This window comes from Pezoporus flaviventris, unplaced genomic scaffold (genome assembly GCF_033815535.1).
Source record: "Pezoporus flaviventris isolate CSIRO_AGI_PZ_B2104156 unplaced genomic scaffold, CSIRO_AGI_Pfla_v1 ptg000116l, whole genome shotgun sequence".
NCBI lineage: Eukaryota > Metazoa > Chordata > Aves > Psittaciformes > Psittacidae > Pezoporus > Pezoporus flaviventris.
Window position 1 is genome coordinate 1,345,288 of NW_026892664.1, and position 71,186 is coordinate 1,416,473.

At 49.5% G+C, this 71,186-nt stretch overlaps 1 protein-coding gene and 1 pseudogene across 1 annotated transcript; both read right to left on the reverse strand.

Moving 5' to 3' along the window:
- Nucleotides 1-39,338: 39,338 nt before the first annotated feature.
- Nucleotides 39,339-40,263, reverse strand: LOC133282263 (olfactory receptor 8U3-like; annotated as a pseudogene).
- Nucleotides 40,264-43,247: 2,984 nt separating this feature from the next.
- Nucleotides 43,248-59,898, reverse strand: LOC133282264 (olfactory receptor 14C36-like). Its single transcript, XM_061478305.1, has 3 exons — nt 58,966-59,898; nt 53,069-53,095; nt 43,248-43,364 (listed from the first exon to the last, which is right to left on the reverse strand). The coding sequence occupies exons 1-3, from the start codon at nt 59,881-59,883 to the stop codon at nt 43,248-43,250; spliced, it is 1,062 nt and encodes a 353-aa protein (XP_061334289.1). The 5' UTR covers nt 59,884-59,898.
- Between the last annotated feature and the right edge of the window lie 11,288 nt (nt 59,899-71,186).

Below are 71,186 nucleotides of genomic sequence, written 5' to 3' on the forward strand. Positions count from 1 at the left end.
TGGGCCTCTATGAGGTTATAATGGTGATGTGTTAAGCTATAATAGGGTTTATGAGGCAATAATGGGGCTCTATGATGCAATAACAGGGCTCTCTGAGGCAATAATGGGGCTCTATGATGCAATAATGGGGCTCTTTGTCGCAACAATGGGGGTCTATGAGGCAATATTGGGGCTCTATGTCGTTATTAAGGGGCTCTATGATGAAATAATGGGGCTCTATGCGGCAGCAATGGGGGTGTATCAGGAAATAATGGGGCTCTATGAGGCAATAATGGGGCTCTATGAGGATATATTGGGGTATATGAGGCAGTAATGGGGCTCTATGGGGTTATAATGCGGCTCTGTGGGGCAATAATGGGGCTCTATGGGGTTATAATAGGGCTCTATGACACTATAATGAGGTCTATGAGGCCACAATGTGGCTTTATGGGGTTAAAATGGGGCTCTATGAGGCTATAATGGGGGTCTATGAGGCTATAATGGGGTCTATGAGGCTATTCTGGGGCTATATGTGCAATAACGGGGCTCAATAATACAACAATGGGGCCCTATGACGCAATAATGGGGCTCTATAAGGGAATTACGGCAGTTCCATGACAAAATAATTGAGATCCTTGACGCAATAATGAGGTTTATGATGCAATAATGGAGCTCTATGAGGCAATAATGGGGTTCTATGAGGCATTAATGGGGCTCTATGTCACAACAATGGGGGTCTATGAGACAATATTGGAGCTCTATGTCGTTATAAAGGGGCTCTATTAGGCAATAATGGGGCTCTATGAGGCTATAATGAGGTCTACGAGGCTATAATGGCGTCTATGGGGTTATAGTGGGGCTCTATGAGGCTATAACGGGGCTCTACGAGGTAATAATGGGGCTCTGTGAGCAATACTGGGGCTCTATGAGGCAAGAATGGTGCTCTATGAGCCAATAATGGGGCTCTATGAGGCTATAATGGGGCTCTATGAGGTTATAATGGGGCTCTGTTAGGCTATACTAGGGTTTTTGAGGCAATAATGGGGCTCTATGATGCAATAATGGGGCTCTATGAGGCAATAATAGGCTCTATGGGGAAATAATTTGGCTCTATGAGGTTATAATGGGGCTCTATGAAGCAATCATGGGGCTCTATGATGCACTAATGGGGGTTCTATGACGCAATAATGGGGCTCTATGAGGCAATAATGGGGCTCTATGAGGCAATAATGGGTCTGTATGTGGTTATAAAGGGTCTCTATGATGCAATAATGTGGCTCTATGAGCCAAAAATGGGGCTCTAAAACGCAATACTGGGGCTCTACGAGGTAATAATGGAGCTGTATGATGCAATAATGGGGCTCTATGAGGTAATAATGGGGCTCTATGAGGCAATACTGGGTCTCTGTGAGTCAGTACTGGGGCTCTATGATGCAATAATGAAGCTCTATGAGGTAATACTGGGGCGCTATGATGCAATAATGGGGTTCCATGAGGCACTAATGGGGCTATATGAGGCTATAATGGGGCTCTACGAGGTTATAATGGGGCTCTAGGAGACTATAATGAAGTCTATGAGGCTATACCGGGGCTCTACAAGGTAATAATCAGGCTCTGTGAGCAATACTGGGGCTCTATGATGCAATAATGAAGCTCTATGAGCCAAGAATGCGGGTCTATGAGGCTATAATGATGCCTTTGAGGCTATAATGGGCCTCTATGAGGTTATAATGGGGATGTGTTAGGCTATAATAGGGTTTATGACACAATAATGGGGCTCTATGATGCAATAATGGGGCACTATGATGCAATAATGGGGCTTTATGAAGCAATAATGCGGCTCCATGAGGCTATAATGGGGACTATGATGCAATAATGGAGCTCTATGTCGCAATAATGGAGCTCTATGAGGCAATAATGGGGCTCTATGAGGCTATAATGGGGCTCTATGAGGTTATAATGGGACTCTGTTAGGCTATAATAGGGTTTATGAGGCAATAATGGGGCTCTATGATGCAATAATGGGGCCCTATGAGGCAATAATAGGTTCTATGGGGAAATAATTTGGCTCTATGAGGTTATAATGGGGCTCTATGAAGCAATCATGGGGATCTATTATGCACTAATGGGGGTTCTATGATGCAATAATGGGGCTCTATGAGGCAATACTGGGACTCTGTGAGTCAGTAATGGGGCTCTATGATGCAATAATGGGGCTCTATGAGGTAATAATGGGGCGCTATGATGCAATAATGGGGCTCTATGAGGCAATAATGGGGCTCTATGTCGCAACAATGGGGCTCTATGTCGCAACAATGGGGCTCTAGGAGGCTATAATGAAGTCGACGAGGCAATAATGGGGCTCTATGTGGTTATAAAGGGTCTCTATGATGCAATAATGCGGCTCTATGAGCCAATAATGGGGCTCTAAAACGCAACACTGGGGCTCTGCGAGGTAATAATGGGGATCTATTAGGCAATAATGGGGCTCTATGAGGAAATAATCGGGCTCTATGAGGCAATAATGGGGCTCTACGACGCAATAATGGGGCTCTAGGAGGTAATAATGGGGCTCTATGAGGCAAAAACGGGGGTCTATGACACAATACTGGGGCTCAATGATGGCTATAATGAGGTCTATGAGGCTATAATGGGCCTCTATGAGGTTATAATGGGGATCTGTTAGGTCATAGTAAGGTTTATGAGGCAATAATGGGGCTCTATGATGCAATAATGGGGCTCTATGAGGCAATAATGCGGTCTATGAGGCTATTATGGGGCTCTATGTGGCAATAATGGGGCTCTATTAGGTTATAATGGGGTCTATGATTCCACAATGGGTCTCTACGTGGTTAGAATGGGGCTCTATGATGCAATAATGGGGCTCTATTGGGCAATAATCGTGCTCTATGAGGCAATAATGGGGCTCTATGAGGCAATACTGGCACTCTATAAGGCTATAATGGGGCTCTATGAGGAAATAATGGGGGACTATGACGCAATAATGGGGTCTATGAGGCTATTATGGGGCTCTATGTGGCAATAATGGGGCTCTATTAGGTTATAATGGGGTCTATGATTCCACAATGGGTCTCTACGTGGTTAGAATGGGGCTCTATGATGCAATAATGGGGCTCTATGAGGCAATAATGGGGTCTATGAGGCTATTATGGGGCTCTATGTGGCAATAATGGGGCTCTATTAGGTTATAATGGGGTCTATGATTCCACAATGGGTCTCTACGTGGTTAGAATGGGGCTCTATGATGCAATAATGGGGCTCTATTGGGCAATAATCGGGCTCTATGAGGCAATAATGGGGCTCTATGAGGCAATACTGGCGCTCTATAAGGCTATAATGGGGCTCTATGAGGCAATAATGGGGGACTATGACGCAATAATGGGGCTCTACAAGGTAATAATGGGGCTCTATGACTCAATAATGGGGCTCTATGAGGCAATAATGGGGATGTATGATGCAATAATGGGGCTCTATGAGGCTATAATGGGGTTTATGAGGTTATAATGGGGCAATATGTGGTTATAAACGGTCTCTATGATGCAATAATTGTGCTCTAGAAGGCAATAATAGGGGTCTATGAGACAATAATGTGACTCTGTGGTAATAATGGGGCTCTATGAGGCAATAATGGGGCTCTATGAGGCTATAATGGGGCTCTATGTCGCAATAATGGGGGTCTATGAGGCAATATTGGGGCTCTATGTTGTTATAAAGGGGCTCTATGAGGCAATAATGGGGCTCTATGAGGCAACAATGGGGGTCTATGAGGCAATAATGGAGCTCTATTAGGCAATAATGGGGCTCTTTGAGGTAATAATGGGGCTCTATGAGGCAATACTGGGGCTCTATGTGGTTATAAAGGGGCTCTATGACACAATAATGGGGCTCTATGAGGCATTAATGGGGCTCTATGAGGCTATAATGGGGTCTATGAGGCAATAATGGGGCTCTATGAGGCAATAATGGGGCTCTATGAGGCAATAATTGGGCTCTATAAGGTAAAAATGGGCCTCTATCAGCCAATAATGGGGCTCTATGGGGCTATAATGGGGTGTATGAGGCAGTAATGGGGTGTATGAGGCAGTAACGGGGCTCTATGTGGTTATAATTGGGGTCTGGGGGGCAATAATGGGGCTCTGTGAGGCATTAATGGGGCTCTATGAGGCTACAATGGGGTTTATGAGGCAGTAATAGGGCTCTATGTGGTTATAATTGGGCTCTGGGGGGCAATAATGGGGCTCCATGAGGTAATAGTCATAGAATCATAGAATCATTATCGTTGGAAAGGCCCTTAAGATCATCCAGTTCCAACCTCCTGCCACGGGCAGGGACACCTCACACTAAACCATCTCACCCAAGGCCTCGTCCAACCTGGTCTTGAACACTGCCAGGGATGGAGCATTCACAACCTCCCTGGGCAACCCATTCCAGTGCCTCACCACCCTCACAGGAAAGAATTTCCTCCTTAGATCCAATCTAAACTTCCCCTGTTTAACTTTCAACCCATCACCCCTTGTCCTGTCACTACAGTCCCTAATGAAGAGTCCCTCCCCAGCATCCCTATAGGCCCCCTTCAGGTACTGGAAGGCTGCTATGAGGTCTCCACGCAGCCTTCTCTTCTCTGCTTCTGCAGAAAACCCAGAGAACTAGATGGTCCTGGTATGGGTAATCAAAGCTAGGAAGTAAGATCCCGAAACATCAGCATTACAGTGCAGATGCCCTGCAAACAGTTTCCCAAATGAACTTACCCAAGTGCCCAGTGCCAGCAGAGAGCATGCCGGGTCCTGCGGCTCACGGTAGCCGGCCCGTTCGGTGCGCATGGCCACGCACAGCACAGTCAGGATGCTCCTCTTCACACACAGCTCTGCAAACACACCGCAGTCCTGACCTCCAGCACTGCTTATTGTGGTTTGGAATGTTTCTGAACAGCTACTGCCAGAATTGTCAAAATGAAAGAAATAAAAAATTGACCTCCAGTGAAAAACACGCTTGAATTTTTATGACTCAAAATAAGAATATACCTTCCTACTTTTAAAGTCTGTCAAATAAGGAAAATTTAAAATTATGTAGATAATTCACAATCAGTGATAAAGTTTAAAGTCAGCCACGTGTCTCCAGTTCGTGTCAATGCGTCTGAGGAAATTCTCTCGTTCGTCTTTGGTACTCAAAGAGTTGGAAGCACGTTGGGTGGTATTGCCACCATCAGTGGGTGGTATTGCCACAAGGCATGAAAAATTCACCAACAACATGTCAAGGTTATGTTGATGTAGCATTGCGTCCATTTCGGGGAAGACACCCCCAATTATTAGTGTATCGTTATATGGATGATATACTGGTGGCTGGGAAAGTAACCTAGAAGCTGTTAAACAAGAATTGTGTTCAGTGTTGCAACAACATAAATTGCAAATAGCCCCTGAAAAGGTTCAGGATACCACACCATGGAAATATTTGGGTTGGAAAATCTTAGATCATACCATTGAACCTCAGGAAATTAGCCATCAAGGTCAATATCCATACACTTAATGATGTGCAAGTCTTGTTAGGGAATATCAATTGGATTCGAACATTATTGGGAATTGACAACAAAAGTTTAGAACCATTGTTTGAATTGTTGAAGGGTGACACAGACTTCAATGCACCCAGACAATTAACACCAGCAGCAAACCAAGCAATAGTGATGGTAGAAGCCGCATTGAGAGACAGGCACATCGTGTGATGAATGGAGTTCCTACTGAGTTTTTGATTGTCAGTAATGATTTCCAGCCAGTAGGATTAACCATGCAATGGGTTGAATCTGATAAGGAGAAACTGAAAATTCTTGAGTGCCAATTTTTGTCACATCAACCATCAAAAAACATCGTGACCAGAGCTGAAACCAAAAAGAAAGCCAAACCATAATTATTCCTATGACAGAACAGTATTTGCAATGGTGTATGCAGAATAGTGTAGCACTGCAGATAGCTCTAGCAGGATTTGATGGAGCAATCAAGGTCCGTCATCCTAGCCATGGAATATTGACTTTTATTCAGCAGGAATGTATAGGGGAAAAAACCAAGTACAATCTCAAAGCTGTGAATGGTATCAGAATCTTTACAGATGGGAGTGGAAAATCAGGCAAAGCAGCTACTACATGGCAGGAACAGGGCCAGTGGAAATCACAAATAGTTTTTTCTGAGGGATCACCCCAGATTGTAGAACTGAAGGCAGTGACTGAGGTGTTTAAACGATGGAACACATGTCCAATCAATATGATTTCAGACTCAGCGTATGTAGTAGGAGTTGTGCAACCATTAGAAAAAGCTTATTTGAAACAGGTTGCAGTTGAAACCTTGTTTAGCAATATGAAACAGTTATGGTTGTTGTTAAAACAAAGAACAGAAGTGTACTCTGTATGTCACCATCGCAGTCAGACAAACTTGCCAGGATTCTATGCAGAAGGAAATGCTAGAGCGGACCATTTAACTCAACCTGTCAGTGTGTCACCTGTGCCTAACGTATGGCAACAAGCTTGAATTTCTCATGAATTTTTCCACCAATCAGCAAAGGTCCTAAAACGGTGGTTTCACTTGTCAATGGCAGAGGCAAAAGCTATCATACAAACCTGTCCTGATTGTCAAAACTCACTAAGGGTCCTACATTGTCGGTTAAGCCCAGAAGTATTCAGTCACTTCAAAGATGGCAAACAGATGTCACACATATCCCTGAATTTGGCAAACTAAAATACATTCATGTTTCTATGGACATCTTTTCTCTGGCAGTTTGTATGACCGCTTTGGGAGGAAAAACTTCTAGACATGTGCAAACTCATTTTCGTCATGCCTTTGCTACTTTAGGAGTCCCAGGACAAATAAAAATGGACAATGGTCCAGCATATGTTTCACAATCAACTGAAATTTTTTTGCAAACTTGGGGAATCCAACATGTCACCGGCATTCCCCACTCACCCACAGGACAAGCCGTTGTCGAGCGCACCCATCCGACTATCAAGACATATTTGCAAAAATAAAGAAAATGGGGACTCAGAACAGCCAGTAAGTAAATTGGTAAAGGTCCAAAATGTCATGAATTTTTTTGTGCTTGCCTGGTGACAGTGTGATTCCTCCCATTATGAAACACATGCAAACCATGTCAACCGGAATACTCGAATATGAAGGTTAAATTAAGGTTATGGTAAAAGCTTGGGAAGGAAATTGGGAAGGTCCAGTACCACTGCAAACTTGGGAACGAGGATGTGCTTGTGTCATTACAGATTCAGGCCCACGCTGGCTCCCTGCGGAGACAGTGTTGTCACGGGAGAATGGATAATTGGTACATAAACTCTGAATAATCCTGAAAGATACAGCAAGGCCGTGAGAGGCCCAAGGAAGCTTAAGCAAGCAAGATAAGAAGCTGGAATTCACTGATGTAATGAGAACTGTGCACTGTTGGCAAGCTTTCAAGGTCAAGTTCCCACACCTGTGTTTAACCAATTATATGCTAGTTGCAAAGGGTCTTCAAGATATGTATCCAATCATAGTATGCCAAATCACTGTAAGTGCAAGTAGAAATAGTATTTAAGGGGTTAAGGCTTTGTAATAAACAGCTTTTGTCTGATCATATTGATCTCTGACTGAGTCCATGTATATTCTGCGGCAATTGGCACCCGAACAGGGACCCCCCATATTTTTCATATAGAAGCTGAAAGAATTAAAGCGCGTGGCACCGGAGCTGCAGGGACGTCGGCTGGGTTCGATCCGGCAGTACCAGGATCGGGAGGTAGACGCCTCGGAACGGAGCCTAGTGAGCCCGGAAGACACTGCGCAGTGCAAATAAGATAACAGCCGACGGGGTCTGGAAGAGGGTTAGGATGGGGAATCAATTGAGTAATGAAAAAACGGTCATCCTTAAGCTCTTCCAGCACATCCTCTCAGTGAGAGGGATAGAATATGTCGATAATCTGTTAAAAAGATTGTTGCTCTGGAGTAAAGAAAAAGAGCTGATCCAGGGGGTTAAGGAAACTTTTGATCTCGGGACTTGGAAAAAAATTGGGGCACGCCTGTGGGATCAAGTTACTTGTGGGTTTAAGGAGGCGAAGTCTCTTGCTGCCCCCTGGTTACTACTAAAAGGGACTCTAGCCGCAAACAGGCAGCAAAATCCGTTTTTACAGCTCTCTCTGACTCGCCTTCACAACAGCAGGGCTCGGCACCTACATTAGATTCAGCACCCGGTGCTACAGCCATGGTAGTGTCGTCTGTTTCGGGCATAAAACCTTCTGGTCAAAAACCGGCGCGCAGTAAGGTACGAATGTTTGAGGACCCTGCGCCTTTCCCCTATCCTGTGTCGACAACGCCTTTATCGGCGGTAGCTCCAGTTGATACTCGGGAGCCTGTAGGGGCTAGTAAGGAAACGAAACAAACGGATGTTAACCCTTTTCGTGCCGCTACTGCCCCTGAACTGAGTCCCCAAGAATTTTTGCTGGGGTGGGAGTCTCCTAAGGAGGAGAGTGTAACTCCGAATAAATACCCACCTCCACCACATAAACCACCGCTTGCATCGCTCCCACAGGAGCTGCAAAATGAGTGGAACTGGCGACAATGGACGAAATCCTTAGATAAGCAATTGCAGGACTTGAGGGACCGTCTGGACAAGTTGGGGGAGGAGAGGGAGCAAGCCCCGGAAAAAACGAAAAAAATGGAAAACCCAGATAAAATCAGTCCATGTGATGTGACGTTACCACGGACTCCTACATCTAATAAAGCCAATCCGAGTGCCATGAGATGGCGAGGCTGCATTCAGGATGCAATCATAGGCGGTACTATTTTACCGATAGATGTTCCCACTGCATTCCCTGTTATTATAAATCCTCAGGGACAGTCTGTTTGGACTCCTATGGACTGGAAAGCTATGAAAGAAATTAAGGGAGCAATTACTCAGTATGGTTTGTCTTCCTCATATACCCAGCAAATGATATCTGCTTTCTTTTCTAGTAATGTTCTAACTCCAAATGATTGTCTCAGAGTGGCTGCAATTTTATTAACTGCTTCACAGCTCCTGCATTTTAAAAGTGGGTTTGAGGAGCTTGCTGCAAGGGCTGCAGATGAGAATTCAGAGTGTAATCCTCATGGCCTTTTGCACGGTGTTTCATCTGAAATGTTATTGGGAAAGGGACAATTTCACCCTGATGGAGTACAAGCTCGTATGAAAATTGAAGTTTTACAGCAAGCACAGCAATTGGCTTTAGCTGCTCTGAAAGCTGTGCCGGAAGCAGAAAGCCTAATCCTTCATATACATCAGTAAAACAGGGACCTACTGAGCCATATATGCAATTTATTGACAGATTGACAGAGGCTATCGAAAAGAATATTGATCTGGCATCTAATGCTACAGAATCGATGATATGTCTCCAGCTATGGAAAATGCTAACCCAGCTTGTAAGCATATTTTGCAGGTTTTGCCAAAATCTGCTGGTCTTCAAGAAATGATGGATACATCTTCTGAAGTGGGCACAGCAGAGGAAAAGGCTGGATACATGGCTACTGCCTTCGCCGCTGCTGTTAAACCCCTGCCACAACAAGGTCAGGGTGATCGTGCGGATCCTAAAGGTACGGGATGTTATAGTTGTGGACGGATGGGACATTTTAAAAAGCAGTGTACTGTAAAGAAAATTAGTTCAGCAGCCCGACCCCCTCAGGGTGGTGTTACTGATTTTGCAGACAGATGTATTAAATGTGACAAACTTGGCTACAAGACAACTGAATATTGTTCAAAGTTTAAAAAAGACAGAACCCTGTTGGGAAACTTGAATGTGAGTGCGACGCCACCCTGCGCGACAACACAAAATCAGGGTGTCTGGGCTGCATCCGCTCCGCCACCGCAGTCAAGGGCAAGACTGGGTTGGCCTCTGTGTTTGCCACCAAGAAGAACCTTTAGCTCTGCTGTTGGCTGCAACCTGGCAGGCGTGGAGTGGTGGGAACACATGCCATGCCAGACCTTGATGTGAAGGATGGCCTCCCCTGTTACCAGAGAGCCATACAGCAGAAAAAAGGGGCAGGCCCAGCAGCCTTTAGTCAGCATATATTGGAGATATGATCTAGGCCAAATCCCCTGCTCAAGTAGGGTCACCCAAAACATATATAAAACAAAAAGGGGGAGATGTGGAGGCAGTGTTCTCACGGGAGAATGCATAATTAGTACATAAACTCTGAATAATCCTGAAAGATACAGCAAGGCCATGAGAGGCCCGAAGAATATTAAGCAAGCAAGATAAGAAGCTGGAATTCACTGAGTTACTGAGAACTGTGGACTGCTGGCAAGCTTTCGAGTTTGAGTTCTCACGCATGTGTTTAACCAATTATATGTTAGTCACTAAGGGTCTTCAAGACATGTATCATATCATAATATGCCAAATCACTGTACGTGCATGTAAGAAATAGTATATAAGGAGTTAAGGCTTTGTAATAAATTTGGCAATCGCTTGATCACATTGATCGTCTCTGCGTTGTCCGTGACTCCTGCGTCAACAATCTTGTAGTGTTCATGACTGCAGATATAGTTTATTACCTTTACATAACAATACACTGAAATCATAGAGCCATATTTTGTGAACTTACAAGAAAAACAGCCATAGAGACTACCAAATATTTTATGCAACCAGCAAATTCAAAGAAATGTCAAAGGAGGTAAAATTAGGTACCAAGAAGCATATTTTGGTGGCTTCATCCAAACCCTCCGGAGGATCAAGTTTGTTCTGCTCTAGATCTACAGGACCAACAATGGGTGGCTCCACATCTTGATCTTGTTTCCTTTCTTCCAGTTCAGTATGCTCACGTTCAGCCAGGGAACTGATCTCTCTCTTAGAGGAATACAGCATTATTGATAAAATCGAGATAGAAAAAAAGGCAGCATATGCTGTGACAGCTGTAGATATTATTAGTGTATCTGCAATCAGCATTTTCTATGAACATTTTAAGACTTGGACCGTGCTCAGTCCCCTACTCCAGAGACAGGCTGCTGCTACTGCTAAGAAATACCGAGTGGGTCATTTTGAAGGGGAACAGTGTTAAATGGTCTGCAGTGCAGTATCAGGAGCAAAATTCCTCGCTCCGACAACGCTATCGCTTTCTATTTGCTGTTTATGATGTACCTGCTGTGTAGGGACAGAGGGACAAAATGCACGGCAATCCTCTCCCTAGCAGTCCAGTCACCACTGCAGAATTAAATGCACTACTGCTACCTGATACATGAGAAAAAAAAGGAAGACAAAAGACACAAGCAGTACATTTTCCTTCCCAGCCATTAAATTGCTCTGAAGAAAAGCAGCAAAAACTTACACACTAAACCTGCTATTTGCTGTGTTCGTTCAAGCCAGGATATGATGAAAGCCCATCAAGAGCCCCAATTAACATTTCAGAACGCAAACTTCACTGGATGACCAGTGTCTAATGCTTACATCTAACACTAACATGGGACACAGCTTCTCCAAAATTCTCTCCAAAATTCTGCTGTCCTTCTGCACTAATGCTGCCATTTCAGTATCCTCATGAAGTATTTCCATTGTTAAAACTTGAAGACTATGAAAGAGAAAAAGTGGGATTCAGGAGGCATTTGGCTGGGTTTGCATGCACACTCAGGCTTCGGGATGGAAGGGATATTTCTGGCAACCAGGTCCCTGGGGAAGGCGTGAATACAAGAGGAAGCGCAAGCCCCATCGTATGAATTAGCTGGCAAGACAAAAGAGCTCAGAGAATAACCTCCACGTCCTCCCACTCAGCGCACTTTCACATCACTGCTTTTGGTTTTGCTGAGTGTCTCTCACCAACCCCATCCTGCGCTCTCCCAGCCTGGCAAAACCCTCCCTTGGCAGCCCAGTGAGTGAGCACCGCTGGAGCTGCTCACCGCTCCCATCCAGGCAGAGCTCATTGCCTTTAGAGACCTAACAAAGTCATCCCCCTAAGAAGAGGGGTCACTTTACTGACTAGAATGGAAAGTCATCTATTAGAGACTGTCCTGGGTTCAGCAGTAGCAGTCATTTTTCTCCTTCTTGGTAGCTGGTGTAGTGCAGTGTTTTGACTTTCAGCTCGGGAACAGAGCTGATAGCGATGTTGTGGTTTGGCCAAGGACTTTGTGAGCCTCATGCTCTGCCAGGGGGGAGGGGAAGCCAGGAGGAAGCAGAGACAGGACACCTGACCCAAACTGACCAAAGAGGTATTCCATACCACAGCACGTCATGCCCAGGATGTAACTGGGATTTAGCTGGAAGGGCTGGGAGACTGCAGGGTTGGAGGAGGTATCGGTCGGAGCTTGGTCGGGCTTGGGGGGCAAGTTATCGGTCAGCTGGTGCTGAGGTGCTGTATTCTCTTCCCTTGTTATTTCCTTTATCATTATTATCATTGGTGGTAGCAGTAGTGATTTGTGTTATACCTTAGTTACTAAACTGTTCTTATCTCAATCCGTGGGAGTTGCATTCTTTTGATTCTCCTCTCCGTCCCTCCGAGAGCAGGGGGAGGGCAAGAAAGGGGGGGAAGTGAGCGAACGAATTACCTGACTGGGTTTAAACCACGACAGCAAGGTAAGGCTAGGCAAGTCCAGGACAGGCAATGCAAGGCAAGGCAAGACAAGGCTAGGCAAGTCCAGGAGAGGCAATTCAAGGCCAGGCAATGCAAGGCCAGGTAAGGCCAGGCAATGCCAGCCCAGGCCTGGACAGGCCAGGATAGGCCAAGTCATACAAAACCAGGCAAGGTTAAGCAAGGCAAAGCAAGGTAAGGCTAGGCAAGTCCAGGACAGGCAATGCAAGGCAAGGCAAGACAAGGCTAGGCAAGTCCAGGAGAGGCAATGCAAGGCCAGGCAATGCAAGGCCAGGTAAGGCCAGGCAATGCCAGCCCAGGCCTGGCCAGGCCAGGATAGGCCAAGTCATGCAAAACCAGGCCAGGCCAGGCAAGGCCTGGCAAGGCAAGGTAAGGCTAGGCAAGGCAAGGCCAGTCCAGGACTGCCCAGTCCATGCAAGGCCAGGTAAGTCCAGTTAAAGCCAGGTCAGGCAAGGCCAGGGAAGTCCATGCATGGCCAGGCCAGGCAAGGCATGGCAAGGCAAGGCAAGGCAAGACAAAGAAAGGCAAGTCAAGGCAAGGAAAGGCAAGGCAAGGTGAACTAAGCAAGGCAAGGCAATGCAAGGAAATTGCAGGACGGGCAATGCAAGGCCAGGGAAGGCCATGCAAGGCTAGGCCAGGCCAGGCTCGGCCAGGTCATACAAAAACAGGCCAGGCAAGGCAAGGCAAGGAAAGCAAGGCCAGGGAAGGCAAGGGCAGGCCAGGCAAGGCCAGGCAAGTCCAGGCAAGGACAGGCAAGGGAAGGCAAGACAAGGCCAAGCAAGGCAAGGAAGGGCAAATCAAGGGGAGGCAAGGAAAAGAAAGGCCAGGCAAGGTAAGGCCAAGCAACGACTGGCAAGGAAAGGCAAGGGGAGACAAGGCAAGGCAAGGTGAGGCAAGGCAAGGACAGGCCATGCCAGGCCAGGCCAAGCCATGCAAGGAAAGTCCAGACCACACCAGGCAAGGCAAGGCAATGCAAGGCAAGGCAAGGCAAGGCAAGGCCAGGGCAGGCCAGGAGAGGCAAGTCTAGGCAAGGCAAGGCAAAGCAAGGCAAGGCTCATCCCGGACAGTCAATGCAGGCCAGGTAAGGCCAGGTAAGGCAAGGCCAGGCCAGCCCAAGCCAGGCAAGGGCAAGGCAAGGGCAGGCCAGGTAAGGCCAGTCAAGACCAGGACTGCCAATGCAAGGCCAGATATGGCAAGTTCAGTTGAGGACAGGCCAGGACAGGCAGTGCAAGTCCAGGTAAGGCAAAGAATGGCCAGGTCAGGCAAGGGAAGGCAAGGCCAGGACAGCCCATGAAAGGCCAGGCCAGGCCATGCCAGGGAATGCAAGGACAGGCCAGTATAGGCAAACCCTTGGCAGGCCAGGCCAGGCAAGGCAAGGCAAGGCAAGACAAGGCAAGGCTCGTTCAGGACAGGCAATGCAGGCCAGGTAAGGCAAGACAAGGCCAGCCCAAGCCAGGCAAGGGCAGGTAAGGCCAGGTGAGGCTAGGCAAGCAAGGCCCGTCCAGGGCTGTCCAGTACATGCAAGGCTAGGTAAGGCCAGGTAAGGCAAGCCATGGAAAAGCCAGGCCAGGAAAGGCAAGGCAAGGCAAGGCAGGCAAGTCAAGGGAAGGGAAGGAAAGGGAAAGGAAGGGAAGGGAAGGGAAGGCAAGGCTAGGGAAGGGAAGGCAAGGCTAGGCAAGGCAAGGCCAGTCCAGGACAGGCAATGCAAGGCCAGGTTAAGCCAGGGAAGGCCAGGGGAGGCAAGGCCAAGCCAGGCAAGGCCAGGCGACTCAAGGCCAGGGAACGTAAGGCCACCCCAGGTCATGACAGGCCAGGCCAGGCAAGGTATTTCAAGTCAACGCAAATCAAGGTAAGGCATGGCAAGGCGAGGCAAGGCAAGGCAAGGCCAGGCCAGGCAGTGCAAGTCCAGGACAGGCCAGACAAGGCCAGGCAAGGCAAGGCAATACAAGGCAAGATAAGGCAAGGCAAGCAAAGCAAGGCCAGGCAAGGCAAGGCCACGAGAAGCAATGCCAGGCAAGGCAAGGCAAGGCCAGGCCAGGCAAGACAAGGAGAGGCAAGTCAAGGCCAGGCAAGGCAAGGCAAGGGAAGGCAAGGCCAGGCAAAGCAAGGCAAGGCAAGGTAGGGCCAGGCAAAGGAAGGCAAGGCAATTCAAGGGCAGTTCAGGACAGGAAATGCTAGGCCAGGTAAGGTGAGGTAAGGCTATGCAAGGCAAGGCAAGGCCAGGCAAAGGAAGGCAAGGCAAGGATAGTCTAGGACAGGTAATGCAAGGACAGGTAAGGCCTGGTAAGTAAGGCAAGGCAAGGCCAAGCAAAGGAAGGCAAGGCAATTAAAGGGCAGTCCAGGACAGGTAATGCAAGGCCAGGTAAGGCCTGGTAAGTAAGGCAAGGCAAGGCAATTCAAGGGCAGTCCAGGACAGGCAATGCTAGGCCAGGTAAGGCAAGGTAAGGCTATGCAAGACAAGGCAAGGCCAGACATTGCAAGGCAAGGCAAGGACAGGTAATGCAAGGCCAGGTAAGGCCTGGTAAGTAAGGCAAGGCAAGGCCAGCCAAGGCAGGGCAATGCAAGGCAAGGCAAGGCAATGCAAGGCCTCTCCAGGACAGGCAATGCTAGGCCAGGTAATGCACTGCAAGGCAAGGCAAGGCCAGTCCAGGACAAGCAATGGAAGGCCAGGTAAGACAAGGGCAGGCAAGGGCAGGCAAGCCAAGGTAAGGCTAGGCAAGGCAAGGCCTGTCCAGGACAGGAAATGCAAGGCCTGGTAAGGCCAGGTAAGCCAAGGCCAGGCCAGGCCATGAATGCAGGGCCAGCCAAGGCAAGGCATAGCAAGGTAAGGCTAGGCTAGGCAAGGCAAGGCAAGGGAAGGGAAGGGAAGGACAGGCCAATCAAGGCAAGACAAGGCGAAGCAAGGCAATGCAAGGCAAGGCAAGGGCAGGCCAGGCCAGGCAAGTCAAGGCAAGGCAAGGATAGACAAGGCAAGACTACACAACGCAAGGCAAGGCAAGTTTAGGCAAGTCCAGTACCAGCAAGGGTAGGCTTGGAAAGTCCAGGCCAGGCCAGTCCAGGTCATACAAAACCAGGGCAGGCCAGGCAAATTCAGGCAAGGCAAAGTAATACAAGGCAAGTCAAGTCAAGAAAAGGCCAGGCAAGGCAAGACCAGGCCAGGCGAGGCATGGCCAGGCAAGGAAAGGCCAGGCCATGCAAGGCCATGCAAGGCTAGGCAAGGCAAGGAAAGGTAAGCCAAGGCCAGGCCAGGCCATGTAGGCAGGGCCAGGCCAGGCCAGGCCAGGCCACGCAAGGCCAGGCAAGGCAAGGCAAGGCAAGGTAAGGCCAATCCAGGCAAGGCAAGGCAAGGCAAGGCAAACTTAGGCCAGGCCAGGCCAGGCAATGCAATGCCAAGTAATATAAGGCCAGGACAGGCAAGGGAAGGCTTGGTAAGGCCAGGCCAGGCAAGGCCAGTCAAGGCCATTAAGGACAAGGCAAGGCAAGGCCAAGCAAGGCCAAGCAAGGCCAAGCAAGGCCAGGCCATGCCAGGCCAGGCTAGGCCAGAGAAGGCAAGGAAAGGCAGGGTAAGTCAGTGCAAGTCAAGGCAAGGCAAGGCGAGGCAAGGCAAGGCCAGATCAAGCCATGCAAGGCAAATCCAGACCAGAACAAGCAAGGCAAGAAAATGCAAGGCAAGGCCAGGACAGGCCAGGAGATGCAAGGGCAGGCAAGGCAAGGCAAGGCAAGGCAAGACCGGGCCAGGCCAGGCAAAGTCAGTGACGGCCTGGCAAGGCAGGCCAGGCAAGGCCAAGCCAATCAATGCTAGGCAAGGCCACGCAATGCATGGGCAGGCAAAGCAAGGCAAGACAAGGAAAAGCCAGGACAGGCAAGGCAAGTCAGTGCAAGTCAAGGCAAGGGAAGATAAGGCAACACAAGGCAAGGAAAGCCAGGCCAGGCCTGGCAAGGCAAGTCATGGCAAGGCCAGGCAAGGCAAGACAAGGCAATGAAAGGCAAGACAGAGACAGGCAATGCAAGGCCAGGTAATTCCAGGTAATTCAAGGACAGGTGAGTCCAGGCCAGGCAATCCAATTCAGAGCAATGCAAGGGAAGGGAAGGGAATGCAAGGCCAGGCCATGCCAGGCAATGCAAGGTCAGGTAAGGAAAGGCCAGGCTATGACATGCCAGGAAAAGCCAGGCCAGGCAAGGCCAGGCAAGAGCAGGGAAGGCCAGGCCAACACAGGAAATGCAAGGAAATGTAAGGCCAGCTAAGCCAAGGCCAGTCCAGGCCATAAAGGGAAGGCCAGGCCTGGCCAGGCAAGGCAAGGCAAGTCAAGGCCAGGCCAGGCAAGGGAAGGCCTGTCCAGGACTGGCCAGGCAAGGCAGGGCCAGGCAAGGCCAGGCCAGTGAAGTAAAGTAAAGTCAAGGCCAGGCAAGGCCAGGCAAGGCAGGGAAATGACAGGCAAGGCAAGGCAAGGCAAGGCACAGCAAAGCAAGGCAAGGCAAGTCCAGGACAGGCAGTGCAAATCCAGAACAGGCCAGGGAAGGCCAGGTAAGCCCAGGCCAGGCCAAATCATGAAGGCAAGGCCAGGCCAGGCAAGGCAAGGCCATGCAAGGCAAGGTAAGGCTAGGCAAGGCAAGGCCAGTCCAGGACTGGCCAGTGCATGCAAGGTCAGGGAAGGCCAGGCAAGGAAGGTAAGGCCATGTAAGGCCAGGTGAGGCAAGGAAAGGAAAGGCCAGCAAGGCAAGGCAAGGCAAGGCCAGTCCAGGACTGGACAGTGTATTCAAGGCCAGGTAAGACAAGGTAAGGCCAGGCCAGACCAGGTAAGGCCAGGTCAGGCAAGGCCAGAGAAGGCCAGCAGGGCAAGGCAAGGCAAAGCAAGGCAATGCGAGTCAAGGCCATGCAAGGCAAGGTAAGGCTAGGCAAGGCAAGGCAAGTCATGTCAATGCAAGGCAAGGCAAAGTTAGTCAAGGCAATGCAAGGCAAGGCAAGGCAAGTCATGTCAATGCAAGGCAAGGCAAAGCTAGTCAAGACAATGCAAGGCAAGGCAAGGCGAGGCAAGGCAAGGCAAGGCCAGAAAAAGCAAAGCAAGAAAATGAAAGGCCAGGGAAGCCAAGCACTGCCAGGCCACACCAGGCAAGGCAAGGCAAGGACAGGCAAGGTAAGGGAAGGAAAGGCCAGGCCAGGCAAGGTAAGGGGAGGAAGGGGCAGACTAGGCAATGTAAGACTAGACAAGAAAAAGCCAGACAAGGCAAGGTAAGGCTAGGCAAGGCAAGACCAGTCCAGGACTGGCCAGTCGATGCAAGGCCAGGTAAGGCTAGGTAAGGCCAGGCAAGGCCAGGTAAGGCCAGGTCAGGTGTTGCAGAATGGCTCCAAGAGCAAGGCCATGGATCCTTAGAAGCCTCGTGCGAGCAAGGCAAAGTGTAGGCCTCGCAGGTAACCGGAAACTGGATGTGGGAAGAGAATGTAAAGGAAGCCATGTAGAACTAACCAATAGTGTTGTGACTAGTAGGCGTGGCTAACACCACGCAGATATAAGCGATGTGCTCCACGAATAAAGTAGAAGCTCGCTTATCACCCATATTGGGTTGGCGTGTCTTGCTTCTCCTCGCCACTAACAGCCTTGCTTTCTCTAGCCTTGCCTGGCATTGCCTTGCCTTGCCTTGGTTGCCTGGCCTGTCCTTCCCTAGCCTTACCTTGCCTTGCCTGGCATTGCCTTGCCTTGCCTGGCCTGGCCTGGCCTGGCCTGGTTTTATATGAACTGGGCAGGCCTGGTTGGTCTGGCCTTGCCTGGCCTTACCTGCCATTGCATTGACTGTCCTGGACTTGCCTTGTATTACCTTGCCTTGCCTTGCCTTGCCTAGCCTTGCCTTGCCTTGCATGGCCTTGCCTTGCCTTGCCTTGCCTGGCCTGCCCTTGCCTTCATGGCCTGGCCTGGCCTGGGCTTACCTTGCCTTACCTGGCCATGCATGGCCTTGCCTTAACCTATATTACCTTGCCTTGTTTTGCCTTGCTTTGCCCTGCCTTGCGTAGCCTTGCCTGTAGTGGCCTTGCCTGGCCTGGCCTTCCCTTGTCTGGCCTGGCCAGGCCAGGCCTTGCCTTGCCTTGTCTGGCCTGGCCTTGCGAAGCCTGGCCTGGCGTGGCCTGGCCTGGCCTTTTCTTGACCTGCTTGGCCTTGCCTGGACTGGCCTTGCCTTGCCTAGCCTTATCTTGGCTTGCCTGGCCTTGCCTTGCCTTGCCTGGCCAGGCCTGGCCTTGCCTTTATGGCCTGGCCTGGACTTGGCTTAGCTGGCCTTACATGGTCTTGCATTGCCTGTCTTGGACTGGCCTTGTCTTGCCTTGCCTTGCTTTGCCTTTCCTGGCCTTGCCTGGCCTGGCTTTGCCTGGCCTGCCCTCATTTTGTATGACCTGGCCTGGCCTGGCCTGGCCTTTCCTGGGCTGGCCTTTTCTTGCCTTACCAGGCCTTCCATTGCCTGTCCTGGACATGCCTTACCTTGCCTTTCCTCGGCTTGTGTAGCCTTGCCTTGCCTTGCCTTGCCTGGCCTTGCCTTGCCTGGCCTGGCCTGGCCTTACCTTGTCTTCGCTTGCCTTGCCTTGACTGGCCTTGCCTGGCCTAGTCTTGCTTTGCATTGCCTTGCATTACCTTCCCTTGCCTTGCCTTGCCTTGCTTTGTCTTGCCTTGCCTTGGCTGGCCTTGCCTGGCGTGTCCTGGTTTTGTATGACCTGGTCTGGCCTTTCCTGGCCTGGCCTTCCCTTGCATTACCAGGGGTTCCATTGCCTGTCGTGGACTTGCCTTATCTTGTCTTGCCTTGCATTGCCTTACCTGGCCTTGCCAGACCTTCCCTGGCCTGGCCCAGCCTTGCCTTCCCTTCCCTTCCCTTGACTTGCATTGCACTGAATTGCCTTGCCTGGCCTGCCCAGGCCTGGCCTTGCCATGCCTTGCCTGTCCAGGCCTTGCCTGGATTGGCCTGGCCTGGCCTGACCTGGCCTGGCCTTTTCTTACCTGGCCTTTTATTGCCTGGTCTGGCCTGGCCTTCCCTGCTCTTGTCTGGCCTAGCCTCGCCTTTCCTGGCATGTCATAGCCTGGCCTTTCCTTACCTGGCCTTGCATTGCCTGGCATGGCCTGGCATGGCCTGGCCTTGCATTCCCTTCCCCTCCCTTGCATTGCTCTGAATTGGATTGCCTGGCCTGTCCTGGCCTCGCCTGTCCTTGAATTACCTGGAATTACCGGGCCTTGCATTGCCTGTCTCTGCATTGCCTTTCATTGCGTTGTCTTGCCTTGCCTGGCCTTGCTATGACTTGACTTGCCTTATCAGGCCTGGCCTGGCTTTCCTTGCCTTGCCTTCCCTAGCCTTGACTTGCACTGACTTACCTTGCCAGGCCTGGCCTGGCCTGGCTTTTCCTTGTCTTACTTTGCTTTGTCTGGCCTTGCATTGCCTGCCATTGCCTAGCATTGATTGGCCTGGCCTTGCCTTGCCTTGCATTGTCTTGCCTTGCTTGTCCTGGTCTGGATTTGCCTTGCATGGCTTGGCCTGGCCTTGCCTTGCCTAGCCACGCCTTGCCTTGCATTGCACTGACTTGCCCTGCCTGTCCTTGCCTTCTCTGGCCTAGTCTTCCCTGGCCTGGCCTGACCTGGCCTGGCCCTGCCTACATGGCCTGGCCTGGCCTTGGCTTACCTAGCCTTCCCAGGCCTTGCATTTCCTGTCCTGGACAGGCCTTGCCTTGCCTTGCCTAGCCTTACCTTGCCTGGCCGTGCCTTGCCTGGCCTTGTCTTGCCTTGCCTGGCCTTGTCTTGATTTGCCTTGCCTTGTATTACTTTGCCTTGCCTAGATTTGCCTGGCCTGCCCTGGTTTGTATGACCTGGCCTGGCCTTTCCTGGCCTTTTCAAGCCTACCCTTGCCGGTCCTGGACTTGTCTAAACTTGCCTTGCCTTGCCTTGTATAGTCTTGCCTTGTCTATCCTTGCCTTGCCTTGACTTGCCTTGCCTTGCCTGGCCTTGCCTGGCCTGGACCTGCCTTCATGGCCTGGCCTGGCCTTGGCTTACCTGGCCTTACCAGGCCTTGCATTTCCTGTCCTGGACAGGCCTTGCCTCTCCTAGCCTGGCCTGGCCTGGCATTGCCTTCCCTGGCCTTACCTGGCCTTGCATTGCCTTTCCTGGACTTGCCTTGGACTTGCCTTGGACTGACTTGCCTTGACTGGCCTGCCCTGGCCTGGCCTTGCCTTGCCTTGCCTTACCAGGCTTTTGTTGCCTGTCCTGGACTGGCCTTGCCTTGCCTTGCATTACCTGGCCTAGCATTGCCTGTCCTGGAGAGGCCCTGCATTGCCTTGCCTTGCCTTCCATTGCCTTGCTTTGCCCTGCCTTGCCTGGCCTTGCCTTGCCTTGCCTTACTTACCAGGCCTTACCTGGCCTTGCATTACCTGTCCTAGACTGTCCTTACCTTGCCTTGCCTTGCATAGCCTTACCTTGCCTTACCTGGGCTAGCATTGCCTGTCCTGGACTACCCTTGCCTTGCCTTGCCTTCCTTTCCCTGGCCTTGTCTTGCCTTTCGTCGCCTTGCCTTGTCTTGCCTGACCTTTCCTGGCCTTGCCTTGCCTTGCCTGGCTTTGCTTCTCGTGGCCTTGCCTTGCCTTGAATGGCCTGGCCTTGCCTTGTCTTGCCTTGCCTTGCCTTGCCTTGCCTTGCCTAGCCTTGCCTTGCTTTGAATTGCCTTGCCTGGCCTTGCCTGGCCTTGACTTGCTTGGCCTTGCCTGAACTGGCCTTGCCTGGCCTTCTGTTGCTTTGCCTTGCCTTGCCTTGCCTTGCTTTGCTTTGACTTTCTGTGCCTAGCCTTTCCTTCCATGGCCTAGCCTGGACTGGCTTTGCCCTGGCTGGCCTTGATTGGCCTGAGCTTGCCTGCCCTTGCCTGGCCGTGGCTGGCCAGGCCTTGCCTTGCCTGGACTTTCCTGTCCCTTCCTGGCCTTGCCTGGTCTACCCTTGCCTTTCCTGGCATTGCCTGGCCTTGCCTTTCCTTGCCTTGCCTTGCCATGCCGTACCTTGCCTAGCCTTGCCATGCCTTGCCTTGCCTTATATTGCCTTGCCAGGCCTTAACTGGCCTTCCATTACCTGTCCTAGACTGTCCTTGCCTTCCCTTGAGTTCCCTTGCCTTGCCTTGCCTTGTCTGGCCTTGGCTTGCCTGGCCTGGCCTTGCCTTGCCTGACCAGGCCTGGCCTTGCCGTTATGGCCTGGCCTGGATTTGGCTTAGCTGGCCTTACATGGTCTTGCATTGCCTGTCTTGGACTGGCCTTGTCTTGCCTTGCCTTGTATTGCCTTGCGTTGCCCTGATTTTGTATGACCTGGCCTGGCCTGGCCTTACCAGGGCTTCCATTGCCTGTCCTGGACTTGCTTTACCTTCTGTTGCCTTGCCTTGCCTTGCCTCGCCTTGCCTTGCCTCGCTTTCCCTTGGGGGCCTGTCCTTGCCTTGGTTGCCTGTCCTGTCCTTCCCTAGCCTTACCTTGTCTTGCCTGGCATTGCCTTGCCTAGTCTTGCCTGGCCAGGCCTTGCCTTCATGGCCTGCCCTAGCCTGGGATTGCCTTGCCTTGCCTGGCCTTGCCTTCCCCTGTATTGCCTTGCCTTGTTTTTCCTTGCCTTGCCCTGCCTTGCCTGGCCTTGCCCGCCTGGCCTTGCCTTGCCTTGCCTGGTATTGCTTCTCCTGGCCATGCCTTGCCTTGTCTGGCCTGGCCTGGCCAAGCCTTGCTTTGCCTTCCCTTGTATTGCATTGCCTTGCCTGGCCTTGCCTGTCCTGGCCTGGTTTTATATGAACTGGGCAGGCCTGGTTGATCTGGCCTTGCCTGGCCTTACCTGGCCTTGCATTCACTGTCCTGGACTTGCCTTGTATTACCTTGCCTTGCCTTGGCTTGACTAGCCTTGCCTTGCCTTGCATTGACATGACTTGCCTTGCATGGCCTAGCCTTACCTTGCCTTGCATGGCCTTCTCTGGCCTTGCCTGACCTGGCCTTACCTTGTCTTACCTGGCCTTGCATATACTGTCCAGTCCTGGACTGGCCTTGCCTTGCCTTGCCTTACTGGCCTTACTTTTCCTTGCCTGACCTGGCCTTACATGGCCTTACCTGCCTTGCCTGGCCTTCCCTGACCTTGCATACACTGGCCAGTCCTGGACTGGCCTTGCCTTGCCTAGCCTTATCTTGCCTTGCATGGCCTTGCCTTGCCTTGCCTCCTTGCCTGGCCTGGCCTTGCCTTCATGGCCTGGCCTTACCTTGCCTTTCCTGGCCTTGCCTTCCCCTGTATTGCCTTGCCTTGGTTTGCCTTGCCTTGGTTTGCCTTGCCTTGCCCTGCCTTGCCTTGCTTTGAATTGACTTGCCTGGCCTAGCCTTGCCTTTCCTGGCATTGCCTGGCCTGGCCTTGCTTTGCCTTGACTTGCCTTGCCTAGCCTTGCCATGTATTGCCTTGCCTTATTTTGCCTTAGCAGGCCTTAACTGGCCTTCCATTACCTGTCCTAGACTATTCTTTCTTGCATTGCCTTGCCTTGCCTTGTATTGCCTTTCCTTGCCTTGCCTCGCCTGGCCTATCCTGGCCTGGCCTGGCCTTGACTGACCGTACCTGGACTTGCATTGGACGTTCGGCACTTGCCTTGCCTTGCCTTGCCTTGTCTTGCTTTCCCTCACCTTTCCTTGACTTGACTTGCCTCTCCTTGCTATCCTTGCCTTGCCTTGCCTTGTATTACCTTGCCTTGCCTTGCCTGGCCTGGCATGGCCTGGTTTTGTATGAGTTGGTCTAGCCTGGCCTGGCCTTGCCTTTCCTGTCCTGGACTTGCCTTGCCTTGCCTTGATTTCCTTTGCGTTGCCTGGCCTGGCCTGGCCTGGCTGTATCTGGCCTGGCATTATGTATCCTGGACTTCTCTGGCCTTGTCTGTCCTGGCTTTGCCTGTCCTTCCCTTTCCTGTCCTTGTCTGGCTTGGCCTTGCTTTGCCTTGCTTTGTCTTGCCTTGCCTTGCCTGCTTTGCCTTGCCTGCCTTGCCTTGCCTTGCCTTGCCTTGCCTGGCCTTGCCTTGTCTTGCCTTGCTTTACCTGGCCTTTCATTGCCTGACCGGGACTGGCCTTGCCTTGCCTTGCTTTGCTTTGCCTTGCTTTTCTTGGCCTTGCCTGGCCTGCTCTGTCCAGGTTTGTCCTGGCCTTGCCTTGCCTGGTCTGTCCCAGTTTGTCCTGGCCTTGTCTTGCCTTGCCTTGCCCTGTATTGCCTTGCCTTGCCTGGCCTTGCAGTGCCCTGATTTTGCATGACCTGGCCCGGCCTGGCCTTACCAGGCCTTCCAGTGCCTGTCCTGGACTTGCTTTACCTTGTGTTGCCTTGCCTTGTCTAGCCTTGCCTTGCCTTGCCTAGCCTTACCTTGCCGTGCCTGGCCTAGCCTTACCTTGCCTTGCCTGGCCTGGCCTGGCCTGGCCTGGCCTGACCTGGTATTGCCTCTCCTGGCCTTGCCTTGACTTGTTTTAACTTGCCTTGCCTTGTATTGCCTTGCCTTGCCTGGCTTTAGCTGGCCTTGCATTGCCTGTCCTGGACTGGCATTGCCTTGCCTTGCCTTGCTTTGCCTTGCCTTGTCTTGCCTTGCCTTCCCTGTCATTGCCTTGCCTTGCCTTGCCTTGCCTGGCATTGCCTTGCATAGCCTTATCTGGCCTTACCTGGCATAGCATTGCCTGTCCTGGAGTGGTCTTCCTTGCCTTGCATGGCCTTGCCTTGTCTTGCATTGCCCTGCATTGCCTTGCCTTGCCTGGCCTGGTCTGCACTTGCCTTACATACCTTGGCCTTGCCTTGCCTGGCCTTACCTTGCCTTGCCTTGCCTTTCATTGCCTTGCCTTGCCTGGCCTGGTCTTGAGTTTCCTTGCATGGCTTGACTTGGCCTGGCCTTGCCTTGCCTTGTATTGCCTTGCCTTGCCTAGCCTTGATTGGCCTGGCCTGGCCTGGCCTGGCATAGCCTGGCCTTGCCTTGCCTGACCTTGAATGGCCTGGCCTTACCTTACCTTGCCTTGCCCTGCCTTCTATGGCCTTGCCTAGGCTGGCTTTGCCTGGCCTTGCCTTGCCTGGCCTTACGTTGCCTGGCCTTGCATTCCCTGTCCTGGACTTGCCTTTCCTTTCCTTGCCTTGCCTTGCCTTACCAGGCCTTACCTGGCCTTGCGTTGCCTGTCCTGGACTGGTCTTGCCTTGCCTTGCCTTGCCTGGCATTGCCTTGCCTTTCTTTGCCTTGCCTTGTATTGCCTGACCTGGCCCAGCCTGGCCTGGCCTGCCATTTCCTGGCCTGGCCTTGCCTTGCCTCGTTTTAACTTGCCTTGCCTTCTATTGCCTTGCCTCGTCTGGCCTTGCCTGGCCTTACCTGGCCTTGCATTGCCTGTTCTGGACTTGCTATGCTTTTCATTGCCTTGCCTTACCTAGCCTTGCCTTGCTTTGAATTCCCTTGCCTGGCCTGGCCTGTCGTGTCCTGGCCTGGCCTTGAATTCCCTGGTCTTGCCTGGCCTATCCTTGCCTGGCCTGGCCTGGCCTTGCCTTCCCTGCCCTTTTCTGGCCTTGCATTGCCTTGATTGGTAAGGCCTGGCCTTGACCTGCTTGGCCTTGCCTGGACTGGCCTTGCCTGGCCATGCCTGGCATAGCATGACCAAGACTGGCATGGCCTGGTCTTGCCTTTCCTAGCCTAGCCTGCCATGCATGGCCTAACCTGGCCTGGCCTTGCCCTAGCTGGCCTTGATCGGCCTGCCCTTGCCTGCCCTTCCCTGTCCTGGCCTTGCCTTACCTGCCCTTCCCTGTCCTGCACTGCTACTACTGTATGGGCCTTGCCTGGGCTTTACCTGTCCTTGCATGGACTGGCCAGTCCTGGACTAGCCTTGCCTTGCTTGGCCTTGCCTTGCCTGACCTGGTGTGGTCTTCCCTTGCATGGCTTGGCCTGGCCTTTCCTTGTCTTCCCTTGCCTTGCCTTGCCTTGCCTGGCCTGGCCTGGCCTGGCCCCTTGTCCCATCCCGACAGGCCCTTGCTCTCCCCACAAGAAATGAGGGCAGATCCCAGGATCATCCCTCAGCAGCCGCAGCGCTCCGCTGCCGGCTCAGCCAGCCCAACTCACACACCGAGTCCAAAGCAGGCACTCTGGGGAAGTCTCTTGAGGTGTTCTGGCAACTCCTACAGCACCCCAAGATCGCCATCGCCGCCCACCTCCTTCCACGCTCCTCTGTCCACAGGCGTCACCAGCTCTGAGACACCAAGACAGGAACCACCAGAGGAGCTGCTCTTGCCTCCTCCACCGGTAGCTTGTGTTCCGTGGGGCAGCTGTTGTCTCCCGGTGCCTCCTCTGAAGAGTTCCATGGGGTTCTGTGACCTCACACACCTGAACACGGGGAGTTCCAGAATCAGCCACCCCTGTGGTCTCCATGTCCCCAAGGTCATTGTGATGCAGGAGCTCTGACTGGGTCCATGGGGTGCTCTGGAGGTGCTGCAGGCATTCTCTGGGATTCTCTAGGGGTATCCCCAGGATGCCCTGGAAGTGCACAGAGACACAGGGCCGTGGAGCAAGCTGCTCTAGTAGAAGGTGTCCCTGCCAGTGCCTTTGGGGGTTGGAGCTGGGTGAGCTTTAAGGTCCCTTCCAGCCCACTCTGGGATTCCATGACTCTCTGCTGTGCCAATGTCGGTCCCTCTCCACTCCTCGTAGGTGGCCGTGACGCCCTGTTCCATGGCCCACGTTGAGCTGTGACCCCTCGCATGCTCCACCTCCGGACCAAAGGCACTGAGGAAGAGCAGCCCGTGAGGGACCTCCCCGAGCCGGCTGGGCAGAGGCTGGTCCCCCCGCAGCCACTCCCGGAGCACCCCTGGGTGCCCAGCGGCCATGGGCACGATGCTGCCGCCATCCCAAAGCCCCAGTGATCTGTGGGGTGGTCTCTGGTGGCTGTAGCCCCTGTTTGAGGCCTCCATTTGTCCCCTGCAGAGCTTGGGTGCATTCCCATGAACCTCCAAATCCCCCTAAACCTCCAGTTCCCTTCCGAACCCCAAATCCCTTCCATTTGCTGCCATGGGCCAACAGGGGCACTGAAGAGTCAGGGTACTCTGGGTAAAATATAACCCCTAGCTTTGGGACACTGGCTGTTCCCCAAATCCCTGCACCACCCCGGGGAGCTTTGGGGATCTCCCCCAATGCCAAAATCCCCTCTGAACCCCCAAACTCTTCCCCTCAACACATCTCCATGCTGGGGGAATGTTGCTCACCCAAAAGCGACTGAGGGGGCCCTGGGACCCAGGTACATGGGAGATCTCCCAATATAATGTGCCCCCTACAGAACATTTTGGGGATCCCCCCCTGAACCTCAAAATGTTCCTTGAACCCTCAAATCCCTCTGAACACCCAAATTCCTCCCGCTTCTGTCAACGGGGCTCCCTAGGGCATCCAATGTGATTCAGCTGCCCTGGGATTGATGGACACCCCAGTCTCGGTAGACAGGGAGTCCCCCAAATAAATGAGCCACCCCAAAGAGTTTTGTGGACCAGCCTGAATCCCCAAATCCTCCCTGCATCCCCCCAAATCCCCCCAAACCCAAAGCCCACAGCTCCAAAGCCACCCCGGCTCAGCACAGTGGCACAGACTTGCTAAAAAAGGGGTGTTCCGAAAAGTGGTGTTCCCCCAACACCTGCCCTGGGGATCCATCAAGATGCTCTGGAACCCCGAACACACTGGGGGGACCCCAACATTGCTTTCGGTTCAGTAGTGAATTAGGTGGGCCTAAGGGGGTGGATCCCCCAAAAGGGTCACCCCAATAAAGGGGCAAACCAAAACCACACAGCACCCCAAAGGGCCCTGGAGGCACCCAAAGCAATCGTGGTGCCCCTAAATCCTAGGGTAACCCCAAATTTCCCTGAAGCAGCACAAAAGCAGGCAGGACCCCCAAGTGGGGGCCTGGGGCAGCACAAAAGTCACCCACACACTTCCATCACCCCGGGCCCCCCCAGATGAACCCAGGGACCCAAAAACCTGGAGGAGCCCCACCAAACACCCGCCCCCAACTGGGGGTACCCCAGAAAAGCTGCTCCCCCCCTCCAATGCCACCCAGCCCCAAATTGCTCCTCGTTGCTCCCAAACCACACCCCATGGGGCACCCCAGCTCCCCCATCTCTGGTATCAGGGAGCTGGGGGGGCCAGCCCCAGAGTGGGGGTTGCCTAATTTGGGATGTCCCACCAAAAGACCAGGGAGGTGTGGTGGCGGATGGAGGGTAGGAAGCTCTGCAGAGGGATCTGGGCAGGCTGGATCCATGGGCTGTGGCCAATGGGTTGAGGGTCAAGAAGGCAAAGTGCCGGGTCCTGCGCTTGGGCCACAACAACCCCCTGCAACGCTCCAGGTTTGGGGAAGAGGGGCTGAAAACTGCTCATGGGAAAGGAGCTGGGGGTGCTGATTGATGGAGCTGAACATGAGCAGCTTGTGCCCAGGCAGCCAGGAAGCTCCCAGCATCCTGGCCTGGATCAGCACCAGTGCGGCAGCAGGGCCAGGGCAGTGGTGGTGCCCCTGCACTGAGCACTGAGGCCGCACCTCGAATCCTGGGCTCAATTCTGGGTCCTTCACTACAAGAGAGACATTGAGGTGCTGGAGCGGGGCCAGAGAAGGGCAATGGAGATGGTGCAGGGCCTGGAGCACAAATGTGATGGGGAAGGGCTGAGGGACCTGGGGGGGGACCTGATCGCTGCCTACAACTGCCTGAGAGGAGGATGGAGCCAGGAGGGGCTGGGATCTGCTCCCAAGGAACAAGGGATGGGACAAGAGGAAATGGCCTCAAGCTGCACCAGGGCAGGTTTAGATGGAGCTGAGGAAGAATTTCTCCGGGAAGCTAGGGACCAGGTTAGGAAAGCTGAGACCCAGTTAGAATTCAGATAGGCTCGGGATGTTAAGGATAACAGGAAGGGATTCTTCAGGTATGTAGCAAATAAAAAACAGACTAGGGACAACACAGCCCCCTTCCGGAAGCTCTCGGGAGAACTGGCTACACGGAATTTGGAGAAGGCTGAGGTTCTGAATGACTTCTTTGCCTCGCTCTTCACTGGCAAAGGCTCTGACCACACCACCCAAGTCTTGGAAGGCAGATGCAGGGACTGTGAGAATGAAGACCTTGCACCCACTGTAGGAGAGGAGCTGGCTCGAGACCATCTTAAAAATCTGAACGTGCACAAGTCCATGGGGCCTAATGAAATCCATGCATGAGTCCTGAAGGAGCGGGCGAATGAAGTTGCTAAGCCACTGGTCTTCATATTTGAAAAAACATGGAAGTCAGGTGAAGTTCCTGACGACTGGAAAAAGGGAACTATAACCCCCATTTTCAAGAAGTGGAAAATGGATGACCTGGGGAATGACAGAGCAGTCAGTCTCACCTCTGTGCCTGGCAAAAGCTTGGAGCAGATTCTCCTGGAAGGCATGCTAAGGCACATGAAAATCAACAAGGTGCTTGGTGACAGCCAGCATGGCTTCACTGAGGGGAAATCCTGCCTGACCAATTTGGTGGCCTTCTATGATGGGGCTACAGAACTGATGGACAGGGGTAGAGCAGTTGATGGCATCTACCTGGACTTGTGCAAAGCGTTCGACACTGTCCCACACGACATCCTTGTCTCTAAATTGGAGAGACATCAATTTGATGGATGGACCACTTGGTGGATAAAGAACTGGCTGGATGGCCGCACACAGAGAGTTGTGGTCAATGGCTCAGTGTCCGGCTGGAGACCAGTAACAAGCGGGGTCCCTCAGGGATCGGGGTTGGGACCGGTCTCGTTCAACATCCTGCGGCCGTTACAGGGGGCGGAGTCAGCTGAGGGGAGCGGAGGGGGTTACTCTCCCACCCTGCGCTCTGATTGGCTCCGCGGTGCAGTGGGCGGAGCCAGGCGCTGATTGGCTGCCGTGGAAGTGGGCGGGGCGACAAGAACAGAGCGCGCGTTGGCTGGCGGGGGAAAGGAGGGAGATGGGGGGCGATGGGACCCCTATGGACCCCTATAGAACCCTATGGGGCAGGGACAGGTTCACACCCACTGCTGGCTCCATGGCTTTATATGGGAGCAATGGCGGTAATGGGGCAATGGGAGCAATTTGGGGTAGCGGGGGGTAATGGGGGTAAAGGGGGGGTCTCGGGGTCTCGAGCTCAGCCCCCTGCATCCTGGTACTGGAGCTGCTGCTGCTTCCCCCTCCAAGGAACTCGTAAAGAGATCCCCCCCCTCCATGGTCAGACTCTGCAGGGACCCGTAGAGACCCCATAGAGAGACCCATAGACACCATATAGACCCACAGCCCACAGAGACTCATAGAGGCCCATAGAGACCCCATAGAGACTCATAGAGACCCATAGACACCGCAGAGAGCCAGAAAGCGACCCAAAGTGAACCATAGAGACCCCACAGAGACCCCATAGAGACCCCATAGAGACCCATAGACTACAGGGACTACAACCCTGATCATGCTGATACAGAGGGTTGACCATTGTACAGGGGGGTAGTACAGGGGGGTTGTACAAGGGGGTTGTACAGGGGGGTTGTACAGGGGGGGTTAGAGGAATGTGTTTAAACAAAAGGACTATCTGTTGTAAATGCCTGCTAAGCAGAACAGAGGCCTCCGGTCCTGTTAATAAGCAGACGCCTGAATCTACTGATAAAGGGGAGAAGCAGATGATTTACAGCTGGGACACTGATCAAACACTACTGATAAAGGGGAGAAGTAGAGGATTTACTGCTGGGACACTGATCAAACTCTACTGATAAAGGGGAGAAGTAGAGGATTTACAGCTGGGACACTGACCAAACTCTAAGGCCACACGTAAAGACTAAAAAAGGTGAAAAGTGCAAGAAGAGGAAGACTCATTTACTTCATCTTGAAGACCCCTACCCAGAGGAGGAAGACTCATTTACTTCATCTTGAGACCCCTGCCCATGACCAGAGGGGGCACTGCACAGGCGCAGAGGACCTTCTGGCTCATTATAATACGAAGCGGGGATAGGACATGAATATGTATGGGCGTATTGTGCAACCTTATGAATATATATAACTTTAGAGAATAAATGTAGAGGGAAACAACACTGAGGTACGCATGACTTTGAGGAATTATCCCCGTGCGTCTCAGCGCTGAATAAAAAGCATACCTACTTTACAACTTTAACGAGTTGTGGAGTCAATCCGCGCATCAATTTGGCGAGCCAGCCAGGAGGTCTCTGTTCGGCTGCAGGATCAGCTGAGGGGCGGACATCCTAGGCGCCCCAGGCCGCTTGCCTGGAGGAGCTCCGCTCCTCGTCCGCTCACTGCGAGGACAGACAACAACCTGTGCCGGCTGCGGAGAAACGGTATGCTTGAAACTTAGGGGGCCTGTAAGGCGTACGCGTGGCCCGGGGCTGCTGGTAAGGCGCGCAGAGACGTCTGGCGCACAGCGTAGTTCCCCTAGGCAGGTAGGGCTTGCAAGCAGGGGACTCGCCGACCGGTAGAGCGGCCGCTAGCGATCCTGAGGGTGGATCGGGTGAGTTCGGGTTTTCGCTGCATCCCAAGTTTTGGGAGCCAGGAAGGATCTGCTAATGACCATAGTGGAAGCAGATGAACCAGTAGGCGAACCCACCAGGTCTCCGCTGCATCTCAAATTACAGACCTGCTACCATAGGAAGCAGGAGAAGGGTAAGGCGGAACCATAGCGTGAGTGTGCGGGATCCCATGTGTGTTTGTGTTTCTGTGTGACTGAGACGTAGCACAGCTACGAAGCGAGTGTGGAGTCCTGATCCGCGGTTCCGTGTTCTCCGCGAGGAGAGCGGCCGGAGACGGACAAAGCGTCTTTGTTTTGTGTTGCGCCTAAGTGCTTTGTGTGTGTATATGTCTGTCGTTAGTGTTAAAGATTAGCATTTAAGCGGTGGGGGAGGAGTAGACAAAAGTAAACTGTGGCTAATGGCGGTTTAAGAAGAGTTCCCTCTCTGCGCCCCAGTGGCTGTATAAGAAAAGTATAACCTCTAATATCTGTAGTCCTATTCTTGAGATCTGGACTTTACACTCAGTACCAGAGGCTTGTAGCCTCACATATGGGTGCATATTAACTTCTGAACAGTGGAACCTGCCGTGGATACTAGTGTAAATTTTGCTGGAACCGAAACTATGATCTAACAACAGGGGAACTGATCTGCAGAACCCAGAGATATTATTTTACTGAACCCCTGAGAATATCATAAAACTTGTGTGTAGGTGCTCTCATTTTTAAGTGCATTTGCAGAGCACTAGGAAAGAGAAGCTATAGATTTGTAAAAGATTGTTTGAAATGGGAGCTGGTCGAAATAAGGGAATTCTGAAGAAAAGCCCATTGGGTTACATTTTGGCACATTGGAAAGAACTGGGAGGGTCTTCTGGGGGTTCGGTAAACAAGAAAACGTTGATAAAATATTGTAAAATTCTCCATTCCTGTAATTTTGCATGATGTACACCCCTGTTATTTTTAACTTGTAAAATTTTATAGGAAACTTCTCTGGATAAAATTGAGTACTTGATGCATACGTATGGAATATCAGGTCTTGTGTGCAGGTATATAATTTTATGAAGACTCTGATGTTCCTATCTGTAAAAATATTGTGAGTGTAAAAAGCTTACTTTTGAAAAATTCATTGCCAAGCTTGTGATTGTTTATGAGATTGGGAAAGTATTAATTGGGATTTTGGTGTGAAGTCTCTGAAGTTGAGTACCAGAGGACAAGTATTAGCCCCCTATTTATTATATGCTTATCCGTAAAAAAAAACCCATAAGACATTCAGGAATGATATGGAAAGAGAACAGTGTGTCAATGAAATGACTCTTTCCCATGGTCATCATCTGTATGTGTTTGATTTGCCTTTCCAGACTTGGATTGCTCTGGAGACTGCTAAGCATTTTTCCTATTTGATATGGAATTTTCCCTGACTTGGATTGCTCCTTCTGTCTGTCGTGTGTTAGGGTTTGATAGCAGTTCTTTAAGGATGTTTGATGCCTAAGGCAGAGGATCCTCTGGCAGTGTGTACATGTATAATTTATTTATTTTAAATTTATCAGATCAGAAAATGGGGCTACAGCTCCCATTGTCTGTCTGGTAAATCTTAGTGAATTTAATTATATAAACCAATGAAAATGGTTGAATTATAGGAGAGAGGTTAAAAAAAAAATAAAAAAATCACATTTTAATCTCATGTCTCATGCTGGGCATGGGGAGGCTTAGTCTGGGTATTAGGAAAAATTTCTTCACCAAAATGTGATCAAGCATTGGAACAGGTGGCCCAGGGAAGTAGTGGAATACGTGTCCCTGGAAGCGTTCAAAAAAAAAAAAAAACAACATTGAGATGAGGCCTTTAATGGCATGGCTTAGTGGTGGTTTTGGCAGTCCTGGGGTAATGGTTGGACTTTATGATCTTAAAGGTCTTTTCCAACCCGGTTAATTCTACAATTCTGTGATCAGGAGAAATGGCCTAAAAATGGAACTTTAAATTATAATACATTGCTACAATTAATGTTGGTTTTGAGGGGGCCAGGAAAATGGGATGAAGTACTATATACAGATAGGGATCTGGCAGAGCTAATTTCACATCCTGTCTGCCACTCCGGGTGGTTTCTTAAAGTGAAAAACCTAATTTTGGCTTTGGAAAAGGACAGAGAAAACCAGAAAGCTAAGCTGAAGAGATGTTGTTCAGCCTGTGATATTGGGAGAATGATGTTTAAAAGTTGAATCAGGAAAATAAATAATAGAAAAATTATATATATCACAGATACCTCTGAGAGGAGCATCCTCTATACCTGTCCTATCAGATATTGATAAGGAGGAGGAGATTCTGTCACTCGCAACAAGCAACAAAACCAGAAGTGCTGTTGCAGAGGCAGGCATCTGTAACCCCTGCAGAGCAGGGTGAGCAGCTGTGAGAAGAAAAAAAAAAAAACAAAAAAAAAAGGGAAAACCAAAGGGGAAAGGAGGGGAGCTCGAGCAGCTCCTGTGTTTGAGCACGGAATGAGTGCTGGGGCAAGCAAACAAGTGGGAACAGACATGTTGATAGACGGGACTGAGGGGTTGTTGAATGTTTTGAAACTGGTGGAGGAGGAATGTCGGGCAAAGGTGGGGGAAGTGGGTTTTTCTCCTATGGGACCGGGTGCTGTGGAGAGTTTTTGCCCTGGGGGAAGAATTCCATGGACAAAGGACCTGGGGAATCTGCCCTAGTAGATCCACTGATTAAATTAAAACTAGAGACCAGAGGAAATAAAGTGGAATTTTAGTGGATACAGGAGCAACTTATTCGGCGTTCATTCAGAGGGAAAAGAATTTGTTACAGATGTGGGAGCAGCCTGAGCACGGATAAGGTCTTTGCTGTGTTCTACTCGCTGGTGGTGCCCATGCTGAACCCCCTGATCTACAGCCTCAGGAACACGGAGGTGAAGAACGCCCTGAGGGACTTTGTCAGGTGGAAGTAGCTTTGGCACGATGTTTAGCTGCTGGTTTTGTGACAAAGGTCTCCAGAGTTTCAGCTGACACCAAGGACTTTTGTTTCCCCACCCTATTCCTTCACCTTAAAGATCCGGTTTGGAACCATTTCCAAGTCTGTCTTTCTTCCTATGACTGGCTTGTGCACAACACCACAATCTGATTTATCTGCTCTATTTTATTGCCTTTATTTTCCCCCCCTTCTTTTTTTGTCTTATGAGATGGGCACTGAACATTAGTTCTGGGCTCCTTGATAGCCCTGTGAAAATGCTCTTCCACAGCCATCAGCATCTCCCAGTTGATGGCTTAAAACCTGCCTTACGACCTCTTCTCATTTTCAGGGTCTTTCTCCCCTATCATTAAAGGGCAACGATTTTTTTTCTGTACAAGTGCAGGAAATGAACTCAAAATAATGAATGAAGTACATTTATTTTAAGAGAAAAACTGGCATTAACCTCACCTAATTAGGCACTGCTCTGAGATCTCTATCTTCTCTATTATCTATGGATAAATCTAGATATGGTATCTAAAGATGAGATTTGTTAACTAATTGTTAGGTAGATAAGGCTGTTGAATAATATCGTCGTTAATGCTCATTTCAATGTAGGCCAGGTTTTGAATCGTCTCTAGAGAACTCAATATTCTCCTCCAAAATATTCAGGCTGATTTAACAGCACCTGCAGAACAGGGTAAAGAGGCCCATGTCCAGCTCTTCCTGCCAAAAGGTGATTTCTTTTTGAGGTATCAGAAGTACTTAATGAGAGGACCTCTGTCATGTATTTGATGTGAGAAGTTTGTGTCTACAGCCAGGGCTTTCTGCGTTTTGTAGATCCCTTCTCTACAAAGATTGAAGCAGAATCATGCAATGAAGCTCTGAGTATAAAATGTATTTCCAGACCCTCAAGCCTGTTTCTTATATTGCTGGAATTCACAATTGTGCCTCCCCTGCACGTTGGACTGAGGTTCCTATTGCCAGTTCACTGAGTCGAATCCACCACACACAGGACTATGGCATTCAAGACTTCCCTTGGAAAGGTAGCACCAAGTGTGGGTAAACCTTTGACCATTTCAGTTGTCTCTGCTTTGGAAACTTTCTTAAACCCAAGAGGAAATAAGGACACCAGAGTGGGGTAATTCATCAGACAGTGATGAGCCCTCCACATGACACTGCTCATCTAGACTCCTGTTTCCACAAAAGCTCAGATCAGATAATATTTTGAGGTCCAGCCTGGGCTTTCTGTGGCTCTATGATTCTATATGTATAGTCTAAGCCAAAATATCCAACAAAATGGTAGAAAACAAGGTGTGGTGAAGGTTTTAAAGGAAGCTGTCCAATATCAAAGGTCTCTGTCCTGCCAAGCTCTTAATAACATCAAGCATTTAATGACATCAATTCTGGCTTCTTCACTGACTGCAGGTAGGAGCCACGTTCCCCCACATGTAAGACAATGTGTTCTCTTAATACTGTTGTTTTTCAGAGCACATAAGCAGTGTGTTCATTATAAACATACTTTCCAAATAGAAGCTAATTCCTACTCACATCAGCTAAAGAATTTTTCCCCCATCAGTGTGTTTTGGCTTCTTTGAGACCCGGATAGCTCTCAATTACCATTGATTCTGTGTTCAGGATTGTCTTTCATCAACAGAAACTTCCCACAGGCTTAATTCTTATATGAAATCCACTGTTTGGTGTTTCCCAGTGCGCTTGAGCATGAGCTGGGCATGGACATGGGATGTGGGTACTGATCTCCAGCTGGAATTCCATTTCTCTCACCATTTAAGTAAAAGCTCATGTCAAATGAGTATAAAATACCCCTTAAAATGAATGGGAGGAGACCTGATGTGCCCAAATTTTCCTTTACACTGGGTGGTCTCAGCACAGTTCATCATCCTGTGTTATGAATGATACTGTCTACAATTTTTTCCTTTATCTATAATCTATTGTAAAGCTGCAGCCTGGGGAGGGATTCGCCCTGATATTCAAAAGTGCAACTTAAGAGCTTGATTCCCACCAACTTCTTCTCTTTGAAAGGCACAAACAAATGCTATGAATCTTCTGGAAACTTTTCTCTGACACTTTTTCAGCAAGCAAATGTAAAACTGCACTTTCTCTTCCCTCCCACCCCAGAGGCATTAATAAAGAGCTCACAGGTAAGAGTGAGGAATTTTACTGGAGCAGAGAACAAGGTCAACAATCTTGTAAGAAAAATAGATAATTACGAGTGACAAAAGTTATAAATGAATAAAGCTGATTGGTGTTTCCTGTGAGGAAAAGGAGCCTGGGATAATTGAGGGTAATTTCTTCCTACAGACTGGTGCCTACAAACTGAATTGAAGTTTGAGGTTCCTTCTCTTGATTTCCTTCCAAGGAGCATGTGATGGCTGGGTCTCTTTCTCATTACATACTGTCATTGACTTCTGTGCAGGATCTGTGGAAGAACATAAATAAAGTCATGTGGATTAGTGAAAATCTCATTGTTTTAGTGCATCGCAGTCTTCCTCAGTTAAGATGAACTGTTCATGTCCTGGATGACAGAGCTCTTTTGTGTAGCCAGTGGTTGAAGAACCTCCTTGTGTACTTGACCAGAGCCGCCTTCACGTCCTTGTTCCTCAGGCTGCAGATGAATGGGTTGAGCATGGGGCTGATCATGGTGTAGAAGATGGAGGCCACCTTATCCAGGCTCCTGAGGCTAGATAGCGGTTGTAGGTACATGAAAAACGTTGTATCATAGAATAAGTCAACAACCATCAAATGGGATGCACAGGTGTGGAAGGCTCTGGCCCTGCTCTGTGCTGAGCACATCCTTTATGTGTAATCCTTTGATGAAGACCTGCTGAGCTGGTGACTCTGGGCTTCCACTGTATTCAAGGATGAGAAATGGGCATTTTGAGGCAATGAACAATTATCCCAGGGTGAAGTAACAGGTCTTTATCCCCCTGAGCAGCCACAGCTGGGGCTCCATCCCCACCCTCTGCCCATTCGTCCCCCTTCTCTATTTAATCTCAGCCCAGGGAGGTTGAACTTCATAAGAGGAGTTCCAGTTCCCAGTTTGGCAGGAGGTGTGCACACCTGTGGAATCCTTTGATGAAGACCTAGGTTTGCTCATAGACTTTCCAGCAATTGCTGGACCCAACCGTGTTTCAGGGCCTGATTTGATCTGACTTGGCCTGCTCTCGTACCTATCTTGTCATCACCAACTTGCCTGATGATTTGGAGTCTTGGCTGAACTTGGCCCAGGTCTCTGTTCCTGCCCTGCTTCACTTGCTCAGGTACTGTGGGGTGGTCCCTGCACCCCATGGTGTTCCCCTTTGGCTCTGTTTCAAGAGATTAAAGAGAGAAACCCCTGTGGTACTGGCCAGGTTTCTGCAGACCATCCTTGGGTGGCATGATTTAGCGTCAGTTGTCCCTGCCCATGGTAAGAGGGTTGGAACTGGATGATCTTAAGGTCCTTTCCAACCCTGACTATTCTATGATTCTATGAAATTAGAACCTTTCTCTGGCTGCATCCAACAGCCCAGCCAGGGCTCGCTGCTCTGGCACACGCTCTCCATTCAGACCATGTCCCTGCATGGGCAAATTAGGAGATAGTCTTCTCAGTGAGGAAAATAGAGTAATCAACTGAGCATTCTATACAGTGTTATTCTCTGGTCATTAGTATCTCCTCCATTTGCAAATATGATATTAGAATTATGGTCTTTAGTAGATAGGCAGCACTTTTATTTGGAAATGCGTTTCAAGTCTTAGTAAAGACTCTTTAATCTTTCCAGCTTCAATGTTTCTTTGCTTTGAAGATGCTGAGGTACCATCTCTAAGAAATGCTCTTTCTCAGTAACTTCAGGACAGTTTCCCATCTTGTTCTATTCTGTCTCCCAGAAGACAACTCATCTCATAGGTTGAGGAATTAACAGCTCCAGATTTTTAACTTACAAAATCACTAAAGAAATTTTTCAGCTAAAGCTGAAGGGGAGAGAAAACAAGATTGCCATAGGTGATGTGCGCAGTGAGGCTGCTGGCATCGTATCCCAACCACCTAAGATAGAAAGTAATAACCGGTAAAAACAGGAGTCTCTGGTAGATGCAGCCAAACATTGACACCCAACACCCTGTAGAACTGAACAGAGAAAAAAAGGAGACTTGGAGGATTTACTTCTCTGAAGCTCTGATTTATAAAGCAAGCCAGGAGGTGAGAAAATCAGTTTTTTCTCAAGATAGAGATGATTCTGTGCAGTACAGTCATGCAGATCCACACATTGAGTCCAAGTGGAATTGTCATGGGAAATGTCATGGGAATTCTAAATACAACTGGCTCTGTCAGCTTCCTTTGATCTCGCTGCCTCTTCAAAGGGCCCGTATGCTTGTGCAAAGGAAACCGAAGGTAGTAGTAAAAAGATTAGAAAGTAAGAAATCACTTTCTTGGGGAAAAATAGAAACAACGACAGTATGAATTTATAAAATGAGCTTAAATACTGGAATCCAGTGGGAAAATCAGTGGGAAAATCCCCTATACAGTTATATCCAGTGTAGATGCTAGGTATGTTTTCCCCAGGGCTGATCAAAAGCCAACATATCCCCATAGCCAAACACTGCAGCAGGCTTCCAACAAATCCTTCTTGCTGAAGGATCACTGCTACCACCTTCCATTTGGACAGTACCCTCCCAGTCAGCTGACTTCAGGAAATATCTAAAAGGGTGCTCAGGCATTGGAATAGGCTGCCCGGGGCAGAGCTGGGGTCACCATTCCTACAAGTGTCCTAAACCGTGTAGACAAGGCCCTTAGTGCCATGGGTTAGTGGTGGCCTTGGCAGTGCTGGGGAATGGTTGGACTGGATGATCTTAAAGGTCTTTTCCAACCTAAACAATTCTGTGATTCTCTAAGTCTATCTGTGTCACTTTATTTGTAATACCAGTTTTATACGTTTTATTTGTATTCCTCTGTCACACATATATATATTTAAACACAGAAACACATATTACACATATTGGAGCTGAGGGACAAGGTCAAGAATCTTGCAAAAAAAAAGTGGATATTTATCAGTGACAAAAGTGAGAATTGAATAAAGCTAATTGGTGTTTCCTGTGAGGAAAAAGAAGCCTGGGATAATTCAAGGTAATCTCTTCCTACACGCTGGTGGCTGAGAAGTGAAATGAAGTTTGAGGTTCCTGCTCCTCTTGGTTTCCTTCCAAGGAAGATGCGATGGGGGTTCTATTTCTCATTAAATACTCTGACTATTGTGCAGGAACTGTGAAAGAGCTACACAGTGTCATGAGGATTAGTGGAAAATCCCATTAGTTTAGGCGTTCTCACTTAATGTAGAGTATTCATGTCCTGCATGATACAAGTCTTGCTTGTTGTCAGTGGTTGAACATCCTCCTCCCACACTTCAGCAGAGCCCCCTTCACCTCCTTGTTCCTCAGGCTGTAGGTGAATGGGTTGAGCATTGGGGTGACCACGGTGTAGAAGACGGAGGCCACCTTATCCAGGCTCCTATGGCTAGAAGAAGGTTGTAGGTACATGAAGAATCCTGTCCCAAAGAATATAGAAACAGCCATCAAATGGGAGGCGCAGGTGTGGAAGGCTCTGGCCCTGCTCTGTGCTGAGCACATCCTCAGCACGGTGCGGATGATAGAGATGTAGGAGAGTAAAATGACCACGCTTGTGCCCACTAAGGTGATGGTGACGAAGGCAAAGATGAGCATCTCGCTGCTGTGGGTGTCGGAGCACAGGAGCTTCAGCACAGGAACTTTGTCACAGAAGAAGTGGTCAATGCGGTTGGGACCACGGAAGGAACCTCCAAACACGCACCATGTGTAGACAATGGCACTGAGGAAGGCGAATAGGTAGGATGATACTACCAGCTGCCAGCAGACATGGCTGGAGATGATGGTCACATAAAGCAGGGGCTGGCAGATAGCAACATGGCAATCATAGGCCATCATGGCCAGGAGGTGACACTCAATGGCAGCAAAGAATGCAAAGGTGAGGAACTGCATCATGCAGGCAGTGAAAGAAATGGTTTTGTCCTCTGATAACAGGTCTGCCAGCATCCTGGGGCAGAAGACTGTGGAATAGCAGATGTCAGTGAAGGCAAAATGGGTGAGGAAGAAGTACATGGGGGTGTGGAGGCTGGGAGACCCGCACCAAGATGATAATGCCAAAGTTCCCCACCAAAGTGACAATGTAAATCAATAGAAACAAGACTAAAAGAGGGGTCTGTGCATATGGGCTGTCTGTAATTCCCAACAGGATGAGTTTAGTCTGCGTGTGATTTCCTCTCATGACCAGGTGTTACCTACCAAGGCAAAAGGAAGGAAAACATCAAAATCATTGCAAACAGAAATTCACTTTTGGACCACATTTAACTACAATCGATCACCAGTTTAACTGCTATGTTTTGGTGGAATTAATATTTTGTATTGTATTTTTTAAACCCAAATTATATGATTTTGGTTTTCATTTGAGGTATTTGGAAAAGAACAGAGAGTGCGATGAAGCAAAAACTGCCATTTTTGTTCTTCTATGCTGAGAAACATAAACTATGGATTTATTCAAGCACCTGATTTTTCAGGTTTGAGTGAAGAATCAGATCTTTACTCACTTTCAGATTGGAGGCAGTTTGTGTCAGAAGACAGCTTAGAGGAACCTCATAGGAGCACACATAAACCTTGAGCAAGAGAAAGTCACATTCCCATTGAAATGGTAGCTTACACATTAATGACCTCCAGAATTTTCCTTTGGTTTTTAGTTCTAATGCCAGTCTTCAGATTGCATTTATCAAAGTGTTATACATAATTCAAAAAGGATAACATTCACATTGCTAAAGTCATGATTTATACCTTTCTGAGTTCCAGCATGCTGAAGCACCTTCACACCTATGGGCATTATGTTGCTTGACCTAAAAAAGAGTTGATGTTATAAGAGGCTGAATCCAAAGGCTGATTTGTTAGTGACCATATTCTGTTGACAATCTGAAATGCTGCATTTCTTTATAACAGAATAAGATTCTTTTGAATAAATCAGTTCATCTTGCTTTAGCTGCTGATGTAAAAGAAACACAACCTGCATCAGACATTGCTCCCTCTTCTTATAAAGAAAACCCACATTGGTAAGGCTGTTTTCTGACACAGCTTTACCAAAGAGGACGAGAGAACATGAAGAAGCAAACCCACTACCTCACTGCAGGTGAGGCTCTGATTTGTGTTGGTGTTACCTCCTGTGCCTTCCCTCTGCCACCGAGTGATGGGAGCCAAGGATTTATCCCCAACGCAGCAGAGAACATCTACGTACCGGCATCAGCTCTGTTAAGCACCTGATGTGAAGAGAAGGGAGCTCCTGCCAGACTCCAAGAGCCCAGCTTGTGGTGCTGGGGCTGTAAATACAGTTGCATGTGCTCTCCTGGGAGGAAGCCTCCAGGGCTGCTCATGCTTTCCCAGAGGAAAACAAAGAGAAGGAAAAGCAAAGGGTGTGAAATCACCTCTGAAAGGCATTGTGGTGCTTGGGCATCTGAGAGTCATGAAGGGATGCTTCTGACATACTTGTGTATTATGCCAAGCATTCTATCTCTCTTTGCCAAAAGAATGAGGATGGGTTTAGAGACATTTCAGATCTTGTAGAGGGTCCCTAAATGCGACAGGAACCACAAGTGACTCCTTCTCTGGAGCTGCTGCTGATATCCCTCTGTGAACACTTGAGCCCCAGTGGGATTATCCACATATAGTGCCTGGATGTCCAACACCTGAGCTTGTGCTTTAGGGCTTCCACTGTATTGAAGGATGAGAAACGGGCATTTGAAGCAGTGATGAATTGTCCCAGGGTGAACTAATAGGCCTTTATTCCCCTGAGCAGCCTCAGCTGGGACTTCATCCCTACCCTCCACCCATTTACTCTTCATCTCTATATAAGCTCAGCCCAGGGAAGTTGGGCTATTTTTGAGTTTTTGTTTTCGTTTTAGCAGGAGTTGTGCACATCTATGGAATCCTTTGATGGTGACCAAAGCTTGTTCATGTATCTTCCTAGCAATTGCTGAACCTGGTCGTGATCGGGGGATTGATTTGATCTGTGTTGGCTTGTCCCAGGTCTCTGTTCCTGCCCTCCTGCTCTTGCTCAGATACTGTGGGATGGGTCCTGCACCCCATGGCATTCTCTTTTGGTTCTGTTTAGACAGATTTAGAAGACAAACCCCTGTGGCAGTCTCTGGGCTCCTGCAGACTAGAATCTCTCACCCTCTGCACCCAACAGCCCAGCCACTGCTCACCGTTCTGCCAGTCCCTCTCCACCCAGATCCTATCCCTACATGGGCAACTTAGGAGATAGTCTATTCAGTGAGGGAAAGTAGAGTGAGAAATCAAACATTACATTCAAGTGTTATTTTCTGGTCTGATTTCAAAGGCCTCTGTCCTTCCTAACTTTTCAGCATTTAATTGCATTGATTGTGGCTCCTTTGTTGACCACAAGTAGAAGACACTTTTCCCCCGACCTAAGTCACCATCAACAGGCTTAATTTGTAAGTGACATAGACAATCTGGTTTTTCCTTGTGTGCTTTAGCATGAGCTGGTCATGGACATGGCATGTGGGTGCTTATTTCCAGCTTATTTCTATTTATCTCACCATTTAAGTAAATAGGATTTAAGATGAATGTACAACACCCCTTAATATGAATGGGATGAGCCCTTGATGTGCCCAAATTCTCCTTACCACTGGGTGGTCTCAGCACAGTTCATCATTCTCAGTTATGAATTCCATTGCTCACAATTCCCTTCTTTGAAGTGAAATCTCTTGTGAAGCTGCAGCCTGGGGAGGGATTCCCCCTCATATTCAAAGGTGAATGAGGCCAGGAGCAACCTGATGTTACCATGAAGACCGCAGGACATAGTTATTGTTCAGAAAGGACATCTAGGAGGTCACTGTTCTTATGCTGAATGTTGTAACAGGTTAGACATCTTTGTGACAATAATTAGAAGAGATATTCCATCAGCCTGTGTGCATAGAATCATAGAATCATAAAACAGCTAGGGTTGGAAAGAACCTTAAGATCATCAAGTTCCAACCCCCCTGCCATGGGCAGGGACACCTCACACTAAACCATGGCACCCAAGGCCTCATCCAACCTGGTCTTGAACACTGCCAGGGATGGAGCAATCACAACCTCCCTGGGCACCCTATTCTAGTGCCTCACCACACTAACAGGAAAGAATTTCTTCCTTAGATCCAATCTAAAGCTAAGCCTTTATTAGTAGTTTAGGCTGTTGTGACTCATGGGTTCTCATTCAGGGGCCAGCAATATACAACCAAGGTTCATGTGTCTTAGAGCCCTGAACTGTCGCCAAAACCGTGACAAACACTTGTTCCCCAAGTGTTTGTGTCTGTTGCCTGCAAAGACCTGCAGGGAGAGATATAAAAGCAGCACATTGGTGCAAGTTAAGAACATCATCTGATGAAAATAGGCTGGAAGCTCTTGAAGGTTCAGGAGAGACATTCTTGTGGAGGTGGTTGAAGCAATGGAAGCAGAGCAACTGGCAACGCAGAGGTAAACCCATCTGGGCTGCTGCACTGTGGAAAGATATTGCTGCCAGGGTGCAGAACCTGGTGGTGAAGGTACGTCATGTAGATGCCCATGTACCCAAGAGTCGGGCCACTGAGGAACACCAGAACAACCAACAATTGGATAAAGCGGCTAAGATTGAAGTGGCTCAGATGGACTTAGATTGGCAACATAAAGGTGAATTATTTTTTGCCCGGTGGGCCCATGACACTTCAGGCCATCAGGGCAGAGATGCAACATATAGATGGGCCCGTGACCGAGGGGTGGACTTAACAATGGACACTATTGCCCAGGTTATTCATGAGTGTGAAACATGTGCTGCAATTAAACAAGCCAAGCGGTTAAAGCCTCTTTGGTATGGAGGACGATGGTTGAAGTATAAATATGGGGAGGCCTGGCAGATTGATTATATCACACTGCCACCAACCCGCCAAGGCAAGCGCCATGTGCTTACCATGGTGGAAGCAACCACCGGCTGGCTGGAAACATACGCTGTGCCCCATGCCACTGCCCGGAACACCATCCTGGGCCTTGAGAAACAGATTTTGTGGCGACAAGGCACCCCAGAGAGAATTGAGTCAGACAATGGGACTCATTTCCGGAATAACCTTATAGATATTTGGGCCAAAGAGCATGGCATTGAGTGGGTATATCACATCCCCTACCATGCACCAGCCTCTGGGAAAATCGAACGGTACAATGGGCTGTTAAAAACTACACTGAGAGCGATGGGTGGGGGAACTTTCAAGCATTGGGATACACACTTACCAAAGGCCACCTGGTTGGTCAACACCAGAGGATCTGCCAACAGGGCTGGCCCAGCCCAGTCAGAACTTTTACATCTTGTAGAGGGGGACAAAGTTCCCGTGGTGCATATGAAGAATTTGCTGGGGAAGACCTGCTTCAGGGGTAATTCCTGCTTCAGGTAAAGGCAAACCCACTCGTGGGATTGCTTTTGCTCAGGGACCTGGATATACTTGGTGGGTAATGCGGGAAGATGGGGAAGTCCGATGTATACCTCAAGGGGATTTGATTTTAGGGGAAAACAGCCAGTGAACTCAATTGTATGCTGTTGCCTGCTGTATAATGCTTTTATAGCCCATCAACTAGATGTCTCCAGGTCACCAGCGACTGGCCCTGACTTCCCTCCAGCCGTCATCCCAACAGAGAATGAACTTTGAACATCATGGACCGAATATAGGGATTGGTCCATGCACTAAGAAAATTATCTTTTCCTCTTGGTCTGTATGTATATGGGTGTATATATATGGGAGAGCGATGGTGTATTGAAAATGTGGGATCTGAGCACGACATGAATGGTATGGAATAAGGGGTGGATAATGTCCTGGGTTCAGCAGCAGCAGTCATGTTGTTTTTTTTTTCTCCTTTGTAGTAGCTGGTACAGTGCTGTGTTTTGACTTCCAGCCTGGGAACAGTGTTGGTGAAGTCGATGTTTTCAGTTGTTACTAAGTGATGTTTACCCTGACCAAGGACTCTGTGAGGCTCATGCTCTGCCAGGGAGGAGGGGAAGCTGGGAGGAAGCAGAATGCTCTATGACTCCTCTATGACTAGTCTATAACTCCTCTATAACTCTATGACTGATTCCTCTATGAAAGATATTTGAATGCTCTATGACTCCTCTATGACTTGTCTATGACTCTTCTATAACTCCTCTATAACTCTATGACTATGATTCCTCTATGACAGATATTTGAATGCTCTATGACTCCTCTATGACTTGTCTATGACTCGTCTATAACTCCTCTTGGACACCTCTATGACAACTCTGTGATGCTTCTATGACGCCTGTATGATGCCTCTATGAAGCTTTTATGACTCCTCTGTGACTCCACTGTGACTAGATTGTGACCGTCGTATGACTCCTCTGTGACTCCACTGTGACTAGATTGTGACCATTGTATGACTCCTCTATGACTCCTCTGTGACTCCTCTATGACTTCTCTATGACTCCTACATGACTCCTCCATTACAAATCTATGAATCCTCTATGACTCCTCTATGACTACTCTATGACTCTTCTTTGACTCCTCTATGACTGCTCTATGACTCCTCTATGACTCCTCTTGAACGCCTCTATGATGCCTCTATGACACCTTTATGACGCCTCTATGACTCCACTGTGTCTGTATTGTGACTCCACTGAGACTCCACTGGGACTCCTCTATGACTCCTCAATGACTCTTATATGACTCCCCTATGACTCTTCTATGAATCCTCTATAAATCTATGACTCCTCTCTGACTCCTCTATGTCTCCTCTATGACCTCTCTATGACTCCACTATGACTCCTCTATGACCCTTGTATGACTCCTCTATGACTCCTCTATGACTCTTCTATGACTCCTCTGTGACGCCGCTGTGATTTCTCCATGAATCCTCTCTGACACTTGAACAACACCTCTATGATTCCACCATGACTCCTCTATGACTCCTCTATGACTCTTCTAAGACTCCTCTAGGACTCCTCTCTGACTCCTCTCTGACCCCTCGTTGAGCTCTCTGTGACCCCTCTATGACACATCTATGACTAATCTATGACGCCTCAATGTCGCCTCAAAGATGCCTCTATGACATCACTATGACGCCTCTATGACTCCACTATGATTCTTGTATGACTCCCCAGTACTCCTTTATGACTCCTCTGTAACTCTATGACTCCTCTGTGACTCCTCTGTGACTCCTCTCTAACTCCTCTTTGACTCCTCTATGACCCATCTAAGACTCCCCTATGACTCCATTATGACTCTTCTAAGACTCATCTAGGACTCCTCTAGGACTCCTCTAGGACTTCTCTATAATACATCCATGATTCTATGACTCCTCTATGACTCGTGAATGACTCGTCTATGATTCCTTTTGGATGCCTCTGATGCATCTATGAAGCCTCTATGACTCCTCTCTGACCCCTCATTGACCTCTCTGACTATTCTATGACACTATGACTCCTCTATGACTTCTCTGTGACTCCTCTGTGACTTCTCTATGATTCCACTATGACTCCTCTTTGACTCCACTATGACTTCTCTAGGACTCCTCTAGGACTGCTCTATGACTCCTCTATGACTCCTCTATGACTCCTTTATGACGCGTCTATGACTCCTCTTGGACGCCTCTATGATGCCTCTATGACGCCTGGATTACTCCTCTATGACAGTATGATTCCTCTATGATGCTACGACTCCTCTATGACTCTAAGACACCTCTATGACTCCTCTATGACTCTAAGACACCTCTATGATTCATCTATGACTCTTCTATGACTCCACCTTGACTCCACCGGGACTCCACTGTGAGCCCTGTATGACTCCTCTGACTCCTCTATGATTCCTCTATGACTCCTCTATGACTCCTCTATGACTCCTCTATGACACTATGAATCCTCTATGACAATATGACTTCTCTATGACTCCTCTTTGACTCTATGAACACTCTATTGATTTATGAGCCCTCTATGACTCTCTGATTCCTCCTTGACTCCATGACTCCTCTATGACAGCTAAATGACACTATGTCATTATGACTCCTCTCCGAATCCTTTATGACTCCACTATGACTCATCTAAGACTCCGCCATGACTCCTCCATGACTCCTCTACAAGTCTTCTATGAGTTCTCTGAGTCCTCTATGACTTCACTATGACTTTCTGTGACTCCTCTATGACTTTTCTATGAATCTATGACTCCTCTATGACACTATGACTACTCTATGACTCTCTGACTCCTCTCTAACTCGACTCTGACTCCTCTATGACACCTCTATGACTCCTCTATGACCGCTCATTGACGCCTCTATGTCTGATCTATTATTCCTCTAAGGCGTCTCTATGACGCCTCTATGACGCCCCTATGACTCCACTATGATTCCTTTATGACTCCTCTATGACTCCTCTATAACAATATGACTCCTCAATGACTCATCTACTCCTCTCTGACGCCTATATTACACCTCTTTGATGACTCTATGACTTCACTATGATTCATTCATGTCTCTCCTATGACTCCTCTATGACTCCTCTATGACTCTATGACTCCTCTGTGACTCCTCTTTGATTCCTCTATGATTACACTATGTCTCCTCTTTGACTCCACTATGACTCTTCTTTGACTCCTCTAGGACTCCTGTAGGACTTCTCTATAACTCTATGACTCCCCTGTGACTCCTCTGGGACTCCTCTGTGACTCCTGTTTGACTCCACTATGACTCCTCTTTGACTCCTCTAAGACTCCTCTATGACTCCTTCTAAGACTGTTCTGTAACTCTATGATTCCTCTGTGACACCTCTATGACTCCTCTATGACTGAACTGTGATTCTTGTTTGACTCCACTATGACTACACTTTGACTCCAATATGACTCCACTAGGACTCCTCTAGGACTCCTCTTGGACTCCTCTAGGACATCTGTATGACATATCCATGACACTGTGACTCCTCCATGACATCTCTGTGACTACTCTTGGACGCCTCTATGACACCTCTATAACTATAATGTGATTGCATTGTGACTCCACTGTGACCCCTGTATGACAACTCTATGAATCCTCTATGACTCTTCTCTGACTCCTCTCTGATCCCTCATTGACTCCTCTTTCACTCCTCTATGACTCCTCTATGACACTATGACTCCTCAAGGACTCCTCCGTGACTCCTCTGTGACTCCTCTGTGACACTTCTCTGACTCCTTAATGACTCCTCTATGATTCCACTATGACTCATCTTTGACTCTATGACTCCTCTGTGACTCGTCTATGACTCCCCTAGAACTCCTCTAACACTCCCCTATGAGTCATCTATGATTCCATTAGGACTATTCTAGGATTCCTCTAGGACTCCCCTATGACACCTCTATGACTCCACTAAAACTCCACTATGACTCTTCTATGACTCCTCTAGGACTCCGCTATGACTCCTCTATGACACTTCTATGACTCCACTATGACTCCAGTCTGACTCCACTATGACTACTCTATGACTCCTCTGTGGCACCTATATGACTGCCCTTAGACTCTTCTATGACTCCGCTAGGACTCCTCTACGACATCTCTATGACTCCACTATGACTCATCTGTGATTCGGCTATGACTTTGCTATGACTCCCCTATGACTCCTCTGTGACTACTCAATGACTCCTCTGTGACTCCTATACGACACTATGACTCCTCTATGAATCCTATCTGAGTCCTCTGTCTCCTCTATGATACCCCTATGACTCTATGATACTATGACTACTCTCTGACTCCCCTATGACACCTCCATTACTCCTCTATGACTCCTCTATGACTCCTCCATGACTCCTCCATGACTCCCCTATGACTCCTGTAGGACTCCTTATTGACTGCTCTGACACCTTATTGACTCCTCTGCGACTCCTCTATGACTCCTCTGACTCCTGTATGAATCCTCTATGACTTCATGGAACAATGACTACTCTATGACTCCTCTATGACATCGCTATGAATGCTCTGTGACACATCTATGAATCCATGACTCCCCTATGACTCCTCTTTGACTCTATTACTCCTCTATGACTCCACTATGATTGCTCTATGACCATCCTAAGATGCCCCTATGACTCCTCCATGACCCCTCTAAGACTCCTCTATGAATCCTCCATGACTCGTCTAAGACTCCTCTATGAACACCCAATAACCCCTCCATGACTCCTCTAGGACTCCTCTAAGACTCCACTAGGACTTTTCTAGGATTCCTCTAGCACTCCTCTAGGACACCTCTCTGATGCCTCTCTGACTCCTCTCTGACTCCTCTGAGACACTATGACTCCTCTATGAATCCTCTTTGAGTCCTCTGTCTCCTCTATGACACCCCTATAACTCTGTAATACTATGTCTACTCTCCGACTCCTCTATGACTCCTCTATGACTCCTCTATGACTCTTCCATGACTCTTATATGACTCCTCTATGACACCTCTATGATTACTCTATGTCTCCTCTATGTCTCCACTATGACTTCTCCGACTACTCTATGACTCCTGTGACTCCTCTCTGATTCCTCTATGACACATGTATGAATTTATGACTTCTCTATGACTCCTCCATGACCCCTCTATGACTCCTCTATGACCACTAAATGAAACTTCTATGACTTCTCTACGACCTGTCTATGACTCCACTATGCCCTTATGACACAATGGCTCCTCTATAACTCCTCTATGACACCTCCATATTCCTCCATGACTCTTCTATGACTTCTCTATGACTCTCTATGACTCCCCTGTGAATGCTGTATGACTCCTCTATGACTCCTTTATGACTCCTCTATGACTGATATTTGACTGCTCTATGACACCCCTATGACTCTATGACACTATGACTCTTCTATGACCCCTCTTTGACTCTAGGACAGTATGACTCCTCTATGACTCCTCTATGACTTCTCTATGACCCCTCTATGAGTCCTCTATGACTCCTCTGACTCCTCTGACTCCTCTATGACTCCTCTATGACTCTTCTATGACTCTTTTATGACTCCCTTATGATTCCTGAATGTCTCCTCTATAACTCTATGAAACCTTTATGACTCCTCTATGACACATCTATGATGCTTCTATGACGCATCTATGACCCCTCTGACTCCACTATGACTATTATGACTCCTCTGAGTCGTCAATGAGCCCCCGACTCTTCTATGACTCCTCTATAACACTATGACTCCTCTACGACTCCTCTACGACTCCTCTATGAGTCCTCTATGACACCTCCATGACTCTATGACTCTATGACTCCTCTCCGAATCCTCTATGAGTCTTGGACAGGATGACTTTTCTATGACACCTCTATGATGCCTCTGTGACGTCTCTATGACCCGTCTATGACCCGTCTATGACTCCTCTATGACTCCTCTATGAAACCTCTATGAAACCTCTGTGACTCCTCTATGACTCTATGACTTCTCTATGACTGCCCTATGACTCTCTGATTCCTCTGTGACTCCTCTCTGACTTTTCTAGGACACCTCTATGACACCTCTGTGACTCCTCTATGTCACTATGACTCCTCTATGACTTGTCCATGACTCCTCTATGACTACATTGTTACTGCTGTATGACTGCTCTATGACTTCTCGATGACACCTCTGTGACTTTTGACATCAAGACTCCTCTCAGACTCCTCTATGACTCCTCCATGAATCCTCCATGACACCTCTATGACTCCTCTATGACTTCTCCATGACCCCTCTGTGACTCCTCTATGACCACTCAATGACCCATCTATGAGTCCTCTATGACCCCTCCATGACTCCTCTACAACTGCTCTATGACCTCTCTATGACTCATCCAGGACTCCTGTATGACTTCTCTAGGACTCCTCTATGACACCTCTATGACTCCTCTATGACTCCCCTAAGACTCCTCTATGACTCCTCTATGACACCTCTATGATGCCACTATGATGCCTCTATGACCCCTCTATGACCCCCATTGTGACTCTACTATGACTCCTAAGATTGCTCTATGAGCTGTCTGTTAGCCATCTGACTCCTCTATGCCTCCTCTACAACACTATGACTCTTCTACGACTCCCCTACAATATTACTGACCACCTTTACAGCAGTGAAGATAAAGGAACAACCTGCTTGGATACATCATTCAAGAATTAAGAAAGCACCAGAGCTACAGAAGACATGGCGGATCGAACCTTCAGGACCCTTACGTATGAAATTGCGTCGGTCATAATTTGGACTCATATGATAACTGGCGCACGAGCTTGGGACCAGAATTTACACTTGAAGTTAGTGCAGAATATTACTAATGTTTTTAATCGTACTGACTATTGGGTGTGTGCACAGTTGCCTAAATCAGGAGAAAGCCTGGATCTCCCATTAATTGGATTTCCAATTCCAAACACTGCCTCATGGACAAATTTGTGAGTGAACACTAGCAATCTGTATTCGAAGGAAAGGTTAAACTTTGGAATAGTTAATCCTAATCCAGGTAATAAACATTACACCTGTGCACAAAGATGTATTACACCAGGAACCAGGGTAGGAGATCATGCTTGTTTCAATGCCACAGATGTAGGTCACCATTCAAATTGCGATCGTGCTATTAATATAGATGGTATTGTAGTTCAGTGATGGCCTGTTCCTAAAGGTACTGGTTATGTGGAGAAAATGCTTATAAGACTCTGCCCCCCAGCTGGAAGGAGGCATGCACCTTAGGTGCTGTAATACCCAATTTTACTATTATCAACAGGTATCCTTCTGGGACCTGGATTAGAAGTTTTGCTAAGCGGATTAAGAGAGGGTTTAACCCTATTATTGAATGGCACACTGCATTTCATAGTTTTGTAAGAGGGCTAATTCCATCTTTGGGAGTAAGTGAATTAGAGAAGGCAATTGTAAATATCTCAGCAACCATAGAGGAAATGGAAAGCAAAAACATTCATATAATTCAGGCAGAACAACAAGAGATAACCAGCCTGTCTAAAGTGGTATTACAAAACTGAAAAGCTCTAGACATGTTATTGGCATGACAAGGAGGGGTTTCTTCCATAATCAATGAAAGTTGTTGTTCCTATACAGACTGAAGTGGCAGAATCAAAACAGATCTGGAGGAAATTTGGAAACAAACTAAGATATTTCATGAAATGGCCATGGATGACACCTCCTGGGGTTTTGAAGAAATATGGAAAAAAATAACTTCATGGTTACCTGAACCTCTCCTGGTTGAGGAATATTGATGTTATTTGTTTTAATATTGATTACTTGTGGTATGATACAATGTTCCCTCTGCTGTTGTAAATGGTCTATGATCAATTATGACGATTGGCAAAGGAACGAAATTAAGCACCAAGTAGAAACGGGAAATTATTTCAAAAAGTCTTTAGATGGTAATGGTAATATAAAAAATGTTGCAAAAGAATTTGCAAAAGGACATAAAAAGGGGGAATTTGAGACAAGGGGGGAGGCAAAACATTACAAAATGAAATATATATACCTTTAGAATCAGTTTTAAGTAATGTTGTTTGATGGCTTTGTAACAGTAGCAATGGAAAATTACTGAGGTGCATGATACACAGAAAAAAAACAGAGCACGGCTAGAGAACAGGCTGAGAATTCTTTCTCATGTAAGATAAACCATTATAGCTGACATAGTTTTAGGCTCTTATGACCTTAGTACAAAATGAGTGTAAGAAAAACAGGCTAGAAGAACAGCACACAGAGATAAGGGGTATCTGGGAATGGCAGGTGTCCAGGATGGGCTGCAGTTAAACTAACTGATAAGTAGAAGGACAGGAGGATTGTTATGTCTGTGGTGTACCCCTTGGGTACAGCAGCCTTGAGGGAGACCGTGCCAAGAGCTGTGCTGAAGCTGAGGGAAACCACATCCACTCTTTGCCTCCTCACGCACAACTGCAGGCTCTCAGCTTGGCCAGGCAGCAGTTACCCTTCGGACGGCTTTTAGGTGCCCAGAGGTGTCACCCAAGAGGACTCTGATGCTGGCACACGCCTCACCAAAGGCAGCTTGTACAGCCTGGGCTCCCCTGGGTTGCCCTTGGCACCTTTATCAAAGGTAACTGCAACATGGCCTTGTCCTCTCTCCCAAGAGACCTCTACCAATCCAATAACCTTTCACAAGGGGGATCCCAAAGGAATGCCGATCTTCCCCTGTAACTGCACTGCCACTGTCCTGCCTGTTACACTGCATCCTTCATTCCTCTCATCTTTCGTAGATTTTCCTTTCAAATAACCCTTTCAAATAACTTCTATCAGATGCCCTTTGTAATCTTCCTGCACTCGGAAACCTCCCCAGTTCCCTGGAAGACAATCTGGAAGACTTGACAAAAACTACACGGTGAGACATGGCTCATCAGGGTTTAATGAGTCCCATGGTGTATTTGGGCTGGGTCCGTGATCCTCAGGTGCTGAGAGGAGACTGAGGAAACCTCTCAAGAAGTCCAAGTCAGAAACAAAGCCCCAAGTGCCTTCAGCATTAATGGGCCCCACTGAGGGCTGTTGCTGACAAAGTCTCCCCAGGGACTCGTTAAAGCAAGTAACTGCAGGCTGTGATTACAGGGAGACAAAGGCAAAGTGCAGGTGTCTGATGGTGAGAAAACCCTTGGTTTGTTTGATGATGCAGAAAGGCCAAGCCCTGACCACAGCCCTTGGAGAAGCAGAGCCTGAAATCCTGAGGATGAAAGTTCTCCTCATAGGTCTTGATGAAAGAGGCAACTGCCATAGCCCAGGGCACAGAGGCCTTTTGTTCTTTTGGGCCTTTCAGCCATGCCAGAACCCTGTCATCTCTGCTGCAGGCTGTCCTACACTGGCCCATGCCTTCACCTCTTTCCCTTCAGGCTGTTGACCCCCATCTTGCTTTCCCACCTAGCTCTCACCTGGCATTTCTGTACCTTCAGTCCCATCTCTGCACCCATCGCTGTCTGTTCCTTGAAACACAAAGCCATGGGCTGAGCCAGACTCCCTCTGGGTGACCTCTTGCACCACAAGTCCACCTTTTGAGAGACATTTCTCTTTCCTAACTTTGAGTCTGAACCTTCCAAGCTGCACTTTGCAGAGGTTTCCTTCTCTTCCTGCTAGCAAGAAAACCTCCATCATCTCTGCAGCCACATTTCACCTAGTTGTAGGCTGCTACTACAGTGTCAATTCAGCAGGTGGAGTGAATACCCCTCAGCAAGCTGATCTAAAGGAGGCTTCTAGAGGAATAGGTGATGCAATCAGTATAGAGAAAAAAGCACCATGAGAGAGCAGTGGGAAAACACAATGGTCTGGATTGAGAACTTGTTGGCAAAAGCCAAAAGGAAAGGTGGTGTCCTTGGGTGCAAGGTACCCCATGCTCTGGGGACAGGCACCTCATCTGGGACAGCTTCCTGCCTGTAGCACCCTCTCTGCTGCGCACACCCCGCTCTCTGCCCGCACTCACAAGTGTCTCACAGAAGCTTTGCACCTCCACTGCAGGAGGTTCCTGCATTCCCCAGGCTCAGGGATGGATCCTGTATCCCACAGGAGAAGCAGGATAAGGTGTTTTTGGGGTGGTTGTGGTTTTCTGAAGGGCTGTTTTGGCTGTTTTGTTTTGGTTTTGGTCTGGTTTTGGCCTGTTTTGGGTCTGTTTTGGGGCTCTGACCCTGTATCCCACAGGAGATGAAGGAGAAGGTGGTTTTTGCATGGTTTTTGGTATGTTTTGGGGTGGTTTTGTTCTCTTTTGGGGCTGTTTTGGGGCTCTGACCCTGTACCCCACAGGAGAAGCAGGACAAGGTGGTTTGGGGCTGGTTTTCTCCTGTTTTGTGGGTGTTTTTGGCTGTTTTGAGGCTCTGGCCCTGTATCCCCTAGGAGAAGCAGGACAAAGTGTTTTTGGTGTGGTTTGGGTTTGTTTTGTTTTTTTCGGTGGTTTTGGGTTTTCTCCTGTTTTATGCCTCTCTTTTGGGGCTCTGGCCCTATATCCTACAGGAGAAGCAGGAGAAGTTGGTTTTGGTGTGGGTGTGGGCTGTTTTTGTCCTGTTTTTGAGGTCTGACCCGGTATCCCATAGGAGAAGCAGGACAAGGTGGTTTTGGGGTGGTTTTGGCTGTTTTCTGGGTTTTGGGTTGGTTTTGGCCTGGTTTTTGCCTCTATTGGGTTTGTTTAGGGGCTCTGACTTTGTATTCCACAGGAGAAGCAGGACAAGGTGGTTTTGGTGGTGTTTGGTGGTGTTTTGTGGGTGGTTTTGGTTAGTTTTGTCCTGTTTTGGGTCTGTTTTGGGGGTCTGACCCTGTATCCCATAGGAGAAGCGGGATAAAGTGGTTTTAGGGTGATTTTTTTGGTGTTTTGGGGTTGTTTTGGGAGTGGTTTTGGGCTGTTTAGTCCTGTTTGGGTCTTTTTGGTGGTCTGACCCTGTATTCCAAAGAAGAAGCAGGACAAGGTGATTTTGGGGTGATTTTGGCCTTTTTTGTGGTTTTCTTTGCATGTTTTGGTCTGGTTTTCCCCTGTTTTTGGGCTGTTTTACGGCTGTTTTGGGGCTCTGACCCTATATCCCGTAGGAGAAGGAGGAGAAGGCATTTTTGGGCTGGTTTTGGGTGTGCTTTGGGGCTTTTTTTGTCCATTTTTGGGGCTCTGACCTTGTATCCCACAGGGGAAGCAGGATAAGGTGGTTTTGGGATAGTTTTGGGGTGGTTTGGGGGTGTTTTGGTCTTGTTTTGGGTGGTTTTGGGGTGGTTTTGTCCTGTTTGTGTGGCTGTTTTTTGGTTCTGACCCTGAGTTTCATAGGAGAAGCAGGAGAAGATGGGTTTGGGCTGGTTTTTTGGGGTGTTTTTGTCCTGTTTTGGGTCTGTTTTGAGGCTCTGACCCTGTATCCCATAGGAGAAGCAGGACAAGGTGGTTTGGGGGGGGTTGTGCTGTTATTGGGGTGGCACTGTGCACACAGGGGTGCTCCGGGAGAGACCACATGAGTAACCTGTTCTAGTGGAAAATGTCCCTACCTGTCGTAGCGCTTTCAATGAGCTTTAAGATCCCTTCCACCCTAACCCACTCTGGGATTCCATGATTCTCTGCTGTGCCAATGTCGGTCCCTCTCCACTCCTCGTAGGTGGCCGTGGCGCCCTGTTCCATGTCCCACGTTGAGCTGTGACCCCTCGCATGCTCCACCTCCGGACCAAAGGCACTGAGGAAGAGCAGCCCGTGAGGGACCTCCCTGAGCCAGCTGGGCAGAGGCTGGTCCCCCTGCAGGGACTCCTGGAGCATTCCTGCATTCCCCAGGCTCAGGGATGGATCCTGCATTCCAGGCAAGTTTGGGTAGTGCAGGAGAGGGAGACAGGAAGGTGGGCTCATGGGGCACGATGAGCAGCGTTCAGGCACCCGCAGCAGTGGGCATTCCCCATGTGCCACGCTGAGGCATGTTCCCATGAGGGAAAGTTCTCAGATAGCCTCTGGTTTGTCCAGGGCCTGCAGCCACACTCCAGGAACACCTACTCCTCCTCCACCTACAGACACCAACTGCTCCCCATTGATGGGCTCTGTCATGCTTGTAAGGATTTGTTAAAGCCCTGAACCATCACTTTGCTTCTTGCTGACTTCGCTCCACCCTCTTTCACCTCCCTACACACTGCTCATTGCCACCAGTAAGTAACTGAAGAGCTAAGAAGCTCTCAAGGCTTTCCTCAGGGGCTGACCATGTTTCTCCATTCACCACTGATGGATCCACTGAGTGCCAGGTGTGAGGTTCCTGCAGAGGCAGAGATGCCCCTGGGCAGAGCCCTGCTGCCAGGAGGGGTGTGCAGGGCAGAGCTGAGCACACAGCCCATGGCATGGGCTCTGGGAGCACTGAGAGGGAGCAGAGCTGGGCACAGAGCAGCAGCTCCTGGCAGGGACAGCTCCAGGTAGCAGAGATATGGATGGGCAGGGAGTGGGGGGAAAGTGCAGCCCAGCCCTGGGGAGGGTGCATTCAGGCAGCTCTCTTGGGGTCTGCCACTGGAGGTGGCTGCTGGCCATGCTCTGCTGCCCACAGCCCTTTGCTTCTCTCCACGAGAGCTCCGTGATCTTCTCTTTGAAACCGTGCTCCCCTGCTTTCAGCACAGGACAGGTGTTTGGGGGGGTTCTTAAGACCAATTTGTGTGTGAAGGCATCATATACAAGTGTTGTAAGCACAGGGCAAATGGGAAAGGACTGATGGACACTGCAGCCCTCCTTGCTCTGCACTAAGCTACAAGGAGCTGAGAACTTCTCCCTGTTTCAATACTGTTCTGATTTTATGTCATACAAAGAATGTTTTATAGTCCCATTCCCCCCCCCAAAAGTGTTATGCCAGTAAATAAATAACACAGTCCAAATAACTCTAAGGCCATGCTGAACCTCTCTTGTGCAGCCCAAACTCGAGTCATGAGTACAAGTAGTGAACTTTACAATGAAATTGGATTTCATCTGTCATCCCTTGTGAGCATCAGAGGTGGACAAAGCACTGCTTCAGAACAAAGCTGACTCCCATCCAACCTGGCCTTGAACACTGCCAGGGATGGGGCAGACACAGCTTCTCTGGGCACCCTGTGCCAGTGGCCCACCACTCTCAAAGGGAACAACTTCATCTGAATGTCCAAGCTAAATCTCCCTTTTTTCAGCTTAAATCCATTCCCCCTTGTCCTGTCACTGCACAGCCTCATAAAAAGCCCCTCTCCGGATTCTTTGTAGGCCCTGCTTAGGCACGGGAAGATTGCTAAGATGTCTCCCTGAAACCTTCTCTTGTCCAGGCTGAAGACCAACATCTCTCAGCCTGTTTCCATTGGAGACGTGTTCCAGCCCTTAGAGCATCTTCGTGACTCTTCATAAGCCCATCATTGTAGGATCAGAAGTGAACAAGGGTTAGAAGGGACCCCAGGATATCTCAAGTCAAACCCACCAGGAGCAGGGTCAGAGCAAGTGTTTCAAGGCTTGATTCAGTCTGAGTTGGCAATCCTTAAGGCCAGAGACTGCACAGCCACTCTGGGTGACCTGATGCAGCCCTTGCCTGAGCCGATGGGAACAAGGTTTCCTTCTGTCCTGCCTGAACCTCTCCTCTGTCACTATCCCCCACTGCCTTTTGTCCTCCCACCAGGCACCATGGTGAGGAGCCTGGCTCTGTATTCCCCATGTCCTCCTTGCCACTACAGGCAGCCAGTCCCCAACAGCCTTCCCTACCCAAGATCTCAGGTCCCCACGAGCCTCCCCTTCTCCAGGCTGGAGAAGCCCAGCTCCCCCAAACTTTGCCCACAGGCATCGTGCTCCAGTATCTCCTGACCTGAGGGCCCATTACTAAACCCACTCCTGAACTGGGGATCTGAAACCTGGATGGAGGATTCCAGATCATCCCTTCCCTTGTTCTCCTGCCGTGCTCCTGCTCATACAGCCCACGATGCTGCTGTCCTCCCTTGCTGCCTCCTGTCCAGCTCCTGCCCACCCAGACCTTTCCCATGGGCTGTTCTACACCAGGCAGCCCCAGCCTGGGCCATTGCAGGGGAGTTCCCTGCAGGGACCCCTGTGTCCCCTGCTCTCCTGCCCAGGACACCCTGAGAGCTCTGAACCCCCCCCCCCCATGCCATCCCATCTCCTGACACCAGCACAACAGCCCCATTCATTGGGCTCCCCAAGAGCTCTTCCTGCTGCAGGCACAGAGCAGCCATCCCAGAGCTGGAGCAGACAGAAAGCTGCTTTCATTCCCCTTCATTCCTGACATGTGAGGACGTATCACAGAGAAGAAGTTGCTGCAGGATCATTTATTTCCCTTAAATACAATCAGAGACCAGAGTGACACAAAGTCTGTGGGTCACACAGCACGAGTGGCAACTTAATTAGGAAATGAAAACTGACATTTCTATGAAGACAACATCATCACAAATTGAAATAGGAAAACAAATGTAAAGCAGGAAAGACAGACATGGTCTGTCATGACCTACACTGGAAACCCTTTCCAGGGTAAAAGAAGCAGCATATATCTGCTGAAACATATCTGGTCACCAGCTTCCTCACAGCATCCTTCAGCTCCTGGTTCCTCAGGCTGTAGATGAGGGGGTTCACTGCTGGAGGCACCACCGAGTACAGCACTGACACCACAAGATCCAGGGATGGGGAGGAGACGGAGGGGGGATTCAAGTAGGCAAAGACAGCAGTGTTGACAAAGAGGGAGAGAACGGCCAGGTGAGGGAGGCACGTGGAAAAGGCTTTGTGGCGTCCCTGCTCAGAGGGCATCCTCAGCACGGCCCTGAAGATCTGCACATAGGACCCCACTATGAAAACAAAACAGCCAACAGTAATCAGGATACCAACCACAAGAAGCCCAACTTCCCTGAGGTAGGAGTGTGAGCAGGAGAGCTTGAGGATCTGGGGGATTTCACAGAAGAACTGCTCCACAGCATTGCCTCGGCACAGGGGCAGTGAAAATGTATTGGCCACGTGCAGCAGAGCACTGAGAAACCCAGTGCCCCAGGCAGCTGCTGCCATGTGGACACAAGCTCTGCTGCCCAGGAGGGTCCCATAGTGCAGGGGCTTGCAGATGGCCACGTAGCGGTCGTAGGACATGGCAGTGAGGAGAAAATACTCTGCTGAGATGAAAAAGACAACGAAAAAGAGCTGTGCAACACAACCTGTGTAGGAGATGGCCCTGGTGCCCCAGAGGGAATTGGCCATGGATTTGGGGACAGTGGTGGAGATGCAGCCCAGGTCCAGCAGGGAGAGGTTGAGGAGGAAGAAGTACATGGGGGTGTGGAGGCGCTGGTCGCAGGCTGTGCTGGTGATGATGAGGCCGTTGCCCAGGAGCGCAGCCAGGGAGATGCCCAGGAAGAGCCAGAAGTGGCAGAGCTGCAGGTCCCGCGTGTGTGCGAATGGCAGGAGGAGGAACTGGGTGATGGAGCTGCCGTTGGACATCTGCTGCCTCTGGGCATTGGGCACCGTCAGAGGAGAAAAAGGCAGTGACAGGTCAGGACAGGAGGGATGTCAGATACAGAAGTTCAGTTTACACATTCACAACTGAGCACATTTTAGCAGGAGAGGAGAGGTTTAGCGTCGTCACCAGTCATGTCATTACACTGCTGAGGCTTCTTCCTAGGTACAATCAGAAGAGCATTGCATCAGGCAAAAAGTCTCAGTTCTTTGCAGAACCAAGAGAGCTGCAGTGTCCATCAGTCCTCTCCCACTTGCCCTGTGCTCAAACTTGCACTGCCTGTAAGGTGCTTTCACACGCAAATTGATCTTAAGAACACCCACAAACATCTGTCCTGTGCTGAGACCAGGGGAGAACGGTTTCAAAGGACAGTCCACAGAGCTCTCACGCTGAGAAGCAAAGGGCTGTGTGCAGCAGAGCACAGCCAGCAGCCACCTCCAGTGGCAGACCCCAAGAGAGCTGCCTGAACGCACCCTCCCCAGGGCTGGGCTGCACTTTCCCCCCACTCCCTGCCCATGTCTCTGCTGCCTGGAGCTGTCCCTGCCAGGTGCTGCTTCCCTGTGCCCACCTCTGCTCCCTCTCAGTGCTCCCAGAGCCCATGCCATGGGCTGTGTGCTCAGCTTTGCCCTGCACACCCCTGCCTGTGCAGGGGCTCAGGAGCAGCTCACACAAGGCCTCACAAGACTCTCGGTGCCTCCCCCAAAGCAGAGAAGAAAATTCCCAGCTCCCACTGCCCAACCTGCCCACCAAGAGGGAAAAACATCAAAGCTCAGCATCCTTCCCTATCAGGTAAATGATGCCTCAGTGTCTTACAGAAGGAGCCTCTGAAGAAGTGCTCAGAGTGATGGCAGATTGGAGCAGCGTCACCCACCCAGCACTTCCCTTCCCTGCCAGGGGCTGTTCCCTTCCCCTCAGCTCCCCCTGAGCTCCATGGGGAGCTCCCGGGCAGGCCGAGTGCTGACCCTGGTAGGCAGCAGAGTCCCTGCCCCTGCACACAGCCTTTGGGCTGCAGGGACCCTGCTGCAAGGGCAGTGCTGGGCACCCCTGGCTGCACACCCACATTCACACCCTGCAGCCAGCCCCGGCACAAGGGCCCTGCCTTGTCCTGTCCCTGCATGGTGCAGGGGGAAGCCCTGCTCTGCAGCACATCCTCCTCCTTATCTACAGAGAGAAACTGCAGCTGCATTGCCCTGCCCCCAGTGCCTTACCACAAACAGGGCTGGGAAGGTTTCTCCTTCAGAAGGTTCCTCCTCCTCCTCCTCAGCATCCTCCACTGCCAAGTGCCTTTAAGCTCCCTGTGTCTCACAGGTCTCCCCTCGGTCCCAGCTCAGCAGCAGAGGCCCAGCCCAAGGTGGCTCTGCCTCTGCCCCACTGGGCTCCTTCCACGGCTCCCTGGGGCTCCAGAGAAACACCATGGGAAACAGCCTGATGATACAAAGATTTGAGGCTAAAATTCCTTGTTTCCTACAATCAATCAATTAATTTGAAAATGGCCCTTTGAGAACATCGAATCCAACCATTAACCTATCTCTGGGAAGTCCACACACTGAGCATGACAACATCTCTGGTAGGATACCCTGCTTGGATGGTCAGCAACAGCAACTGGGGCTTTAAAGTTGAATTTTACATCCCACCTTAATTTCTCTAATTTATATCCTATTCTGTTTGTTGTTAAAAATTCTGCTATACATTAGAGCATAGAAATCAGCTGAACAAGTTACGTTGATGCAGAAACCTGTCCATTTATACTTTTCACTGCGCCAAGGGCAGCTTTAGCATAGGGATGCATCTAGATCTGTGCACAGCCATCTAGCTCCATCTCAGTGTGTTGTGTTAGGTTGGATATTTAATTGCAGGTGCGTGTATATTAGCTTCAGTGATCAAGTGCTGTTAGAAATCCTGTGATTGAGTTTACAAATGCAAACTGCTGCTAGCTGGCATTTGTGGTCCTTTAGATGAATACCAGGCCTGAGACTAAGTTGGAATGCAGCTGCACGCAGACTGCTCTCGGAGAGGGAGCTTAGAAAGCAAAGAGATCCAATTTGAACCTCGTGACTCAACAAGAGGTTCTCCCTTATTCCTTTCTGTCTGCAGTTTCTATACACATGATTTCAGTTGAATGCTGTATAAATCACTTGAATCCAGTCCTGGATAAATCCTTGCCAAGTCTGACACAATCTCTTTTTGTAGATGGTGGAGTGGGGCCTCGCCACCAAATCCTGAGGAATCCTGCTTTTAGAAATTCACATTAAAGTCACTTTTGCTGGTATCTGTGGAAGTGATTCTTTCAGCATTCTTTCTAAACAGTTTCACAAGAGGCATGCAGGACTTTTCTGCGAAACACTTTCCAGTGTCTCACCACCCTCACGGGAAAGAATTTCTTCAGAGAACAGAGTTTCTGTTTCACTGCAGACAAAGGAGGCAGGAGAGAAGGGGTGGGGAGCACGCACCCCAGCCCCGACTCCACACAGGGCAGCGAGGGGTGCTGCTCTTCACTACAGCACAGCTGGGCTGAACTGAGTCAGTGCTTACACAGAAACCTGTCCTTGTCCCTGATGAAGCTCTACAGCCCACAGGCTTCTCCACAAGTACCAGCCCATCTGTTTTTCTTATCATGTCTTGCCCAGTGTCACAAGCTGTGGCACAAGGGGAGGCCCTTGTTGCTGTTTCTCCTGGAACACAGGGAAGTAGAAAATGAAATACTTTTTTTAATAATGAAACCCATTCCAGTGACCACGGAAAATATGGAACAAGATGCTAGAGCCCTACAGGTTTTACCAGGAAGAGCAACAATTAACTAAAAATTCCCTCCTGTGCTGTTTCCTTTCCCAGCCCATGGATACTTTCCTCAGTAACTGGCAAACTGCACATGACACAGCAAGAGATCTGTGTCAAGCAAGGTCAGGCAAGGCAAGGCAATGCAAGACAAAGGAAGGCAAAGCAAGGGAAAACAATGCAAGGCTAGGGAAGGCAAGGCAAGGCAAGGCAAGAAATGGCATGGCAAGACAAGGCAATGCAACTCAAGGTAAGGCAAGGCAAGGCAAGGCAAGGCCAGGCAAGGCCATGCCAGGCCAGGCCAGGCCAGGCAAGGAAATGCAAGGAAAGCCAAGGCAATGCAAGGACAGGGAAGGTAATGCTAGGCAAGGCAAGGCATGTCCAGGCCTGGCTAGGCCAGGAAAGGCCAGTCAAGTCATGGCAAGGCAAGGGAAGGCCAGGCCAGGCCATGCCAGGCAAGGCAAGGCAAGGCAAGGCAAGGCAAGGCAAGGCCAGGCAAGGCAAGGCCAGGCAAGTCAAGGCAAGGCCAGGCAAGTCAAGGCAAGGCCAGGCAAGTCAAGGCAAGGCCAGGCAAGTCAAGGCAAGGCAAGGCTAGGCAAGGCATGGCAAGGGAATTAAAGGCATGGCAGAGAAGGGAAGGCAAGGCAAGGGAAGGCCAGGCAAGGCAAGGCAAGGGAAGGCCAAGCAAGGCAAGGCAAGTGAAGCCCAGGCAAGGCAAAGGAAGGCAAGTCAAGGCAAGGCAAAGCAAGACAAGGAATGGCAAGGGAAGGAAAATCATAACAAGGCATGGCAAGACAAGGGAAGGTACGGCAAGGGAGGTCAATTCAAGGGAAGGCAAGAAAAGGCAAGGCAAGGCAAGGCTAGGCAAGGCATGGCAGGGGAATTAAAGGCATGGCAGAGAAGGGAAGGCAAGGCAAGGGAAGGCCAGGCAAGGCAAGGCAAGGGAAGGCCAAGCAAGGCAAGGCAAGTGAAGCCCAGGCAAGGCAAAGGAAGGCAAGTCAGGGCAAGGCAAAGCAAGACAAGGAATGGCAAGGGAAGGAAAATCATAGCAAGGCATGGCAAGACAAGGGAAGGTAAGGCAAGGGAAGTCAATTCAAGGGAAGGCAAGAAAAGGCAAGTCAAGGCAAGGCATGGCAAGGGAAGAAAAGGAATGGCAAGGAGACGCAAGGCAAAGCAAGGCAAGACAGGGCGAGGCAAGACAGGGCAAGGCAAGGCAAGGCATGGCAAGGGAAAGAAAGGCATGGGAAGGCAGGGCAAGGCAGGGGAATGCAAGGCAAGGCAATGCAAGGGAAAGTGAGGCAGGGCAAGGAAAGGCAAGGCCATTCCAGGCCAGGCAAGGCAAAGAGAGGCTATGCAAGGCGATGCGAGGCAAGGCAAGGGAACGCAAGGCAATGCAAGGCAAGGACAGGCAAGGAAAGGCAAGGACAGGCAAGGCCAGACCAGGACAGGCAACACCAGGCCAGGCATGGCAAGGCAAGGCAAGGGAAGGGAAGGCAAGGCAAGGCCAGGCAGGGTAAGGCAATGAAAGGGCAGGCAAGGCAAGGCAAAGCAAGGCAAGGCAAGGCAAGGGAATGCAAGGCAGGGGAATGCAAGGCAAGGCAAGGCAAGGCATGGCAATGCCAGGCAAGGCAATGCAAGGCAGGGCAATGCAATGCAAAGGAAGGCAATGCAAGGCAAGGCAAGGCAATACAAGGCAAGGCAAGGCAAGGCAAGGCAAGGCAAGGCAATGCCAGACAAGGCCAGGCATGGTAAGGCAAGGCAAGGCAAGGCAAGGCAAGGCAATGCCAGACAAGGCCAGGCATGGTAAGGCAAGGTAAGGCAAGGCAAGGCAAGGCAAAGCAAGGCAAGTCAAGGCCAGGCCAGCCCAGGAAGGACAAGGCAAACCAAGGCAAGGAAAGCCCTGCAAGGCTAGGAAGGGCCACATCAAGCAGGGCAAGGCCAGGCTAGGCCAGGCCAGTCAAGGCAATGGAAGGTACGAAGAGGCAATTCAATGCAAGGCAAAGCAAGGCCAGGCCAAGCCATGCCAGGAAAGGCCAGGCAAGATAAGTCAATGCAAGGCAAGACCAGGCAATGCAAGGCAAAGAAAGACAAGGCAAGGCCATGCAAGGCCAGGTAAGGCCAGGCTAGGCCAGGCCAGGCCAGGCAAGGCCAGGCTAGGTCAGTCCAAGCCAGGCAAGACCAGGCAATGCAAGGCAAGGCAAATCAAGGCAAGGCCAGGTAAGGCCAGGCTAGGCCAGGCTAGGCCAGGCCAGGCCAGGCAAGGCAAGGAAATGCAAGGCAAGGCAAAGCAAGGCAAGGCCAGGTAAGGCCAGGCTCGGCCAGGCCAGGCCAGGCAAGACCAGGCAAGGCAAGGCAAGGCAAAGTAAGTCAAGGCCAGTTAAGGCAGGGCCAGTCCAGGCCAGGCTAGGCCAGTCCATGCCAGGCAAGGCAAGGAAATGCAAGGCAAGGCAAAGGAAGGCCAGGCCAGGCAAGGCAAAGGAAGGCCAGGCCAGGCAAAGCAAAGCAAGGCCAGGCCAGGCAAGGCAAGGCCAGACAAGGCAAGGCAATGCCAGCAATGCAAGGCAAGGCCAGGCAAGGCAAGGAAAGGACAGGCAAGGCAAGACAAAGACAGGCAAGGAAATGCCAGGCAAGGCCAAGCCAGGCAATGCCAGGCAAGTCCAGGCAATGCAAGGCAAGGCAATACAAGGCAAGGCATTACAAGGCAAGGCAATGGAAGGAAGGCGCGTCAAGGCAAGGCCAGGCCAGGCCAAGTCAGGCAAGGCTAGGCAAGGCAAGTGTCGTGGTTTAAAACTAGTCAGGCAGCTCGTTCACTCACTTCCCCCCTTCCTGCCCTCCCCCTACTCCCAGAGGGACGGAGAGGAGAATCGAAAAGAATACAACTCCCACAGGTTGTGATAAGAACAGTTTAGTAACTCAGGTATAACACAAATCACTACTGCTACCACCAAGAATACTAATGATAAAGGAAGTAACAAGGGGAGAGAATACAACACCTCACCACCAGCCGACAGATAACTCGCCCTGCAGCCTGACCAAGCACCGACCGATACCTCCTCTAACCTGGAGTCCTAGCCCTTCCAGGTAACTCTCAGTTACATCCTGGGAATGACGTGTGGTGGTATGGAATACCTCTTTGGTCAGTTTGGGTCAGGTGTCCTGTCTCTGCTTCCTCCCGGCTTCCCCTCGTCCCTCGCAGAGCATGAGGCTCACAAATGTCCTTGGTCAGAATAAACATGACTTTGCAAAAACTAAAAACATTGCTGTTATCAGCTCTGTTCCCAGGCCGAAAGTCAAAACACAACGCTGAACCAGCTACTAAGGTGAAATATGACTGCTACTGCTAAACCAGTATCCAGCCCTGATTGCATACCATTCACGTCATGCCCATATCCTACATTTTCAATATGCCATTGCTCTTACATATATACATCCATATATACACACGGACAGTGAGAAAGTGATCATTTCTTAGCGCATGGACCAATCCCTATAAAGCTGCTGAGTCCATTCAGTCCATGATACCGGGTTTCATCTCTTATAACAGTCCTTCAGAACAGGAGAGGCTGTGTGCAGTGTTCACAGACGTGAATCCCCTGGGCAATAGCATCCATTGCTAAGTCCACCCCTCCATCATGAGTCCATCTCTATGTTGCATCTCTGCCCTGATGGCCTGAAGTGCCATGGGCCCACCAGGCTTAAAATAATTCACTGTCCCCTTCAGCAGTTTCTGCAGCTTGTTGCTGGGGACTCCATACAGCTGCCTTCCATCTCCCATGCTTCCAAAACACTGGAGGGGCCTAGTTTACTAGATACTTGCCCATACTGTCCCACACATCCTGCCACTCATGACTGTACAGCCTTGAGGAAAATCTCTTGGTCCTCCAATATCAACCATAGACAAGACCCAAACTCGACTCTGCTTAACTTTTGAGATCAGACAAAATGGTGGTGGGTAAAACACAGTCTCTGTGTGTGCCAACATGCTGATCCCCACCACAATCAGCAGGCAGGTCCCAAGGGTACCCAAAGGCCATTCAAAACCTTCAGACCTCTCAAAGGATGCTGCTGTACTTGTCACTGGGACTGGGGTAGCTGCTGTGCTTGCTGGCACTCCCACCACCAGCTTCCCTTTTCCTGAGTCCAGATCTTCCTCCTCTGCCTTGCTGGGAAATGCTACGTGGTCTCCTGCATCCTCCTGGGGCTCGCCTGGCAGCTTCCAGGGAATGCTCTCGGCCGTCGTGGGGCTGGGCTCGGTCACGGGTCTCGGCTACTCCACCGCCTTCTCCCACTGCTCTGCAGTCACTTCCTTCTGCCCCTCGACAGCCCTGACATCCCCCACCAGTAGCCGCTGCCTGCCGGCCTCCAGCCCCGCTCCCCCCACCTCTTGGTCCCGGGGCCGCTCTCCCAGGCCAGTTGGGCAGCTGCTGGCTCCCGGGGCCGCTCCCCCTCGGCTCCCCGCAGCCTCTTGAAGATGGAGGTGAGGACTAGGGCCAGGACGGAGAAGAGCAGCGTACAGGTACAGGTACAAGTCCACAGCCACGTCTGTCCTGCGCTGCTGCTGGAGCCTCCCTGTATTACAAGTTATTGCCATGACAGCACAAGGGGGAATGGCTTTAAGCTGAAAAAAAGGGAGATTTAGCTTGACTTTAGGAGGAAGTTGTTCCCTTTGAGGGTGGTGGGACACTGGCACAGGGGGCCCAGAGAAGCTGTGGCTGCCCCATCCCTGGCAATGTTCAAGGCTGGATTGGATGGGAGTCACCTTTGCTCTGAAGCAGTGAAGTCCAGCTCTGCTTTGCACAACGCATGTCAGATGAAATCCAACTTGGTTGTAAAGTTTTCTACACGTACTCATGATTTGGATGCATGTGGACTGCACAACTGAAGCTCAGCATGGCCTTAGAATCATTTTGTCTGTTATATATTTACTGGCATAACATTGCTGAGGTTGTTTTGGGGGGTATAAAACATTATTTCTTTGAAAGAAAATCAGAAGAGTATTGAAACAGGGAGAAGTTCTCAGCTCTTTGAAGCTTAGTGCAGAGCCAGGGGAGCTGCAGCATCCATCAGTCCTTTCCCATTTCCCCTGTGCTCAAACTTGCACTGCCTGTAAGATGCCTTCACACACAAACTGATCTTAAGAACCCCCACAAACACCTGTCCTGTGCGGAGAGCAGGGCAGCACGGTTTCAAAGGGCAGGTCACAGAGCTCTCATGGGCAGAAGCAGAGGACTGCGTGCAGCAGAGCATGGCCAGCAGCCACCTCCAGTGCCAGACGCCAAGAGAGCTGCCTGAATGCGCCCTCCCCTTTAGATCAGCTTGCTGAAGGATGTTCAATGCATCTCTTGAATTGACACTATAGTAGCAGCCTACAACTACTTGAAATGTGGCTTCAGAGATGATGTAGTTTTTCTTGCTAGCAGGAAGAGAAGGAAACCTCTGCACAGTGCAGCTTGGAAGGTTCAGACTCAAAGTTAGGAAAGAGAAATGTCTCTCAAAAGGTGGACTTGTGGTGCAAGAGGTCACCCAGAGGAAGTCTGGCTCAGCCCATGGCTTTGTGTTTCAAGGAATAGACAGCGATGGGTGCAGAGATGGGACTGAAGGTACAGAAATGCCAGGTGAGAGCTAGATGGGAAAGCAAGATGGGGGTCAACAGCCTGAAGGGAAAGAGGTGCAGGCATGGGCCAGTGTAGGACAGCCTGCAGCAGAGATGACAGGGTTGTGGCATGGCTGAAAGGCCCAAAAGAACAAAAGGCCTCTGTGCCCTGGGCTATGGCAGTTGCCTCTTTCATCAAGGCCTATGAGGAGAACTTTCATCCTCAAGATTTCAGGCTCTGCTTCTCCAAGGGCTGTGGTCAGGGCTTGGCCTTTCTGCATCATCAAACAAACCAAGGGTTTTCTCACCATCAGACACCTGCACTTTACCTTTGTCTCCTGTAATCACAGCTTCCAGTTACTTGCTTTAACGAGTCCCTGGGGAGGCTTTGTCAGCAACAGCCCTCAGTGGGGCCCATTAATGCTGAAGGCACTTGGGGCTTTGTTTCTGACTTGGCCTTCTTGAGAGCTTTCCTCAGTCTCCTCTCAGCACCTGAGGTTCAAGGACTCAGCCCAAATACACCATGGGACTCATTAAACCCTGATGAGCCATGTCTCACCGTGTAGTTTTTGTCAAGTCTTCCAGATTGTCTTCCAGGGAACTGGGGAGGTTTCCGAGTGCAGGAAGATTACAAAGGGCATCTGATAGAAGTTATTTGAAAGGGTTATTTGAAAGGAAAATCTACGAAAGATGAGAGGAATGAAGGATGCAGTGTAACAGGCAGGACAGTGGCAGTGCAGTTACAGGGGAAGATCGGCATTTCTTTGGGATCCCCCTTGTGAAAGGTTATTGGATTGGCAGAGGTCTCTTGGGAGGGAGGACAAGGCCATGTTGCAGTTACCTTTGATAAAGGTGCCAAGGGCAACCCAGGGGAGCCCAGGCTGTACAAGCTGCCTTTGGTGAGGCGTGTGCCAGCATCAGAGTCCTCTTGGGTGACACCTCTGGGCACCTAAACGCCGTCCGAAGGGTAACTGCTGCCTGGCCAAGCTGAGAGCCTGCAGTTGTGCGTGAGGAGGCAAAGAGTGGATGTGGTTTCCCTCAGCTTCAGCACAGCTCTTGGCACGGTCTCCCTCAAGGCTGCTGTACCCAAGGGGTACACCACAGACATAACAATCCTCCTGTCCTTCTACTTATCAATTAGTTTAACTGCAGCCCATCCTGGACACCTGCCATTCCCAGATACCCCTTATCCCTGTGTCCTGTTCTTCTAGCCTGTTTTTCTTACACTCATTTTGTACTAAGGTCATAAGGGCCTAAAACTATGTCAGCTATAATGGTTTATCTTACATGAGAAAGAATTCTCAGCCTGTTCTCTAGCCGCGGTCTGTTTTTTTTTCTGTGTATCATGCACCTCAGTAATTTTCCATTGCTACTGTTACAAAGCCATCAAACAACATTACTTAAAACTGATTCTAAAGGTATATATATTTCATTTTCTAATGTTTTGCCTCCCCCCTTGTCTCAAATTCCCCCTTTTTATGTCCTTTTGCAAATTCTTTTGCAACATTTTTTATATTACCATTACCATCTAAAGACTTTTTGAAATAATTTCCCGTTTCTACTTGGTGCTTAATTTCGTTCCTTTGCCAATCGTCATAATTGATCATAGACCATTTACAACAGCAGAGGGAACATTGTATCATACCACAAGTAATCAATATTAAAACAAATAACATCAATATTCCTCAACCAGGAGAGGTTCAGGTAACCATGAAGTTATTTTTTTCCATATTTCTTCAAAACCCCAGGAGGTGTCATCCATGGCCATTTCATGAAATATCTTAGTTTGTTTCCAAATTTCCCCCAGATCTGTTTCGATTCTGCCACTTCAGTCTGTATAGGAACAACAACTTTCACTGATTATGGAAGAAACCCCTCCTTGTCATGCCAATAACATGTCTAGAGCTATTCAGTTTTGTAATACCACTTTAGACAGGCTGGTTATCTCTTGTTGTTCTGCCTGAATTATATCAATGGTTTTACTTTCCATTTCCTCTATGGTTGCTGAGATATTTACAATTGCCTTCTCTAATTCACTTACTCCCAAAGATGGAATTAGCCCTCTTACAAAACTATGAAATGCAGTGTGCCATTCAATAATAGGGTTAAACCCTCTCTTAATCCGTTTAGCAAAACTTCTAATCCAGGTCCCAGAAGGATACCTGTTGATAATAGTAAAATTGGGTATTACAGCACCTAAGGTGCATGCCTCCTTCCAGCTGGGGGGCAGAGTCTTATAAGCATTTTCTCCACATAACCAGTACCTTTAGGAACAGGCCATCACTGAACTACAATACCATCTATATTAATAGCACGATTGCAATTTGAATGGTGACCTACATCTGTGGCATTGAAACAAGCATGATCTCCTACCCTGGTTCCTGGTGTAATACATCTTTGTGCACAGGTGTAATGTTTATTACCTGGATTAGGATTAACTATTCCAAAGTTTAACCTTTCCTTCGAATACAGATTGCTAGTGTTCACCCACAAATTTGTCCATGAGGCAGTGTTTGGAATTGGAACTCCAATTAATGGGAGATCCAGGCTTTCTCCTGATTTAGGCAACTGTGCACACACCCAATAGTCAGTACGATTAAAAACATTAGTAATATTCTGCACTAACTTCAGGTGTAAGTTCTGGTCCCAAGCTCGTGCGCCAGTTATCATATGAGTCCAAATTATGACCGACGCAATTTCATACGTAAGGGTCCTGAAGGTTCGATCCGCCATGTCTTCTGTAGCTCTGGTGCTTTCTTAGTTCTTGAATGATGTATCCGAGCAGTTTGTTCCTTTATCTTCACTGCTGTAAAGGTGGTCAGTAATATTGTAGGGGAGTCGTAGAAGAGTCATAGTGTTGTAGAGGAGGCATAGAGGAGTCAGATGGCTAACAGATGGCTCATAGAGCAATCTTAGGAG

What these genes read in the sequence shown, in the direction of transcription:
- LOC133282264 (XM_061478305.1), bottom strand. Translation starts at nt 59,883, where the DNA reads ATGTCCAACGGCAGCTCCATCACCCAGTTCCTCCTCCTGCCATTCGCA. An exon ending in GGAAGCTGGTGACCAGATAT is followed by an intron (nt 53,096 to 58,965) that starts GTTTCAGCAGAT and finishes AGAGAGGACAAG; the next exon opens with GCCATGTTGCAGTTACCTTT. An exon ending in TGCAGTTACCTTTGATAAAG is followed by an intron (nt 43,365 to 53,068) that starts GTGCCAAGGGCA and finishes CTCTCCCTGCAG; the next exon opens with GTCTTTGCAGGCAACAGACA.